This window comes from Dysidea avara, chromosome 9 (assembly GCF_963678975.1).
Source record: "Dysidea avara chromosome 9, odDysAvar1.4, whole genome shotgun sequence".
In the NCBI taxonomy this organism is placed as follows: Eukaryota; Metazoa; Porifera; class Demospongiae; order Dictyoceratida; family Dysideidae; genus Dysidea; species Dysidea avara.
Genome location: NC_089280.1, coordinates 34,792,672 through 34,864,760, shown reverse-complemented (window position 1 = coordinate 34,864,760; position 72,089 = coordinate 34,792,672). Strand labels below are relative to the sequence as shown.

The 72,089-nt window shown below is 38.8% G+C and overlaps 4 protein-coding genes and 2 long non-coding RNA genes across 8 annotated transcripts; 3 read left to right on the top strand and 3 right to left on the bottom strand.

Moving 5' to 3' along the window:
- Positions 1-7,908: 7,908 nt before the first annotated feature.
- Positions 7,909-8,455, bottom strand: LOC136266615 (uncharacterized). Its single transcript, XR_010706193.1, has 3 exons — positions 8,335-8,455; positions 8,048-8,252; positions 7,909-7,984 (listed from the first exon to the last, which is right to left on the bottom strand). It is a non-coding gene; the product is annotated as an uncharacterized lncRNA (long non-coding RNA).
- Positions 8,456-8,475: 20 nt separating this feature from the next.
- Positions 8,476-14,767, top strand: LOC136266614 (protein NLRC5-like). Its single transcript, XM_066061612.1, has 6 exons — positions 8,476-8,545; positions 10,874-11,008; positions 11,742-11,844; positions 11,967-12,227; positions 12,279-12,344; positions 12,394-14,767. Exons 3-6 carry the CDS (start codon positions 11,790-11,792, stop codon positions 14,655-14,657), a joined length of 2,646 nt encoding a protein of 881 aa, XP_065917684.1. The 5' UTR covers positions 8,476-8,545; positions 10,874-11,008; positions 11,742-11,789; the 3' UTR covers positions 14,658-14,767.
- Positions 14,768-28,677: 13,910 nt separating this feature from the next.
- On the top strand, positions 28,678-31,947 carry LOC136266850 (protein NLRC5-like). Its single transcript, XM_066061875.1, has 4 exons — positions 28,678-28,831; positions 28,893-29,017; positions 29,123-29,383; positions 29,432-31,947. The coding sequence occupies exons 2-4, from the start codon at positions 28,966-28,968 to the stop codon at positions 31,177-31,179; spliced, it is 2,061 nt and encodes a 686-aa protein (XP_065917947.1). The 5' UTR covers positions 28,678-28,831; positions 28,893-28,965; the 3' UTR covers positions 31,180-31,947.
- On the bottom strand, positions 29,876-33,216 carry LOC136266851 (uncharacterized). 2 transcript variants are annotated; one of them, XR_010706323.1, is made up of 7 exons: positions 32,640-33,216; positions 31,158-31,337; positions 30,826-31,079; positions 30,363-30,744; positions 30,203-30,311; positions 30,088-30,153; positions 29,876-30,035 (listed from the first exon to the last, which is right to left on the bottom strand). It is a non-coding gene; the product is annotated as an uncharacterized lncRNA (long non-coding RNA). The 2 variants fall into 2 exon arrangements; XR_010706324.1 differs by having other exon boundaries at positions 30,826-31,242; positions 31,299-31,337.
- Positions 33,217-37,044: 3,828 nt separating this feature from the next.
- LOC136267731 (huntingtin-interacting protein 1-like) lies at positions 37,045-43,894 on the bottom strand. Of its 2 annotated transcripts, XR_010706727.1 has the most exons (7): positions 43,668-43,894; positions 40,901-41,011; positions 40,501-40,847; positions 40,096-40,176; positions 38,780-38,857; positions 38,608-38,722; positions 37,045-37,369 (listed from the first exon to the last, which is right to left on the bottom strand). XR_010706727.1 is itself a non-coding variant. In XM_066062890.1 (5 exons), exons 2-4 carry the CDS (start codon positions 40,903-40,905, stop codon positions 40,097-40,099), a joined length of 432 nt encoding a protein of 143 aa, XP_065918962.1. In that variant the 5' UTR covers positions 40,906-41,011; positions 43,668-43,894; the 3' UTR covers positions 37,045-37,369; position 40,096. The 2 variants fall into 2 exon arrangements, 1 of the variants encoding a protein (XP_065918962.1); XM_066062890.1 differs by lacking the exons at positions 38,608-38,722; positions 38,780-38,857.
- Positions 43,895-44,418: 524 nt separating this feature from the next.
- Positions 44,419-65,446, top strand: LOC136267730 (sulfhydryl oxidase 1-like). The gene is made up of 8 exons (XM_066062889.1): positions 44,419-44,434; positions 52,353-52,439; positions 54,458-54,523; positions 54,579-54,661; positions 59,417-59,602; positions 62,688-62,811; positions 62,970-63,092; positions 64,677-65,446. Exons 3-8 carry the CDS (start codon positions 54,470-54,472, stop codon positions 65,424-65,426), a joined length of 1,320 nt encoding a protein of 439 aa, XP_065918961.1. The 5' UTR covers positions 44,419-44,434; positions 52,353-52,439; positions 54,458-54,469; the 3' UTR covers positions 65,427-65,446.
- Positions 65,447-72,089: the final 6,643 nt, after the last annotated feature.

The following is a 72,089-nucleotide window of genomic DNA, read 5'->3' as shown; positions in this document are numbered from 1 at the left end:
ACCCTGATGCTATACTTGATCCCATTGACTCCTCTCAATCGTTTCATCCCGGCAGTTCTATTTGATGGCTTAGATGCTGCTTTAATTAAATCAGTGGTCATGCAGATAAGTGGCTCTGCAGGCCCTTCTGGTCTTGATGCTCATGCTTGGAGACATCTTTGCACAGCATTTGGTGATGCTTCTAATGACTTGTGTGCAGCTATTTCTGCTTTTGCCCATTGTATTTCCACCTCTTATGTTAATTCAAAATATTCATCTGCTTACTGTGCTTGTCACCTAATTTCTCTTGACAAGCGTCCTGGTGTTCGCCCTATTGGTGTGGGTGAAGTTTTGCGAAGAATTATTGGAAAGGCTGTGATGAGAATTATAGGGCGTGATTTGCAGCAGGCTGCAGGATCCTCTCAATTATGTGCTGGTTAAATGGGTGATTGTGAAGCTGCTGTCCATGCAATGAAACAAATATTTGACTTGCCTGAGGTTGATGGTGTTCTCCTTGTTGATGCTAAGAATGCCTTCAATGAGTTAAATCGTCAAGTAACACTCCAAAACGTTGAGGTCCTCTGCCCTTCTCTTAATTGCTTCCATTTTAATTAACACTTATCGTACTGATGCTTTTTTGTTTACTGGAGGTCGTACCATCTTTTCTAGTGAAGGGACTACCCAGGGTGATCTTCTCGCTATGGCTATGTACACTATCGGTACCTTGCCCTTGATTTCTCATCTTACTGGTCTAATAAAACAGTGCTGGTATGCTGATGACTCTGCTGCTGGTGGCAAGCTTTCCAAGCTTAAGCAATGGTGGGACTTATTATCTTCTGTAGGGCCTCGTTATATGGCTATTTTCCAAATGCTACTAAAACTATCTTGATAGTCAAGGAAACTGTTTTAACTGATGCTAGAACAATCTTTGGAGACTGTGACATTCAGGTTACTGCTGAAGGACACCGTTATTTGGGAGGTGTAATTGGCACTCCTGCCTTTGAACAGCTATTTTTGAGACGTAAAGTGGATGGCTGGATTGATGATCTTAAGACCTTGAGCCTCTTTGCCAAAACACAACCTCATGCTTCCTATGCTGCTTTTTGTCATGGTCTCTCTTTCCGATGGAACTATTTTTCCATGTTCCTTCTTGTTCTACTGATCTTTTCCTTCCTCTTGAACATTTTGTTAAATCTGTTTTCCTTCCTAGTCTATTGGGTCAAACTGTCCCTGGTGATGTTGAGAGAAAGCTATTTGCCTTGCCTGTGTGGCTAGGAGGCCTTGGTGTGTTTGATCCTTCGATTGTTGTGTCACAGCAGCGTTCCTGCTCTGTATAAGTAAATGCTGGTCTCATTGGCTTGATTATCTTTCAGGTACATCAACTAGGTGACTGTCTTGATGCACAGTTCCCAAGTTTCACTCTAGGAGCCATCAGGAGCAACTTCAATCTGCCAATCACTTGTTCGATGAACTTCCTCCTAGCATGCGTTCCTCAGTCATGTTGGCTCAGGAGAAGGGTGCATTGAATTGGCTCTCTTGTCTTCCATTGAAGTCGCATAATTTTGTGCTTCATAAAACTGCTTTTCGTGATGCAACTGTGCTTCGCTATCATTGGCTACCATCTGCCTGCCCTACTTCCTGTGCCTGTGGTCACTCTTTTACCATAGAGCATGCTCTGTCTTGCCCAAAGGGCAGGTTTCCTTCTCTGAGACATAATGAAGTGCGTGATCTAACTGCCAATTTACTTTCCGAGGTCTGTAACAATGTTGTCACTGAACCCCACCTTCAGCCTCTTTCTGGTGAGACCCTTCAATACAAAACAGCTAACCGTGATGATAACACAAGGCTTGACATTGCAGCTAATGGTTTTTGGGGAGGACGATTTGAGAGGTCATACTTTGATGTCAGAATTTTTAACCCTAGTGCACCCTCAAATCAACCCCTACACTCTGCATACCGACGTCATGACAAGGAAAAGAGACGTGAATACCAACAACGGGTTCATGAAGTAGAGAATGCCTCATTTACTCCCTTAAATTTTACTACTACTGGTGGAATGGGTGATGCTGCTACTCAGTTTTATAAGAGTTTGGCCAACCTTTTGAGTGCAAGCTTCTCTTTGTTGAGGTCTGCAATTATGTGCATTCGCAGTGCCAGGTCCAGTTTGCGCTGTCCCATTGCTGAGGCACCGATTGCTGTGCAGGTCGCTGAGGCCCATATTTAAGATAATTTGTTTTTGTTTATTATGTACTGTTTTATCTTGTCATTAATTTGTAAAAAAAAATTAAAACCGGCGTACAGGTGTGGTTGTCCGAGGAAACCGAAAAGTTAGAAATTTCACTGAAATACCTAAATAGGGAAAAGATTTGTAAATCTTGCGGAATCGTTTCTGGCGCAACCTCTCGAGTGATCATCACTGGAGCGTTATATCACACGAAATATTAACTGGTGAGTGGTTATCAATCTTTCATGAAGTGTATGACTTGTTATGTGCACGTGTGGTCTGTTTAGTAAATGATAGTTGTAAGCCACGCCCTCCACATTAATTATTATTATTTGTTATTTGTTTTTACGGTGCAGAAATCACAAATGATTATAATGCACAGATATAATTACTTAAGTTGTTACAAAAATTATCCAGGGAAGGGGAATTAATTATGTAGGGGGGAAGGGGGTTCCAAAGTTTAATTGCAGAGGGGAAAAAGGAAAATTTATACGAGTCAATGTTTGTCGTCAGTTGCCTATAGTATCCTTTTCTTAATCGCGAATCATTAGGGGTAAAGTACTCTTTGGGGATATCAATAAGATCATTAATAATTTTATACATCATTATAAGTTTAGCTCTCTCTCTTCTTTGTTGTAAAGGGGGTAAGTTAAGTGTGCTTAGCATGTTAGTAACACTAGAGTAACTTGAAAACTCATTTAGGCAAAATCTGGCCGCTCTTCTCTGTACTGCTTCAATTCTATTAATATTATTTAAGGTATGGGGATCCCATACAGATGATGCATATTCAAGCACTGGCCTGACCATACGTCTGTAGCAGTTACATTTCACAGTGCTTGGACAGTGGCGCAGGTTTCTGTAAATAAAGGCATTGATTTGGTTAGCTTTATTGGTGATTGTTTGGATATGGTCATTGAAGGTAAGCTTGTTGTCGATGGTGACCCCTAGATATTTGGTAGATGGAACTTCCTTAATGGGAGAATTTTCAATATAATATGTGTGCAAGATAGGATTGCGCTGGTTTGTTACTCTCAGGAACTCGCATTTCAGGATATTGAATGTCATCTTCCATCTGTTGGCCCATTGAGCAAGTAGATCTAAGTCCTGTTGTAAGCTTAAGCAGTCAGCAATTGATGTTATTCGAGAATACAACAATACGTCATCTGCATACAGTTTGATCTTATTGTGGATGGAAAAAGGTAGGTTGTTAATATAAATCAAAAACAATAGAGGGGCAAGAACCGTGCCTTGAGGTACACCAGAAAGGACCTGGGTGGTATCACTTTTGTGGTTATCTAGAATAACGTATTGTGATCTGTGACTCAGAAATGATTTTAGCCAAAATAGTAGTGATCCTTGTACTCCGTAATGTGCTAGCTTGTGATACAGGACCGAGTGAGAAACTTTATCAAAAGCCTTCCTGAAATCTAGTAGAAGGATGTCGCATTGTCCCCTTTGATTCAGACATTCGGCAAAATCATTCACTGTGGAAATCAATTGGGTTTCGCAACTTCTTCTCTTACGAAATCCATGCTGTTCATCACAAAGTGTTTGGTGGTGTTCTAAGTGTTTGGATATGGCAGAATAAACAATGTGTTCTAGAATTTTGGAACAAATACAAGTAAGGGATACTGGTCTGTAATTGCTTGGCTCAGTTTTACTTCCTTTTTTATATATCGGAACGACTGCAGCAGTTCGCCAAATATTTGGTAAGTGACCTTGGTCTAATGATGCCTGGAATACAATTGATAAAACAGGAGCAATCTCGTAAGCGACTTCCTTGAGGAAACGAGCAGGTAAATTGTCTGGTCCACTAGCTTTGTGTGGTTGGATGTTAGTTAGTAATTGGGCCACTCCTTCAACATGGACTGTTAATGGTGATATGCTAGGCAGAGGGATGTCATTTACTTCAGGTAAATGGGAAGTGTTGTTGCATGTGAAAACAGATGAAAAGTAATCAGCCAGCACATTAGCTTTGTCCTCAGAATCAATAAACTTAGTTCCTTGGTGGATAAGAGGGCCAATTCCAGTATTATCTTGTTTTCTACTTTTGATGAATGACCATAATCTTTTGGTAACTTTGGTGCTATTAGGGTCTATCAGGGAAGAGATGTAATTATTGAACGCTTGACGACATTCTCTTTGGCATTGTCTTTTAAGGTCATGATATTTGGACCAGTCTAAAGGGGAGTCAGAAGTACGTGCGCGATTGTAGGCACGTTGTTTCTTCCTACTTAAGCGTTTGACATTGTTGGTTACCCAGGGCTGCTTAGGTTGAGTGGAAGTGGACTTAGTGGGAACCATGGCCAGACCAACATTACATAGCACAAGAAAATTATTCCATAGGACATCTACTGGTGTAGAGGACGAGTAAGTGGTGATGAACTCATCACACAAAGATTGCATTTGTTGTCTTATATGATCAAAATTAGCTCGAGACCATAGGTAAATAGATCTTTCTATAGGAGGTCTTAACGGAGCAAGGACATAAGATGTCACAAGGATAGCTTCATGGTCACTAATACCATCAATTGTGTTACAAAATTCAACTAACGAAGGTCTGTCAGTAATAAAAACATCTAGTATATTTGAGCCTCTGGTTGGATAATTGACAAGTTGAGACAAAGCATTATCTTGCAGGAAGTCTAAAAATATCTGGTTTAGGTTAAGTGAGTATTGATGACTGTTGATGGTGTTGTTGACCCAATCTATATCTGGGAGATTGACATCTCCAGCAATCCACAGTGCTGAGTCAGGATAGCTATGTCTGATAGATTCCAGCTGGTGGCAGCATTCATTTAAATAAGCTTCATTACTTGATGGAGGTCGGTAGAGTGAACAGATAATTAAGTGAGGCTGGTTGGGAAGTTGTATCTGGCATGCCACTAGTTCACAGGATGATTCTATCTGTATGTTACAGGAAGCAAGAGAATCATGGCATGCTATAAAAACGCCTCCATAGCCATCAGCACGGTCAATCCGATGTACATTGTAATTAGATGGAAATATTTCACAGTTCTTAACATCAGGTTTGAGCCAAGATTCACAACCTATAATAATGTCAGGGGTATGGAAACAGATAAGGTTAAGAAAGGACTCCTTTTTAGCTAAGAGAGACTGACAATTTAGAGATAAGACGGTAAGGGAGCGATTAAATGAATTATCAAGATAATCATTAGGAGTAGGATCACTAGGGGTAAGGGGTGACTGATTATCAGTGCGGGGGGAAGCTAAGTTTGCCTCAGCACTATCCTCCCATTTTTTATCATGTAGATGTTTTCTGTTTTGTTCATATTAATTAACTGTTCCCGTAAGGCCTTGTTCCTCTTCTGTTCAATGGGTATGAAATCTGGGATGATGAATACGTTACGGACATCTTCTGGGTGAGAGGTAGATCTTAGTTTAGATTTATTTCTTAGTATTAAGGCTTTCTCCTCCATACTGCTAAGGGTTAGTTTAAGTAAACGTGGTCGGTTAGATTTTTTACCTAAACGGAAAGCATTTGTAATAGCCACTTTCGCTCCCAAGTAATTCTGAAATAATGATACACATTTCTTGATGTCATCTTGCTTTCTAGATTGGCCATCATCTGCAGTGGATTCTTCTAACTTATGGATCATTATGTTCAACTGCCGCTTTTCTTTCTCTTTTTGCTCGGAAAGTAAAGACACTGCAATTTGCTCTGCAGATTCAGGGGGTACAGCATTAACAGAAGTAGAGACCTTTGATAACTGTGTAGTGTTTGCTCATTTAGTAACGACTTTATTGATTTTTGAAAGGACTCAATTTGTGATTCAACAGATTTCACTGATTCATGAAGTTTTCGTTCAGAACATTGAATCTCGGTGACGGAAGTTTTGACAGCTGTAATTCTAGATTCAACAAGCACTTGATTGTCATAGTGCCGTAAAGCAACAGGGACCACTTGAATACAAGAGGAACAAAAGAATACAATATTTGGTGTTGATATGTTAGCTATAGCATTACATTCATCAGTACTTAGCTTTGAACAACTTGCGTGCTGACGTCCCTCACACCATAGACACTCAAATATGTCAGCAGTAGCTGGTTCAGAACAAACCATACACTGATCTCCTCTTGGGATCATTAGATTAGATTAGATTATCAATTTTTGTCAAAGACATGGGTACACAAAAGGCACAGCCTGCAAACGTGCTCCCCATACAGAGCATACAAGTACAAAAAACAAACACATAACAGTAACACAAAAACAAAACACAAAATAATAACATTAGAATACACGGATTGAAATCGAAGCCGATCACGATCGCAGCTTTGCTGTAATCTTTGACTCATGGATCAGAGTAACGGAAAGGGACTAGAACAGTTCAGAACAGCAGAATATGGTACGTGTAGTTAAACACTTCCCCCGAGAATCAAAGAATGGGCGGTGCCAGTATCCGGATATTATTTGGTCTCCGGTTAATATAATTATGCTTCTTTTTATTTGATTTTAATATTCACACCCTTGCCATTCCCACGCAGGTTCTTCCGTAGGACCATACACGTGGTCGCATGTGACCGAGGACTATCACACTTTCTGTAATTTATGTACTTTCATCACTTCATAATTGATGGTTTTCTCTCTCATATTATTATTCCTTACAGCTACCAGTACTCCACTACTGAAGGATCTCTATCAACACATTATGCTGCAGACTTGAAAGTGATAGGAACACTACTGGGTCTACCCAGTGGAGAATTGAGGAGTATAGAGGCTGGTTATCCTGCTAATGTCAAATGATGCTGTAACCAAATGTTGGAGAAGTGGCTTGAAGTGGCTAGTTGGAATAAGCTACTAAGTGTCATTCAGTCACCTGCTGTGTCCAGTGATCAAGCTGTTGAGAAAGGTGACTGACCATTGTAGTAGTAACAAGCTAGTTAGTCAGTATTGTTATAGTTGTGACTGGTGAAGATGTAGCTAGCAAGGTGCAACCTGTCCATCATGACAAGTTAACTGTCAAAAGTAAAGTGTATAGTGTATTCCATGATATACCTTGATGTCTGTCCTGTAGGAGCTGAGGCGGTCTCCATGTTATCTAATAGGGTTGCCACAACTAACGCACAAGCACGATTCAGGGTTGACAAGGATACATGGCCACCAGGTCAGCCGCACATCTTTACACCACTACTGCTAGTCCATCATGAAGGACAACAGATGATGGACCAAGCTGTTGAAGTTGCTAAACTAGTCCACAAAGGTGATGTCACTTCACTAGCTACTGAACAGTTAGTCCACACTAAGCTAGACAACCATGCTCCACATGTTAGCAAAGTGACCAAAGAGATGAAAAAGATTTTAGCCCCCCTAGAAGAATGCAAGGAGCCATAATTTATTATGATTGAGGGTGCACCAGGCATTGGCAAGTCTGTATTGTTATGTGAAATAGCTTACAGGTGGGGTAAACAACAATTGTTACAAACATTTACACTGTTACTTGCTGTTACTATTAGTCTGTCTACGTGACCCCATTGTTCAACAAGCTATATCAATCAATGACCTTCTTCTGTCATTCTGCAAGGGAGACAGGAGAGCTAAAGAAATTGCAGCTGCACATAGTGATTATCAGTTTGAAAATGATGGAAAACATCTGCTTTTCCTTTTTGATGGCTTTGATGAATTTCCTGAACATCTACGAGAAAACAGTTTAATTGGTGAGATTATAAATCGTAACATTTTACCTCTCTGTGGATTGGTGGTGTCATCTTGTCCACATGCCTCAGTGTCCTCCAAGAACAAGCAACCATCAAAGTTGACATCTTAGGTTTCACCAAGGAGGAACAGTCTTTAAAGGGACAACCACAAAGTATTGAAAAGCTTACCCGCTACTTGCAAGACCATCTCACCATCGGTAGCCTCTGTTTGGTGCCATTTAACATAGTAATCCTGCTTTTCCTGTATAATATGGGTATTCCCTTTCCCAGCGATTCTTCCAGTATATACCATCACTTCATCTGTCTCACCATCTGTCGACATCTTGCCAAATTTGGTCGTCCACTCAAATATAACATCAAGCAGCTAGCTGACCTGCTGGAGCCAACAGTAAAATTGTTAAACAGCTTTCCAAGTTAGCATTACAAGCACTTAATAACAACCAATTAGTTTTTACCTATGAAGAGATCGAGGCTGCATGTCCAGACGTCATAGCTACCCCTGAGGCTATTAATGGGTTTGGCTTGCTACAAGCTGTACTAGCGTTTAAGTGTAGTTGTTCGAGTTTGTAATTACACTGAAATAGCTATTAATAATTATAAAATCTCACGGAATTGCGGCAATCTCGCGAGTGACCATCACTGAAGCATATCGCCAAATATTGACTGGTGAGTATCATTATCATAGATCCTGTAATATGGTACGCTATCTTGATTTTACTAAAAGTGTGTAGCGTGCAGTAGCCAGATGGTTCATTTTTTTCCTCCCACGGCGCTTAAGGTAAGTGCGGGTAATTCCGGACAGTGGCTAATTCCTAGTCTCGCGTGGCCAGACCACTATTTTCTTCGGGATGGCGCTTATCGATTAGAGATTATGAGCGCTCCCTTTTTCGGACACTTGGGATCGTTCTCAACAATGGTAGAATCCCTGGGCCTATAGTTTGGTATGCTAATGCAGTGTCCTATGGCCTATCTACCAACCAAAATTGAAGTTAATCCGTTATTTCATCGCGAAGTTTGACACGAATTTGTAGCGTAATTGCGGGTCAACTGAATAGTTTTGTTCAAAACTTTGAAAATGTTCTTCAGTCAGCCCAAGCTCATATTTTCGATTTTCAAAGAAGCCAAGTCGGCAGTGGATGCAGTATACATGGACTTCAGAAAGCCATTTGACTCATTCCACAATGGCTGCTTCTCAATAAGCTTTACTTCATCGGAATAACAGGCAAACTATGGAAGTGGTTCCAAGAATACTTACTACAAGTGTGTTAGAATTGACGACTCATTATCAACATTTTGTAATGTCCTCTCCAGAGTTCCCCAAGGGAGTGTATTAGGACCCCTTCTGTTTGTTATATTCATAAACGACCTTCCTCAACACATCCACTGTATTACCATTTAATTGTATTTGCTGATGACACTAAATGTCTACTGGCAATCAGATCCACTGATAATACTGGTAAACTACAAAGCGATGTTAACAATACAGCTATGTGGAGCCACTCTTCAGACTTATTATTAAACGAAGCAAAATTTGTACATATTCGTTATTGGGCTAAACCACCCTTTGATCTGGACACCACAACATACACAGTTAATGGAAAACCTATAAGCAACTCTTACAACACAAGGATCTTGGTATCATTTTCTCCAGCAATCTCTACTGGACAGACCATTATAAAACTATCACTGAATGACTACATATAATCTTATAAACCAAGGCTACAACAACTAAATTTATTACCGCTAATGTACAACTATGAACTGAATGATTTAATGTTTCTGATCAAATCCTTGAACACACCAACAGACGACTTTGACATCAGAAATTATATCTCAACACCAACAGCACTATATCTGGAAGCACTTGAAACTACGCCACCCTAGGACAGTATCCACCACTCATCATCATTTCTATTTCAAACCAATTGTAAGACTTTGGAATCATCTACCTGTTATAAACTTATCCTTACCACCTTATGTCATCAAACAAAAACTAACAAAACATCTATGGGACCATTTTACGCATAACTTCAACTCTGTTCATTTTATCACTTATGTCCATGCCACCGATGCTCAAGACAACCGGTCTCTACCAATTTTCTCCCCCTTTAATTACTGACACTGATCTGCAAACTAGTAATAAGTACATATCGTTACTCTAAATTTAGAATAAATATAAGTAACTGTAATGTAGTTAATTAATGTATGGCTGTACATTTCTGGCTGTGGGCACAGATTGCCCACAGACCTTTGATGCAGGCTCTCATGCAGGCTCTCCTGCATCAAAAAGCATTATAAATAAATATGAAGATCATACCCTCGGGTAATTGCACAGCAAAAATCATAAGAATCCATGCAGCACAAACGGAGTGGCAGTTGATTTTTAGCAGCTGTTCTATTGAAATACACAGAAAATATTTGCAAATTAGCTATTAAAATATGCACTGCTGCATGCTTCCTCCCAAAGGGTATAAACTTTCTACTTGATTTATAAGCTGCAGATGAGTGTTACTTTATAGTCTCCATACTTTTAAAGAGGATTGGTAACCTGTAGAAGGCACTACTTGTTTGTTATTTGAAGTGACCCGGCAGAATTAGCCGCACGTTGCATTTTTACACACTGTTAAATTTCAGCTCATAACTCCTCAGCAGTTAATTGTATTGAAACAAAATTTGTACTGCAGATGCACCATAAGATAGGCTTTAAACCAATTCCTAGAGTTTGTGCTAACTCATTGTGAGTGCAGTGTTAGAGCAATTTTATCAAAGAGTTTCCAGAAATACCCTCATTTACCTTATCAATTGGAAATTATAAGCACTCACAATTATAATTTTCTATAACGGTGTCACTGTTACTGCCAGTAGGACACTGTTACTGTCATAATATTTCTGTGGCAGTAACTACTGTTGTAGCTAAATTTCACATGTAAATTGTTTTAGTTGCTACAAATTACCATTATGATGTTGTGAAGTACTATTCAGTTCTCCTTTCAGACTCTGCAGGAATAATTCCACAGAAGTTGATGGGCCCACAATTGGACCATCTTGCGATACCGGCATTTATACTCTATGAGGCTTTTTATGTGTCAAGGAATCAAGCATAAATTTAGCTGCAATCAAGCGATCAAGGTGAATATTTGATGATCAAATATCTTGATCCAGTTGCAACCGAGGGTCACTAACTCATGAAAAGAGAGTATGGATTTCAAAATCTTGAACAAATTTCCCAAGATTTCATGGATTTCACAAAATCAAATGAGAACTGCAACAGTAATAGTGGGAGAAAGAATAGAAGTTGAGTGTGATAGCCGCGTAAGTTACAGTATCAGAACGAATAGAATTAGAATTGCAATAATGAAGGTGTACAAGATTTTGAACCAGTTAGTGACCACTCAGTTGCAACAGGTTGCAAGTGTTTTAAAGGCCTTATGATAGTGACTATACCCTTTGTGATATTTGACCAGATTAGCAAAAGGGATCTTCCACACACATTCAATTCTAAGGCAGTAACTTTGTGTTCAAAAAACATACAAATCTGCAATTTCCTGCCTTCTTTGGTACAGTATCAGTCACAACTGATAGTCCATGATATTGGTGATGTAACTGTTCCCAGTTCTTCTTCAGTCCAGCTAATATCTCTTTCTTATACCATTGTTTCCTCCGTCCATTAAGCTGTGTTGGTGTGGAGTGCTTACAAAATTTCAAGTCAACAGCCTTTTCTAGTCTTAAGTTATGAATTGTCAAAGCTGGTAAATTGGATGTGTGTGGAAGGCCCCTTTTTGCAAATTCAGTCACATATGTGCATGCACGTGTGCTGTATTCAGTAATCTGCCAGATGTAATCCAGTCCTCCATGTTTACAGGATTAAAACCAATCACGGCAATTGCAAATTAGCTGTAATCTTCGACACATGGACCAGCCAAATAACGGAAAGGGACTAGAACAGTTCAGAACAGCAAAATATGGTACGTGTTGTAAGTGAACAATCTGTCATACATCAAGCATTTGGTTCAATCAAAGGTGGGCAAGGTAAAGCCAGCATCCAGATATTTGGTCTCCAGATAGTAGTATTATTTATTCCTTATAGGTACCAGTATACCACTACTGAAGGATCTCTATCAACACATCACTCCACAGTATTCTGCAGACTGGAAAGTGATAGGAACACTACTGGGTCTACCCAGTGGAGAATTGAAGAGTATAGAGGCTGGTTATCCTACTAATGTTAAATGGTGCTGTAACCAAATGTTGGAGAAGTGGCTTGAAGTGGAACACTCTGCTAGTTGGAATAAACTACTAAGTGTTATCCAGTCACCTGCTGTGTCCAGTGATCAAGCTGCTGACAAAGGTGACTGCATGACTGTTGTAGTAATAACAAGCTAGTAGTGTATTGTAACAGTTGTGACTGGTGAAGATGTAGCTAGCAAGGTGCAGCCTGTCCATCATGACAAGTTAACTGTCAAAGGTACAGTGTATAGTGTATTCCATAACATACCTTGATATCTGTCCTGTAGGAGCTGAGGCTGTCTCCATGTTATCTAATAGGGTGGCTACGATTAACGCGCAAGGACGGTTCAGGGTTGACAAGGATACATGGCCACCAGATCAGCTGCACAGCTTTACGCCACTTCTACTAGTCCATCATGAAGGACAACAGAGGATGGACCAAGCTGTTGAAGTTGCTAAACTAGTCCATAAAGGTGATTTCACTTCACTAGCAATTGAACAGTTAGGCCACACTAAGCTAGATGACCACGCTCCACATGTTAGCAAAGTGACCAAAGAGGTGATGGAGATTTTAGCACCACTAGAAGAATGCAAAGAGCCACAGTTTATTATGATCGAGGGTGCACCAGGCATTGGAAAGTCTGTATTGTTACGTGAAATAGCTTACAGATGGGGTAAACAACAATTGTTACAAACATTTACACTGCTACTATTAGTCTGTCTACGTGATCCCATTGTTCAACAAGCAACATCAATTAGTGACCTACTTCTGTCATTCTGTGAAGGAGACAGGAGAGCTAAAGAAATTGCGGCTGCATGTAGCGATTACCTTTTTGAAAATGGTGGAAGACACTTACTTTTGCTTTTTGATGGCTTTGACGAATTCCCAGAACAACTACGAGAAAACAGCTTTATTAGCAAGATTATAAATCGCAATATTCTGCCTCTCTGTGGATTAGTAGTGTCATCTCGTCCACATGCCTCAGTGGCCCTCCGACAGCAAGCAACCATCAAAGTAGACATCTTAGGTTTCACTGAGGAGGAACGATCTCACTACATTCAACAGTCTTTAAAGGGACAACCACAAAGTATTGAAAAGCTACAGCACTACTTGCAAGATCATCTCACCATCAGCAGTCTCTGTTTAGTTCCTTTTAACATAGTAATCCTGCTTTTTCTGTATAAAATGGGCGTTTCCCTTCCCAGCGATTCTTCCAGTATATACCACCACTTTATCTGTCTCACCATCTGTCGACATCTTGCCAAATATGGTTGTCCACTCAAAAATAACATCAAACAGCTAGCTGACCTTCCAAAGTCATACAGTAAAATAGTTAAACAACTTTCCAAGTTAGCATTACAAGCACTCAATAACAACCAACTAGTTTTTACCTATGAAGAGATCGAGACTGCATGTCCAGATGTCATAGCTACCCCTGAGGCTATTAATGGGTTTGGCTTGCTACAAGCTGTACAACATTTTGGTCTCACAGGTACAACAATGACATTTAACTTCCTCCATCTAACTATCCAGGAATACCTAGCGGCTCATTACATTATAACTGACCTTCAACCAGCTAAAGAACTTTGTCTCCTTCACAAACAATTCTGGAGCGATCTTCATGCAAACATGTTCTCAATTTATGTCACACTCAGCAAGGGACAACGATCTTCTTTCAAGAAATTCCTTTCTGATGGAGATGATAAGATCACCATTTCCAGAGAACTCCTTTGTGAACAATCAAAATGTTTCCGATTATTCCGCTGTTTCTATGATGCACAAGACTATCGAATGTGCAAATCTATCAAAGAGGCACAAATCTTTAATAAGAAAGAAATCAATCTGAGCTCCACTAGCCTATCATCTACTGATTTTGAGTGTGTGTCACTCTTCCTCACTTCTTCCCACAATCAGTGGGTGAATCTCAACCTGAACTATTGCTATATTCAAGATTGTGGCCTCCAGATTATTCACAAATACCTCAACCACAGTGATGTCACCATCACTACCTTGTTATTGGATAATAATGGTCTCACCAGATCATCCTCCTCCTTCATCAGTGACATTGTCATCAGTTGCAAAGTAGAAGTGTTGGTAATTAGTGATAACCACAAAATTGGGGAGAGTGGAGAACTCTACATTATGTTGACCCATCCCTACTCTATGCTAACAGGCTTGAACATGACCAATACCTCATTATCTTCCATTGCAGCAAGAACACTATTTACTGCAGTGAAGAATACTACCAAGCTGAGGATGCTCAACATTATCAACAATGACATTACTGATGAAGCAGCTGAGGATATCACTACAGCATTAACTACCAACAAGTCACTAGTGAAGCTGTGGATGAGTGACAATCCCATTAGTGGGGAAGCCATTGTAACTATACTGCAAGCCCTAAGTGAAACAATTAGTACATTAGAATTGCTAGATGTTCCCAGTTACCCTCCAGCAATTAAGGACAGGATTACATCAGTAAAGCAAGAAATCAACACAAAGAGAAGAAGTCAAGGAATACAAGAGAAGTTAAAAGTTCACTTCTGGTAGTAGTACTTTGAGTGCCTTAGTTTAATTAGTTTATGTTGTACTATTTTTATACAACTATTATCTCCACTTACATGTTATTATTTTATTACAGAAGTTGATAAGAATTTATGAAATGGCAGACCTGCAGCTGTTAATTAATCATATGCACCTCATGGGTGATCAAACTAGCTTCCCTCTCAACAACTACTCAGAGTTCTAGATGACTTTGTATATTAGATCATTGGTCGAACAATTATTATGTGACTGAAGCTAACTATCTGCATCAGTTTATTAATATAGCTCTCTATATATCACCTTACAAATAATAATAATAGTATTGTATATGGCATGGGAAAGAATTCATGGCTTCATAACTAGGCACCAGCCTATTATGCTTTTAATTTAGCCTATTATTCTATGCTGCAGTGCTAAAATTTTTTGCCTATTATGCTCATAATTATGCTCAAAATTTTTGCCACAGTTCCAATTTGTTACTTTCTATGGATAATGATAAACCTTGGCATATTAACAACTGGCTAAATGTAAAAAGTGCTTGCTGTGCATTAAGAATTTGGCTGCATTGTAAACTATAATAACAGTCATGTCAGATAACTATTTAATGCCATATGAGTGGCATCGACTGTTCTATTATTGTAAGTCAACCTTTTTCTGTGGCATGCGTTTTTGCTTACAGTATGACAGTTATTTTGCCTATTATGCTAGCATTATGCTTGATGCTTTCAGGCACCTATTATGCTCAAAATTATGCCAGCATAATAGGCTGGTGCCTATTCATAACTCCTTGCCTTACACAACAAATTAAAACTTTTTACTTGTGTGTATTTTCAAGGGCTTCCTTATGGAGCAAATTTGTAATGGGTTGAGAAAACAAAATGTATATGACTACTTTCCACTCTAAATAATTGATAGCTGGGAGTGAGCATTCAGATGAAAGCATTAATTCTGGCACCATTATTTCTTCTGATTTGGTATGCATGGGTTTGTAGTCACAATTACAGTACAAAAAGTAAGCAAACAATATAAGGAAATTTAATTAGTAGTGAAACAAGGGAGGTCTGTAGATAATCATACTAGTGGACATTTAATCCCTATAATTCAGTTATGGGTATATATATCTAATCCAAAACAGCCAAGCTGTAAAAAAAGTGTGCGGCCCTCAGAAAGGCTATGGTGAAAAAAGATGTGAAATCCAAGGTGGCGGCCAAGAAATGGCTGTGATGGTAGGTTAATGGTAAAAATTTTAATGATGACAATTCAGGTGAATTTTGTGAAGTGGCACAAAAATTCACCTGAATTGTCGTTATTAAAATTTTTACCATTAACCTACCATCACAGCCATTTCTTGGCCGCCACCTTGGATTTCACATCTTTTTTCACCATAGCCTTTCTGAGGGCCACACACTTTTTTTTACAGCTTAGCTGTTTTGGATTAGATTTCATTTATTTTTGTATTTGTATACCCCAAAGCTGGCCTATGGCCAGCTTTGGGACTTTTTTAACCTATGTTTTTTTCTTTACTACAGGAAGAAGAAAAGATGAAGTAGATGTACTTTAAATATTTTATCAGTAAATGTACAAATTATATATATAATACATATGTGACCGGATTTGCGAAAGGGGTCTTCCACACACATCCAATTTGCCAACTTTGACAATTGATAACTTCAGATTGGAAAGAGCTATTGCCTTGAAATTTGGGCAGTGGTGAGCACCACTATAGCTGAATACATGGTGAAATTTTCAGGTTAATATGTTACTTGAACACTGAGTTATGGTCTCCAACGTTTACAGAATTGGATGTGTGTGGAAGACCCCTTTTCGCAAATCCGGTCACATATATTGATTACAGAAATCTCCATGGTGGTTTCTTCGTAACTGAACACTCTACAAGGTGACTTCTTCTAATTGCTCTCTCTACAGGGTGAATTGTTTGTAGCTGAACGATCTACAAGGTAACTTCTTCTAGCTGATCTCTCTACAGGGTGATGTGTTTGTAGCTGAATTCTGTACAGGTGATTTGTTTGCAGCTGAGATCTTTACAGAATGGTTTATTTGTAGCTGAACTCTCTAAAAGGTAACTTCTTCTAACTGATCTTTCTACAGGGCAATTTGTTTCTGGTAGAATTTTCTACAGGGTGATTTCTTTGCAGCTGAACTCTTTAGGTGGTGATTTCTTTGTAGCTGAACTCTCTCCGAGGTGACCTCTTCTAGCTGATCTCTCTACAGGGTCATTTGTTTCTAGCTGAACTCTCTACAGGTGATTTGTTTGCAGCTAAACTCTCTACATGGTGCTTTCTTTGTAGCTGAACTCTCTACATGATGGTTTCTTTGTAGCTGAACTCTCTACAAGGTAACTTCTTCTAGCTGATCCCTCTACAGGGCAATTTGTTTGTTGTTGAATTCTCTACACGGTAATTTGTTTGAGGCTGAACTCTCTACATGGCAGTTTCTTTGTAGCTGAACTCTCTACAAGGTGACTTTTTCTAGCTGAACTGAGTGAACTCTATACAGAGTGATTTGTTTGCAGCTGAACTCTCTACATGATGGTTTCTTTGTAGCTAAATTCTCTATAAGGTGACCTCTTCTATAGCTGAACTCTTTACATAGTGTCTAGTTTCTAGCTGATCTCTCTACAGGGTGATTTGTTTGCAGCTGAAATCTCTACAGGGTGATTTGCTTGTAGCTGAACTCCTTACATTGTGTCTAGTTTCTAGCTGATCTCCACAGTGAGATTTGTTTGTAGCTGATCTCTCTACAAGTTGATTTGTGTGTAGCTGATCTCTCTGCAGGTTGATTTGTTTGTAACTGATCTCTCTACAGGGCAATTTGTTTGTAGCTGAACTCTCTATAAGGTGATTTGATCTCTCTGCAGGTTGATTTGTTTGTAGCTGAACTCTCTAAAGGGTGATTTGCTTGTAGCTGAACTCCTTACAGTGTGTCTAGTCTCTAGCTGATCTCTCTACAGGGTGATTTGTTTGTAGCTGATCTCTCTGCAGGTTGATTTATTTGTAGCTGAAGTCTCTACAGGGTGATTTGTTTCTAGCTGATCTCTCTACAGGGTGATTTTTTGTAGCTGATCTCTCTGCAAGTTGATTTGTTTGTAGTCGATCTCTCTACAGGGTAATCTGTTTGTAGCTGAACTGTCTATAAGGTGATTTGTTTGTAGCTGATCTCTCTGCAGGTTGATTTGTTTTAGCTGAACTCTCTACAGGGTGATTTGTTTGTAGCTGATCTCTCTGCAGGTTGATTTGTTTGTAGCTGAAGTCTCTACAGGGTGATTTGTTTCTAGCTGATCTCTCTACAGGGTGATTTTTTGTAGCTGACTTCTCTTCTGGGTGATTTGTTTCTAGCTGATCGCTCTACAGGTTGATTTGTTTGTAGCTGAAATCTCAACAGGGTGTATTGCTTGTAGCTGAACTCCTTACATTGTGTCTAGTTCCTAGATGATCTCTCTACAGGGTGATTTGTTTGTAGTTGATCTCTCTGCACATTGATTTGTTTGTAGCTAAACTCTCTACAGGGTGATTTGTTTCTAGTTGATCTCTCTACAAGTTGATTTGTTTGTTGCTGATCACTCTAAAGATTGATTTGTTTGTACCTGAACTCTCTGCAAAGTGTTTTGTTTGTAGCTGATCTCTCTACAGGATAATTTGTTTGTAGCTGAACTCTCTGCACAGTGATTTGTGTGTAGCTGAATTCTCTAGAGAGTAATTTAATTGTAGGTGAACTCTCTACAGGGTGCATGACTTGTTTATAGATGAACTCTCTTCAGTGTGACTTGTAATGTTCTGAATCTCTACAGTGATATAATTGTAGCTTAATTCTCCACAGGGTGACTTGCTTCTTGCTGAACTGTCTATAAGATTAACTGTTTGCAGCTGAACTCCCTACAGAATGACTTGTAATGTAATAGAATTCTATAATGGAGTAAATAAATTAGCTGAATGCTCTATTAGGGTGACTGTTCTATTAGAGTATCTCGATCTCGCATTTACTACACAGAGTTGGCTTTCGAATCATAACTCAGTGGTTTGTAATCCAATTCTTCTATACTACTGCAAGTACTTTCTATGAAGATTATTCCAGCTATACACCGATTTTCAGCTCATTGCTCTTAGCGGTTTGCCTAGTAGGCGTAAAAACTAATATTTTTTTATTACTAAAAATCGATCGCGTAATTGTGACACAGGTTGGGTTTTGTGTCATATCTCCGTGGTCTTAATCTCGATTCCTTTCAAACCACCAAAAGGCACTCCTACGATGGTTACTCCATCTACATAGCAATTTTCAGCTCATTCCATGAAGCGGTTTACCCTGTAGGCGTGACAACAAATCGATCTTGTTTTACGCGAATAATCGGTCATAACGCCTGAACCATTCATCGGATTTCCACCAAATTTGATGCTAGGGTGCGCCTTTGGACTCCCTTTCTGTGTGCCAAATTTCAAGGCGATCGGAGTACGCGTTTGCGTTTTATAGCAATTTTTGCAAGTGTGCGAAAAGACGAAGAAAAAAAAAACGAAGAAAAAAAAACGAAACTTTGGCCGCTCATATCTCGGAAATGGCTTGAGTGATTTCCTTCAAATTTGGAATGTAGACTCCCCTAGCTGGCGGGCAACTCTGCAGCAAATTTGGTTTCAATCGGATAAGCTATCATCGAGATACAAGTGTGAAAATGACGTTTTCTTTCTTCCTGTCAATATACTCACGGTGTGGCGTGCCAGCTTCTTGGGCCGCACGACACACTATCGTGTGTCTTAATTTTGGTAAAGGATAACTAGCTATTATTGTTGTGACCTTTTTTTTTTTTTTTTGCTCTTCAACTTTTTTCAGCAAGGTGCCCCACCTCTTTCCAGACTCTGGATCCGCCCCTGACTTCAGGATTTATGAATATGTTTATCTCTTTCAGGGGTATCACATAATTTTTGAGCCAGAACTGTTGGGACCAAAATGTAATTTATTATAATTTTGGAGCAAGAGTTCTACTATATGATTTCTAGAATTCCAGGCTTGAGGCCACTATATCTGTTTTGTCTGACTTTCGCTACTGCTCCAGTTATCCACTTTCAAAGTTGCTTCTCTGTTATCCTCAATTTAAATAAGTTAAACACTTTGGTGCCATTGTGGTGTATAAGCATAGCTGAGGTATTGGAATTTAAAGAGTCCTTCAGGAGGGTACATGTCTGTGATGTCAATATCAAAACTGACTCCCTGTTATTATACCATATATGGTGATGATAAAATTACCAACTGCATTACAGCTGATTGATGTGTAATATTGAATTTACAAAAATCTGGTTATCATCCTGAGAACAGTAATCTACTCCTGGTAAGATGTCCTTTATTGGTCGGCTACTTCTATTCCTTCATCTGTTGTATCTAACTGATCACATGAGGTCCCCTAACACAGGTTGTCTTCCAACATGGTCAATGTTACTCTCTGTACATCCTCTACCATCACTGCATCTGTGATCAGGTGAGAGGATAGAAATTACATACTGGTGAATTTCAATATTCATGCAGTATGTACATACACACCAAGGACCACTAATAATATCTTAGAGAACACACAAACCCTCTTGTTAAAAGATCACTACTATAAGGAACGTGTCAATGAGTCAGTACATAATCCACAGGACTAGTACAACACACAGGGGGTGGGACAAGCCCACATGAATTGGTACATAATGAAATTATGTAAGATCCTGTAAAGTATGGTGTTTTCCATATGTCTACAGTATGGACAATTGTTTGCAGTTGCTTTCTGTTAGTGATGAACTGGTCACTGCCACATGTCGTCATTGTGGAAGTCTAATATATTTTTTACAATAAACACACACCGTTACAAGCAGCTACTATAAGTAATTACACATTGCATATGTGACCGTCTCAGCGAAAACCCATCTAGTTCACACAACTTATGAATTTCTTTTTATTTTCTCAGCATATCTGCATAGTCCAAGGAATGATTCACCAAAATTTTAGTCTATTATGGTGAGTAGTTTTGGAATTACAGTGCTAGAAAGTAGGAAAAGCAAGGAAATTGATTTGTAAGTGACTATACTAAAAATAAATTACAGGTGCTTACATTACCAGCCATAATTTTCATTTGGATTAGTCTACAAAGTTGGGATTTGGCTTACAGTGTTCACCATGGATTGGTAGATCAGCCAAGGTATAGTTTTAGCCCTGCAGTCACTTGTGCATAGGCGTATGAAGGCAGTTTTATTGAAGAAATGGCAATGATTTTGTTTACGTCTACTGCATCGTAAACAAACGCACGTGCTATGGGGGCTACAGAAATGAAATAAAGATTTTCGAACTCCCCATGAGTAGGTGAATAAGATGGTTTAATCGATTTAACATTTCCTTTCCTGAGTAACGGCTCGATTATAACTTGCATAAAAATTTCTTTTTAACACGCATAATTTCACCACTTTTTAAAATTTCATTTTTCTCAATACGCATGCGTATATGCTTGTGCAAACTAGACTGGTTTTTGCTGAGATGGTCACAAATGTCATGTTGCATACTACTCATAATATCTTCATATATAACGGCAGTGTTTCTCCTCAAACCATCATAAAACATGAACCAAATATATAGAACCAAATATTTATTGAGCCCTCCATTTGATTTTTCTACAGTTCTACGTGAAATATTTTAACCATCACACAACTAGTGCACTATTATTTATATCGGTCGTGGGCTTAGGAAATTGTATTGTGTCTCAAAGGAAAACATGTGAACACCACCTGAACTTCATTCTTTATGTGACATGGACAGTTAGAAGTTGTTACACACACACACAAACACTGACCTATTTTCCTCCATGATTCTTCCACCCACAATCTAGACAAAGCTACCAGCACGTGCCTGTGAAAACTAGAAACGTGGGTATAGCTTAACTCTATGCAATACTGCACAATGTTCTGCACCACACAAAACTGCTTGAAAGAATTTTATTAAAGTGCACCTGTACCAACTACTAGTGTCATGAGTGAAGTCCTGATTTTCCAAGTCAGTTTCTGCACTAAATATTATAGCATTGTACACAGGAACCTGTTAATGTGGACACTTACATAATCCTGTCATTAAATAAGGTGCCAAAGTATCTAGATCCCTTCACCAGGTGTTACATATGTAATAGTAAAACCACTGCTGTGAGGAATTTTGCTGATATATACACATGAATCCTGAGGGGTAAGGGTGTGTATATCAGAAAATCCCGATACAGTTGTGATATAAGTGATACGTATCACTCAGGGCACACTCACCTGATAGGTGAAAGAACTACAGATTACTTACCTCATTTGTTTTATACACTAGCATCTGACGATTGATTGTGGTTTCCATTGCGTGGGCAAATAGCTCCCAGAACGTTATTCCTACATCATTATGTTTCAACACATGCCAGGAACTTTCAATTGTGGGATTGACTTTTGGGGTGTCTGATATGTACATCCAAGCTCGAGGGCTGTCACTACCTTTGCTATTTAGCACTTTAGGCCTCTAGCCATTTCACTTTACTCAAAATATTTTTGCATAGGTTCCTAGCAGTGGATAATTTTTACAAATAGCATAACATGAGACCGGGGGTACACCTAGTGTTTGAAGTAAGTACATTTTGTGCTGTATATTGCCATGATTGTCCAAACAGTTAAAGCAAAGAGAGGGCTTGTGTGACAAAGTGCCAGTAAAGAGGAAAACTGCAGGATTTTCTGGCTAACTTGTGAGGATACTACCCAGGGAAACTTGACATGTATAGTATGTGTGTGCCAAGATTAACACTGGAAGTAATTTTAGAGAAATGAAGCTGGAATAATTAATAGTGAGCTGAAGGGACAAAATGTAAAAATAAGAACTACGTGTAGCTATAATAATAATATACTATTATATATAGTATACTATTATATATAGTATACTATTATATATAGTATACTATTATATATAGTGGACTGTAAGAAAGAAAATTAAAACTAGTTGGATTGTAACTGTAGTAAATTGTTATAGAGTTAAAACGTACAACATGTATCAAATGGTATGTAGCCCTGGGAATCATGTAGTCCAGATCAAGATACTCTAATAGAGCAGTCAAGATCAAGAAACTCTAATAGAACAGTCACAGTATTCAGAGAAGCAGTGTAGCAAGCTACATATGTAGTTATAAATATAGTTGGTGGAGGGCAGCTGTTGTCAGCAGGTAGTTACCTTATATAGAAATGTCTTATTTTGTATTTTGTGACTATAAGTGTTGTTACCACTCCTGTAAGGAAGAACAGCTTAGCCGATTGCAAGGAGCTAAAACAATCAATCAAATCAAACCAATACCTTTTCTTACAGCTAGGCCCTGGCATACTCTCATACTGTATGATATACATACTGTATGATTATCATACTGTATGATATACACGTAGTACTCATGATCGTGATCAGCTTCACCTTGTGCTAATTATTTGTCTCTTGACTACACTCTTAGCTTGTGATGTGTTGCACTCACCGCGGTACGACTAATGATCCCCAGATCACATGATCATGTATGCGTGTGCTACTAATTGTAGTCTGGCACCAGCCACTCCTTCACAAAAAGCTTGAGATACTCTAATACAGCAGTCACCCTAATAGAACAATCACACATGTTTAGCTGTGTGCTATAACAAAACACCAAACAAACTAGTATGTTAATATTTTAAAGATCCAAGCAATAAAAAGGAGTCAGTGTATGTAGCAATTTGAATTTGGGGATATTGTTTGTTTTGGCCGCCTCATCTATTAGTGTACATGTGACCCAGTCTGGAAAAAGGGGTCTTATCGTCTATTTAGAAGTATCGAGAAATGCCGGTTTTAAGTATTTTGTGTGTTGTAGCTCACCAATGGTTGAAGCTACATGTACCAAATTTTCACACATTTTATGCCAATTCCTTACCTTCCAGAGCATCCACTGTTCAAGTAGCCAGCAACTAAGTTTCCCGCCATTTTAGATAGTTTTTAAACTGAGGTTGGCTGTATCAGGCAAGCTCCAAAAGGAGGCGGGCCCAGAAGAAGGGCAAGAGGCTGTTAAAAAAATTGAAAAGGAAGACATAGGGATAAATGTCCAAGTTATGGGCCATTCAGGAATCAAAACTGGCTTAAATGAAAAGAAACTTACAGCATAGGTCTTTATTCAACACCATGGAGCTTTACAGCCACCCTCAGGCTGACCAGAGCTCCACTGATGCCCCACACCGCACATACGGATTGCCACTGGGCTTGGGAAAAGCAGCCAGCAAAACCAGACTACTCAAGTCTAGCTGATTTTGATTGTGAAATTTGATAGTTTATTCATGTAGCTTTGTGTGTTCTTGGTGAAAAATTGAATCTGCTGACATGGGTGATAAGACCTATTTTCCCAGACTGGGTCACATATTCAGTTATGGTTTCTGGCCGGGTGGATGAGTAATTCGGAGTACAGTAAATGATGAAAGTTCAGTAAGGCTTATTGTAATAAGTTTGGCAAATCATCACGCAAAAAAAGTTGGCAGACAAAAGTTTGACAACTTTAGAATGCAGCTAATATGAAACTAGCTGATTGGCAAATAAACTTTAATAGTGCATTTCCTTGATTCACCAAACTTTTGTCACTCCAAACTTCTGTCGTTTATGATAATCAATAGATGTGGCAGTTAGAGCAGTGGCCCAAATGATTAGTTATGGAGTAGCCAGTGGGTTAATTATTGTATGTGTGTGTATTCCTGCAAATTGTTTTAATTTGAGTTATATAATTGCAGGGCAGGAGGGCGTATGGTATGTAATACCACTTTTTCCAATGTTTTTGTTTCTGCTTTGGCTGAGATAGAGCCACAGAGATGAATGATGGTATTACAGCATAGCTTGGTGGTAAATCCCTACATCGGCATGTTATACCAATGATTTGCTCAATGCCAAAGTAGGGATTTTTCCACCTGTAATACCATCATTCATCTCTCCCTTGTTTCAACACTTTTTATTGCTTGGATCCATTTTTAAATTAATAGCTATACAACAAAATCAAGAGTAAATACTGGAGAGGGTTAGTACTGATGATTACAAAGTATCCTAGTTAACTGACAGTGCCTATTACTGTAGACTCTGGTTATCAGGCACATGCACTTATAATTTTCGGAGGAATTAATTGTGAAATTTACTGTGCTTGTTAAGCGCATGCGCTAATAAATTACGGTAAGGAGTTTCTGCTATATAGGAGGGTATTAGTTGTGCCCACTACAGTTTTCAAGCGATTTGAGCACCAGTTAAATAGTTTGCTTCAGTAGTGGAAGCAGAAATCCTTAGTTAGAAGTCAGGTAGCTACAACTATACAGGCGGCAGTATCTGCTAGACACGGGCCTGGCGAGGCATCAAGTGTGCTGTGACATGTCTGATGCGTTCTGACAATTTTTTGCTGCAATTCTATGTAGTACGAGGTTGCAGAGGCGATTTCAACCATATGCGCTTAACAAACAGGTGTCTAGCACAAGTCTATACGATATGTGCTTAACAGACAATATGTGCTTAATAACTATGTGCACCTAATAACTGGAGTCTACGGTATAGGCCTCAAAGACTGCATGTAGCACTGGTATGCTTGGCACCTCCACACTACAACTATCACATAAAAATCATGTGATTATTATGAGGTTGCAGGTACAACTTCCCACACCTATATGCAGGAACTGTCAGTTAATTAGAATCCTTTATAATCCTATTCATGCTATAGCTAATGTTATGGTTTCAAGGGAGTAGCTAACTCTCAATGTTGATGACTTAGCTTGTCTATACTGTATACCTAATCTATGCTATAGTCCATAAATTACTGTGCAGGCTTTAATGCAGGTCCCTAGCTGCATAGTGGGATAGTTAGTGATCTGACTGCTCTATTAGAGTATTTTTAAGCAGGTAACTGCTCTACTAGAGTGCTTCGATCAATTCATCAGTGAATGATTCCAAACAATGCTGCAAATAAAGAAATGTTGTGCTGTAAAATCCACCTGTATATTATATGCTAACGTTTATCAGGCATTTTCTGTGGGTCATTCCTATTCCCACTCCCGTCCCTTTCCCATTTTCCCCTAATTCTACTTACCCCTGTTAGAAGATCACCAGAGAAGGTAAGACAAATGTTAAGTGCTATCAAAAAAAATTAAAGTTAATTGCATCTGAACTGATACTTAACCTATTATGCCTAAATTATGGGATTATGAAAAGCTTGAATACAATTTCCAGTGCTATTCTCTTCCATTGTTGGTGTTCGCCCTCTATTTTGTGCAGTAAGCTCTTCATCACATGATGACGTCTTCAATCACCCTTTATATTAACATCAAACCACTGGGCCATGGGGTTTACCATGCCATTACAAAAAAGCTTTCGATTGGCACCTAGTTTTCAATGAAACCTCCTACAATTTTTTAATTGTTCTGTAAAATTTCTATGAGCTCACGTGAGTCTCCTCTGGAAGATCACTACAAGTGTGACATGATGCAATAAAACACAAGTTATTATGTCATGAAAAGAATTATTTGTGACTGTCTCTGGGAAAACCAGTCCTACTGCCCATTTGAAAGTATCGAGAAACGCCAGTTTTAAATATTCAGAGTGTTGTAATGATGGTAGCTACGTGTACCAAATTTGCACACATCTTACAACAATTTATTACCTTCCAGATCATCCTCTAAGGTAGTCAATAGCTATAGTATGTTCACGTTGAGCTGAATCCTGAAAAACAGCTAAAATTAAAATTAAAAGTGGATTTTTTCTCAACAGAGGTAACATTTCAGCCAACCAGATGACTATTGGTAACAGCAAAGGTGTCAACAACAGACACGTAGGGTTTGGCTCCATTACAAGTCCAGGAAAGGGCTGTAATGGACACTATACTTATATGGCTTCTACACACCAAATGTATTGTGAAAATTTTGATTGGCTGTAGCAAGAGTTTGATTGGCTATAACAAGAGTACATAATAAAAATAGGGAGGGAGAGTGTCTAACTTAGCCAAAATCACTGTGTAGTATAGAGCATCCACACATTGGCAGAACAAAAGCTTTACCTTATCAACAGCACTCAACACCTATTAACAGATCTCTATCATCAGTAATTTGTTCAAAGATCATTGTCTATTCAATAATATGCAGTGATTTTGTACAGGCTGTATTGGCAGTTAGACACTCTTCCTCACTATTTTTATTATGTACTCTTGGCTGTAAATAACATGTCAAATATTTGAACAAGATTTGAAATATTTTTAGCGGGTCAAGCAGTACTACAAATGAGCCAAATTTCAAGATCGTGTGTAATTGCATCCATGAGTAATTAAATGTTTTTGAGGATTCAGCTCAACGCGAACATACTACAAGTTTCCAGCCATTTTAGATAGTTTTTTAACCGAGGTTGGCTGTATCAGGCAAGCTCCAAAAGGGGTGGGAGACTGGGAGCCTGGAAGGTGGGAAAGATGCTGTTTAAAAATTGAAGAGAAATGATTTGGGATGAATTAGGCCAATGAAAGGAAATTTACAGCACAAGTCATTTTCCAATACCACAGAGCTGTACAGCCACACACAGCCATCTCCTGGTTGGCCAGGACTCCATCAAGACCCCAGACCACTTGTATGGCTCGCCACTGTGCTTGAAAAAAAAACAGCTAGCAAAAGCAGACCACTTGACTGTGACAGTGAAATCTGATAGTGCATTCACTGTGTTTGTGTGAAAAAAATCGAACTTTCTGTCTTGGATGATAAGGCCCCTATTTGGTGATTATTAGTTTCTTATCCAGTCTTTCTAATTATTATGCTGCGGGCAGGAGGGCATTACCATTAGGCCACTATAATATTAATACAATGATGTACAGACCTTGTCCAAATTCTCCTTCTTTCCTCCCACAAATTAACATTGGTTTTTTAATTGCAATCATGCTCTATCGAGCTAGCAGGATTTCAGTTGACTTGAAAAACAGTCGAAAATAGAATCCACTGCAGCAATTTGCCAAGGCACTCCTGGCACACTGTAGTGTTAATTTAAAAACATCATCGTGTTTCAATAAAAATTATGATGGTTTGGTATCACGTGTTCTTCTGAGCATGCACAGAGTAAATAATGGCTTAGGCCACTCCAATTTGTTTTTATGTTTCTGGTCATTTGAAGTTTAGTCTTAGATGCGGGCAGGCGGAATTCAGCAACAAAGCAACAATGAAGTGACTGCTCAGTTAGAGTACTTTTGTGATTTCAAAATTTTCTTTTTTTATCATTGAATATAGCTGCCTTTAAAAATAATATAAACCAATAATACAACAAAAGGTCTTCACGATCAAACAATGGACAGAGAGGCAAACTCTGCCCAATCCTGTGATGATGGAATTGTTGCCATTACAGAAGCAGCATTGCCATGTTGAACATCAATAGCAACCTTCTGAGTCAAAAATTGGGTTGCCCTATTACTGTTCCATTACCCGGGAATTGTAATTTACTGACTGTTCTATTAGAGTATATTGATCTGTACTATGCACTATGCCCATTTATTGCAGGTTTTCACACATAGCTAAAAGGCAAATTATTATACTTAAGCAGTTTGATTTAGTATTTTTGTTGCAGCCCAATTTTGATGCGGGCATTACCTAAATGTATTTCTGAAATTTCACATTCTCCAAAAAAGGATGCGGGCGGTGGACCAGAAACATAATTACCAATTGGAGTGGCCTTATCATGCGGTAGCCTAAGACAGATGCGGGCAGTGGATGAGAAACTTATAATCACCAAATAGAGGCCTAAGATCAGTTTTCGCAGATGCAGTCACATTTTACGAAAAGAACTTGTATGGGTTGGTGTACTGCCTTTTTAACAACCTCATGTACTGTTTATAAGATTGTGTGTGCATGAAATAATTGGCATATAAACATACAATATTAAAGGGTAGCTATCCATACCAGTTAACAATCAAATCAAATCTATTACAACTCCTTATACAATCCTGATCTCACTTTGACTGCTCCATACGTTCCCTTTGCCAAGAACCGCCCGGCGTACCGACAGCTGTCGTTGTCCGAAGAAATCAATAAGTTAGAAATTTCACTGAAATAAGGAAAAGATTTGTAAATCTCGCAGAATCGTTTGTGGCGCAACCACTCGAGTGATCATCACTGGAGCGTTATCACACGAAATATTAACTGGTGAGTGGTTATTCTCTCATGAATTGTATGACATGTTGCGTGCACGTGTCTTTACTGATAGTTGTAAGCCACGCCCTCCACATTAACGGGAACGAAACCGATCACGATCGCAGCTTTGCTGTAATCTTTCACTCATGGATCAGAGTAACGGAAAGGGACTAGAACAGTTCAGAACAGCGGAATATGGTACGTGTAGTTAAACACTTCTCCCGAGAATCAAAGAGTGGGCGGTACCAGTATCCGGATATTATTTGGTCTCTGGTTAATATAATTAATTATTATTCCTTACAGCTACCAGTACTCCACTACTGAAGGATCTCTATCAATACATCACTCCAGATTATGCTGCAGACTGGAAAGTGATAGGAACACTACTGGGTCTACCCAGTGGAGAATTGAAGAGTATAGAGGCTGGTTATCCTACTAACGTCAAATGGTGCTGTAATCAAATGTTGGAGAAGTGGCTTGAAGTGGAGCCCTCTGCTAGTTGGAATAAGCTCCTAAGTGTCATCCAGTCACCTGCTGTGTCCAGTGATCAAGCTGCTGAGAAAGGTGACTGACTATTGTAGTAGTAACACGCTAGTTAGTGTATTGTTATAGTTGTGACTGGTGAAGATGTAGCTAGCAAGGTACAGCCTGTCCATCATGACAAGTTAACTGTCAAAGGTACAGTATATAGTGTATTCCATGATATACCTTGTTGTCTGTCCTGTAGGAGTGAGGAAGTCTCGATGTTATCTAACAGGGTGGCCACAACTAACGCACAAGCACGGTTGAGGGTTGACAAGGATACATGGCCACCAGGTCAACCCCACAGCTTTACGCCACTACTGCTAGTCCATCATGAAGGACAACAGAGGATGGACCAAGCTGTTGAAGTTGCTAAACTAGTTCACAAAGGTGATGTCACTTCACTAGCTACTGAACAGTTAGTCCACACTAAGCTAGATGACCATGCTCCACATGTTAGTAAAGTGACCAAAGAGGTGACAAAGATTTTAGCCCCCCTAGAAGAACGAGAAGATCCACAATTTATTATGATCGAGGGTGCACCAGGCATTGGCAAGTCTGTATTGTTACGTGAAATAGCTTACAGGTGGGGTAAACAACAATTGTTACAAACATTTACACTGTTAGTATTAGTCTGTCTACGTGATCCCATTGTTCAACAAGCTACATCAATCAGTGACCTTCTTCTGTCATTCTGCAAGGGAGACAGGAGAGCTAAAGAAATTGCGGCTGCATGTAGTGATTACCTGTTTGAAAATGGCGGAAAACATCTACTTTTTCTTTTCGATGGCTTTGACGAGTTTCCAGAACATCTACGAGAAAACAGTTTAATTGGTGAGATTATAAATCGTAACATTTTACCTCTCTGTGGATTAGTGGTGTCATCTCGTCCACATGCCTCAGTGTCCCTCCGACAACAAGCAACCATCAAAGTTGACATCTTAGGTTTCACCAAGGAGGAACAGTCTCTCTACATTGAACAGTCTTTAAAGGGACAACCACAAAGTATTGAAAAGCTTACCCGCTACTTGCAAGACCATCTCACTATCAGCAGCCTCTGTTTGGTGCCGTTTAACATAGTAATCCTGCTTTTCCTGTATAAAATGGGTATTCCCCTTCCCAGTGATTCTTCCAGTATATACCATCACTTCATCTGTCTCACCATCTGTCGACATCTTGCCAAATCTGGTTGTCCACTTAAAAATGACATCAAGCAGCTAGCTGACCTGCCAGAGCCATACAGTAAAATAGTTAAACAACTTTCCAAGTTAGCATTACAAGCACTCAATAACAACCAACTAGTTTTTACTTATGAAGAGATCGAAGCTGCATGCCCAGACGTCATAGCTACCCCTGAGGGTATTAATGGGTTTGGTTTGCTACAAGCTGTACAACATTTCGGCCTAACAGGAGAAACAACGACATTTAACTTCCTCCATTTAACTATACAGGAATACCTAGCGGCTAACTATATTATAACTGACCTTCGACCAGACGAAGAGTTTCGTCTTCTTCGCGAGCAATTCTGGAGCGATATTCACGCGAACATGTTCTCCATTTATGTCACACTTAGCAATGGACAACGATCCTCCTTCAAGAAATTCCTGTCTGGTGGAGACGACAAGATCGCCATTTCCAACAAATTCCTTCTTGAGCAATTAAAATGTTTCAGACTGTTCCGCTGTTTCCATGACGCACGAGACTATCGAATGTGTAAATCCATCGAAGAGGCAGAAATCTTCAATAAGAAAGAAATCGATCTTAGCCCCACTAGACTATCAGCTACTGATCTCAAGTGTGTGTCACTCTTCCTCACCTCCTCTTCCCACAAGCAGTGAGTGTGGCTCTACTTGTCCCACTGCTATATCCAAGATCGCGGCCTTCACATTTTGCACAAACACCTAATTAACAATGACGTCACGATCACCAACTTGTCGTTGTGGGATAATGGCCTCACCAACTCATCCTCCTCCTTCGTCAGTGACATTGCCCTCAGCTGCAAAGTAGAAGTGTTGTCGATTAGTCATAACCACACAATTGGGGAGAGTGAAGAGCTCTACACCATGTTGACCCATCCCTCCTCTATGCTAACAGGACTGTACATGTCCTATATCTCATTATCCTTCATTGCAGCAAGAACACTATTCACTGCAGTGAAGGATACTAACAAGTTGAAGGTGCTCGACATTAGCCACAACGCCATTACTGATGATGTGGCTGAGGATATTACACTACTAACCACCAACAAGTCACTAGTGGGGCTGGTGATGAGGGGCAACCCCATTAGTGGGGAAGCCATGACAAGATGTTTACAAGCCCTGAGGGGCAATAATACAATACAAGAGCTACATGTTCCCAGTTACCCTCCAGCAATTGAGGACAGGATTAGATCAATAGAACAAGAAATCAACACAAAGAGAAGAAGTCAAGGAATACGAGAGAAGCTAACAGTTAAGTTCTACTAACACTTTTAGTAGTTCAGTTTAGTTTATGTTGTTGTACTATTTTACAACTATTATCCCGCCACACACGTGTTGTTATTTTATTGTAAAAGTTGATAAGAATTGTTTTATTTAACACCAAACCAAGTTGATTGTCATTTCAAACATTTCATAAAATGATGATGGCGGGTGGTTATTATTCAGTATGGCTGAAAACCTTGAGCAAGACACTTCAACAAACTCACTAATACAATAATGAAAATTTTGCAGATTTACAAACCCATGAGGTGGAAATAGCCATAATGAAAATTTTGTGTCACTTCCATTAAAGGATGTGGGCAGAAATGGGAATGTGTGGACTTGTTAGAATATGTTACCAGACTAGCTTCCCTTGTGACAGTTGCTCAGAGATGGAGTAGAGCAGAATGGATCAAACTAGCCGGCTGCTGCATGGTAACACTACACCAACTCCAGCCATAGCTTAACTGGTTAGTTGGCTACACAGCTAGGAGGTCAGCCATTTTAACACTTACAAGAAACACTTCATGTGGTGACACCGGTAATGTCCGGATATTAGGGGTATACAAGAAAAATTGCAAATTTGAAGAAAAGAACTCAGCTGTGTAGTTTTCCGGATATTTAACGTTTACAATGAAAACCTAAAATTTTTTCTAGCAAATTTTCTCAGCTAGCAAAGGTGGTTTTCAGCACGAAACTTCAAAAGTAAGCAATTTTTCAGTTGGCAACAAAGCCAGAGCTGCAATAATTTTTCGCAACGCAAACAAACATTTTCCAAACTTCAGTTGAACAATGCTCAGTCTCCACCTCTGAGTTTACATTACACAACATAGACTCACTTTATAGCTGCTCCAGCTGCAGGTAACAACAACACCAACCAACAACATAATAGCCTACCTAATACACTAACTAGCTAACAGGTCAGTAAACTAACTGACTATTAAGCTACACTAACTAACTAGGTAACAAATTAGTATTCAACTAGTAACACACTATCATGACTAGCTAATAGACCTAGCTAGTAGCCTAAGTTATTACTCTAACTACTCAGTGGCCAGCTAGCTATAGTAACAAAGCACTTGGTAATAAAATTTTTCATAGCTGAGAGTAAAACAATTATTCCACATCCTAATTTAGTTTTCTGGGAGTCTCATAGGATATAAACTGGTGGCGGGGGTCAGTAGTCAGCGCGGCTCAGCCAGCCGGCTAGTTCTAAGTTTTGAAAAAGCGGTTCTAAGCTATGAAAAGGCGCCGCTGCCAGCGAAAAGTATTTTAAAAGAACGCCTATTGGAAAACTTTATTTCTACTGGCCTTTTTACTAGCTTTCAACCAAAACTGAGTTAGCTAAGTCTACTCTACCGACTCAACACAATTTCAACTGTCAACTTTACACGCCCTAGCAACGACTAAATAGCAGCTGGAAGGTAACAACTATCCCGCCCTTTTACAATAAGCGCTACATGCGCTTAATTGTCTTTATAACTTTAAGCTGATGTAGCAGCATCGCTTCTTATTGCTTAGCTATCTTCACGCGCAACGAGTCCGCGGGCTATAGCTAGTCACTGGTTCTACCTTACCTGAAGGAAGTGTTGAGCTGGCTACGAGTAGCGACCATGAGTTGATCCTGGAAGGAGGAGCCAAATCCATCAGGTGAGAAACTTCAATATTAACTCATTACTCATTTCGTGTGAACGTTCTGTTAGAGTATTTAATAAGTAACCACCGTGTAATATATGAGCGTTCTATTAGAGTGTTTTGTCATCTTGTAACTATTTGTTGAAATCAGTGCATTAAATTTGATGGCATTAAATTGCTTAAATTACGTGTAGCTACCTATATGTTCACTTAAACTTCTTATGAATAAAAGAAATCAAACACTTTGTATATAGCTATATTAGATCAACTGGTCAGCTATTATGTGACATGTAACTGTGCATTGGACACCATTACCTGACTTCTGCCATTATATTTACACTACCATATATGGTTAAAATGTATCAGCGAATATTCATGGTTTCATAACTCCTTTAGTTTTATTACACAACAAGGAGATTTTACAAAACTGTGTGGACTTTCAAGGCTTCCTTATATGCATGGAGTAAATTGAGATTTATAACTTAAGTACGTTAACAAGTTCAATAAAGGTGACCTGATTTTGCTTTTGGTAACAAATTCCATGATGAATGGTATTTCATATAACTCAGCAGCTACACAGGTGAAATTTCCCTAAGATGAAGACATTTTTATGATGGCTTTTCTAGCAGCAAATTCTACAATTTCTCACCATTTTAGATAGAGGTGTTGCTGGACCACATGTCCTCACAAAAGGGTGGGAGGGGATGGTTGGGTGGGAAATGCCTGTGGTACAAAATGGATGGGTGTTGGTTGTAATGAAGAACTCCAGACCAAATTACATGTCCCTATGAGCTCTAGATGGACCACAATGACATAGAACACGCACATAATTCACCCATTCCTCACTTTACCAGACACTCCAAGCCAACAAGGCAATAACATGGTCTCACATTACCCCCAGTGTCTTCCCAAGTTCTCAAGTTCTCATTATCCCAGTGTCTTCCCAAGTTCTCAGTGTACTTCAACACACTTATGTATAATTATAAGTCTGTTTCCAGAAAGCAGACACAATAAAAGCTAAAATACTCTAATAGAACAGTCAATAGTGTCAATATAAATCCTACCCTCAATTTTTTTGTTTATGATTTCTAAAATCCTGCTATTGAACTTGCATGCTTAATTGCACACTGTGCTACTGGACTGTTCTTCATGTGGTTTACAATGTAGTGTAGCAACCTTGGTTCTTCAATGCACCGTATATGACAAACGTCAGTTAGAAACTTCATTTAAAAATTAGGAGCCTATCAATGGGGAGTATTTATTGTATATTAGTAATAATTCTCAGATACCAATAACACCAAAATACTGATTTTAATGTAGAATCTTTTGTAGTTTGTGTAGTGGTGGCCATACATGAATGTGTACAGTTGGGGGTGTAGCAGTATGAGGCCACGAAAAGTTAATTATATGTTTCTGGTTGCTGAATAAATTGTGCGATCATCATAATAATATTTTATATCTGTTTAAAGTTTTCATGTCTTGTACACACTCTTTTCTTATAAAGATACATCAACTTTGTTTTTCCTGTACACAGTGTAATTCCATCTACTGCTATAAATGTAGTGTACCACATCAAAAAGTTGCAAAAAAAAACAAGCCTGGTCACCTGGTCAATTGGTAGTACCAGAATCATACAATTAACTTTGCACGGTCTAAGGTATTAAAAGGTTTTAGTGATTGTGATTTTTATATTGACTTCAAAGTTGTTTCTTTCAACAACACTTTTATTTTGATACCACATTCTAGCAAGTTAATTATTGCCTCAGGGAATTAAAGACAGAAATGATCAATTTTCTGTGTTAGAATGACAATTAAGATTACCAAGGTCAAATCTGTGATGGTACAAATACATGACATGAGGAGTACTATTTCTATATGGACAGTTTCATTGTGGAGAAGTGTATGATTTTGCTTATTTGGGGGCTACACAAACAGTAATTTTGGGCTATTCATGAAATTTAAACAGAAAAGTACCACAAGATCCACAGTCTGTGATAGCTAGCTATTTTCTCTTAGGTACTGTAATTCGCTATTTTCGTGCAAAAAAATTTTGTGATAAAAATAATATTTTCGTATGATTTATGTGAATGACTGCTCTATTAGAGTAGTTCGATCATGTGCAAAAAAAAATTTCATGTAAGAAATTTTCGTACAAGTACCTCCATACTAAAATTATTTTACAATGAAAAAAAAGCTAATTTTTGAATAAGATTGCCTTAAGGGTGCTCTGTAGAGTTCATGTACGGCTCCCATGAAATACCATAACTCACAAATGATTTGGGCAAATACACTGTATTTTCTTACTGGATATAATCAAAGCTATCACTAGAGCACACTTTAGTCCAAACCCAACTGCTAATTTGCTGTAGAATACAAGTTATAATTTTCCCTTTAAACTAGAACTAGTCATACAGTTTACACATAAAGCCTTGATACTTTCATGATACAATACACTATATATATACAAAACAGTACAAACTATTGTGTGTTTTATTTTTGTCTCAAGATCAATCATCAGATACTCAACTTCTAGTTTGACACTGCCACCAATCTTTCGTTTCACTTCCATGCTATTTGTCATCCGAAGTTGCTATCAAAAAACTGCTACAGTAACCCATCAAAAATTTCATACCTTTTGGGTGAAAAATGGCAAACTAGTTCTACACATTTTAAACATGGGGGTATAGAATAGCAAGGGGCGTGCCTGTTACCTGATGCACAGGTGCTAAAGATTCAGTAATAAGCCAAACACCAATTAACAACCATAATAATTATTTCCATCAATGTAAAAGATATAACCTGTTTCACCATCTCCTTACACAAACTGTACAGAGCACCCTTCAGCCAGTTAAGACCACTTATTGTTAGTTTTATATTTCCCCCACCTGCATTGCTGTCTCATCCAAATTTGGTCATTATTATGACATCATATAATTATTCACCATTATTCCATCATCTCAATGTTTAATGATTATATGGAAGTAATAAACTAACTTGTTTACTCTGCTAGGCAGAGAGAAAGGTAGGCTAGAAGGGCTAAAGAGTCAGGGCTTTGACTGTTTGACTTCTTAAGAGATGGCAGAATAGTGATCAACAGATCAAAATACTCTAATAGAACATTCAGCTAACTCTAATAAAACAGTCAGGTGCCTGTACAATTGTAATGAATTATGAGCTACCCTCCCACATTGGTTTAGGCTAACTTTCCTGATCTGAAACATAAAATTAACAATAAATGACCTAAAAGTCAATAATGTCATGCCCATGTAGTGCTGGTCATGTGTAATTGTTATTCTACTGAAACTCCAATCCCATATAGTCACTATATCTTTCAGTTCACTAATTCTTCAAAGCTGCTTCCAGATATCACTCACTTTGTGATAGCAGGTGTTCAACCACAACATGAGTAATAATTTTGTGCCTGGACAATGTTTTGTCATTTATTACAAGTATAGCTGTAGTTTCCCATAGCTAAAAGAAAAAGAAAATATTCCGTTACATGTCACTGTAGCAGATAACAAAAGTGGGTCAACTAATGCTACAGTTACCACAGACCATGTATGGTTATCAAAACTGGAAATGTTCTTGGATCAGACTGTCATACTTCTCTAAATCATTAGTAAATTATAAATGAAATATGGTTGTAATGAGACAAACACACAATACGTACAACTAAAAGCGTCCACTTTTAGAATGTCTGTAGTCACTCTTGCTCACTCGTCCTGTTACTTGTGCAATACGCTGTCGGCTATGATTTAAACTGGACATTGTGTTGCCATGGTGATTCTGTTGTGGGGGTGGGGTTAGCACTTATGGGGTGTGTCTTGTCCTTCACTTTGTAAGTTAGTAGTTGCTCTCTTGCCTGCTCCAGAGCCTCAGTTAACTCAATCCTCTCCTTGCACTCCAAATGGACTGTGTTCTGTAAGTGCTCCACCTACACCATACAACAATACAATACAGTCAATAGTCCCTCTTGTCTATTGTATACAAGATACTGTATTTGTGGTCCACACATGTAGTTGCAATAAACACACACAGGGGCGGATTCAGGGGGAGGGCTTTGGGGGCTGAAGCCCCCCCCCCCCCCCTTCATATTTAGGCTTTACTTGATCAATATGCTGAGTATTATAATGAAATTTTGTCTTAGCATAATTATATGATCACTAATAATACAAATACTCATAAAACCACCTTATAAACATCTTTCCAAGGTATTATCAGTGGATTTATGCTAAAGTTTATGCAACAAGGACCCGGATCAGCATTGGAGGTGTACAAGATCGAGATACTCTAATAGAGCAGTCAGCTAACTACTCTAATAGAACATTCACTGGAAACATGTAGTTGGTTCTGTTATGGAATTTTTCCAAATCTGCCTGCACCTATACATACAATGAAGTGCATTGGTCTGTTTAAAGGGCTTCATTCATCTACTTGTGTAGTTAATATGTATGGCAATATTTAATTCAGGTACACAATTACCATTGAAAATGCTCTCAATTCAATCTTGTATTGTTCAAATTTCAAAATTTTCCACTTTCAACATTATTATTCTAACATGCACCTATTCTTGGTTGTCTGTACCTACCCAAACTTTTCCATTAGCAAAATGCTTCAGAGAGCCATACCTATAATCTAAAGGCAGTATATAAAATATCTACAGGCAGAAAATATTAGGGATTTTATGTGGAAATGTCTCCAAATTGCAGTATTTTAGCATCAATTTTTCAAAATTTCCTGGGGGGGCATGCCCCCAGACCCCCCTAGTTCCAGCATGCTTCGCACACCTCTACCCAAGAGATTAGTACCTTGACTTAGCCCCCCCCTTTTATAAATCCTAGATCCGCCCCTGACACACACACCACACACACACACGTGCGCTACACACACACACACGTGCGCTACACACACACACGTGCGCTACACACACACTACACACACTCACACATGCGTGCATGCACACACACACGTGCGCGCGCTACACACTACACACATGCATGTACGCACAACACACACACACACTACACACATGCGTGTATGCACACACACACTACACACACTCACACATGCGCGCTACACACTACACACATGCGTGTACGCACAACACACACACACACTACACACACTCACACATGCGTGTATGCAGCCTGCACAAGTACAAAGACATTATACCATTGTGTTACTGAGATGAGTCTGAATGGCGTCACTCTACTCTGACTGAATGATAGCCAACTCTGCTTCAGCTGACTGTAGTTTAGCTTCTAGCAGACTAGCCATCAATTGGAGCCTAAAGAATAAACAACTTTCACAAGCTGTGTTTAAGAACTAGAGAGAGTTCTATTACCTTTCTTTTTCTTTTGCATGCTCAGATGATTTATCTGATAACAATTTGGTAAGTTTAGAATTGTCTCCCTTCACTGTCCTACAAAAGAGAACGACACACAGATACTTGGGAACCTTCTAGGATGGTATACATCTATATTAGAAATTGTTAATAAAGTAGGATCCAAGCAATGAAAGTAGTGAAGTAAGAGATGAATGAGTATTACAGCATAACTCATTAGGAAAATCCCTTTGTTTTAACAACCATTTTGTTCAATGCCAAAGTAGTAATTTTCCCATCAAGCTATGCTGTAATACTGTCATTCATTCTTACTTTATTTTGTTTGGATCTCTTCTACTAGTTTGCTTGTTTGGTGTTTTGTTATAGCATACAACTATACCAGTGTGACTGTTCTATTAGGGTGACTGTTGTATTAGAGTATCTCAAATCAGCCTTAACCAACTACCAGGGGGCATGCATAATTTCAAATTTTCGCATTACAAATATGCCAGACCAATAATAATAATAATGGGATGTTTCATTGTGATCAGGTAAATAGATTACTGTCCCCATGCTCAATCATTCTTAATCAATGGTATATAATGGGCGTTGTCTCGTACCTATCGTGAAGTTATTGGTATCTACCAAGCGTAAGTGCTTTAAATAATTTCGTGGTGTCTAAGTATGCTGCTCAAGAAAGGTGTTGGTACGGAAACTTAACGCCTTGATATGGTTTTTATTGCAACAAGAAGATGAACAGCCTGATTGAAGATAAAGGACAGACAAGATGAAGAGGGCACACACTCGTTGGAACCCCAAAAGGCATATCCCACTAGTTAGTTTGTTATTGTGGTATAAAATGGTGGCCGTGCACTGCTTTGTTTGGCCTCCAGCTTTGCAACTGTGGTCAGGCAGGCTAGCAGGCAGGCAGGTAGTCAAACAAGAAAATTGAGTTTCTTAAAATTCTATATCCAGCTGCCTGTACGTGTTCCTTGTTTTTAATGCTGTATTTGATGTTAGATGACTAATATTAGTCTGTAAAGGTGATTTTCATCACATATCTTTAGGTGGCATGTTTCACTTTTGGGGGATCCCTATTAAACAGTACTACCGTACTGTTTGATATTAGGTGTTTTTAATTTAGGGAGTTGTTAATGTGTAGTCTAAAGACCCTAATCAGCCAACTATAACATTCCCCAGTGAGAAATTTATTGCAGCTATCTCTTATTAAGCCTATAGGTTACTTGGCTATGACTATAGCTCTACTAATTTGTGATAATGTAACGGTTGTTCACAATTCAGTAGTGTTTTCAATACAAAGGCCACTACATATATACCTCAACTTGAGCTCCAAGTTCTCTTTGCAAGTTTTTCAGCTGCCAAATCACTACTGGACTGAGTCAGTTGTTCCTTGAGATCTGTAGAACATGGGAACAAACATTTACACAACAGGACCAAGTAAACTTACAGTATATGTTGAGTTGGGATATAAATGACACAGCAAAGAATTTTCTATGGTACAGAACACAGCTACTATTTGTAATTCTCAGGTGTACCATACATAATAGTGTGGGACGCAAGTGAAAAGTTCACACAAAATAAGTTGCTACTGCAAAATATGGTCTTAGTTGAAGTACAGGTTGTAATGTAATGTCTGATTAAGAGCACATGTACATACACAATATGTCTGAGTGTAGTGTAGATGTGTACAGTAGACACAACACAAAACAAAACTGCTTTACCATAAATTTCCCTTCTCAATTGTGACATTACAATTTTGTCCTCTTCTGTTTTTTGGTTCAGTTGAGATTCACTCTCTTTAATGGAGTCCACAAGTCTTTTATTCTCACTGTCCATGTTTTGTTTGACTTGCCAGAGCAGGTCATACTGGGTGGACAGCTGAGATATTCTCTCCAACAAAATTGACTGATTTTTTGTTAACGTCAGTTTAATTTTTGCTGTCACAGAAGAGATGGAATCACATTGCTCTCTTGAAAGAGACTGTAATTGATTACGAGCAGTAGAAATGTCTCTTTTAACACTTAACAAATTAGATGTTTGAATTTGAAGTCTTTCATTAAACATTTCCCTACAAACAGAAACACATTTAACAGTAGTGACTTACATAATAATGTTACTAACCTCATGTGTTTAAACTGTTTGTTCTTTTCTGTTAATTGTGACTCTTTCTGATGAACACACACCTTCAACTTTTCATTACTGGTTCTCACTTCAGTAATGTCATTTTTTAACCTTCAAAAATGTTACGACAAATGTTATACAAACAACACAACAGAACACCTCCTTATATGGTCAATATGAAACATACAGGAACCCGTTAATGTGGACATTCACTTCTCAAATGATCAAAACTTGTATGAAGAAAGTGATCACTGTTAATTTGCATCAAACAATTCAGGTGAGTTAAAATTTGATCCACTGGAACTGTTAATGTGGACACTTGAGGACACCTACATACCGTATGGAGGGAAACTTTGGCGCCGTTAAAATTTGGCGAATTTGGCGATTGACCATGAATTCGCCAAATTTTTCCCATCCAAATATTTTGGTGGCGAAGAAAATAGCAAACCAAGCCTCGAACTAATCAATTTTCTACTCGACCAAGGGATAGTGGGCCAGGCATTACGCTAGAGCCAAGCCTGCCTCGACTACCTCACTAGGTAGCTAGTTACTGTACACGTGGTATCCTCAAACTTCACCTCGAAACGGGAATGACAAGTATAGCGAGTCCTACCATGTTAAGTACGATATTCGCTATTCCAGATGGTGTAGATCTACTGTCTATATAGTATTACCTTTTAGTTGGTAGCTGACTCCAGGCGGCGAATCGCTGAGAGGCGTGACACTCTAGTTCTCGCTTCAGGCACAGTGATTAGTGACAAGGGTGTGTTCAGATGTTGCTACTGAGCCTCCCTTACAGCCCCTCAGTGGTGAAGTAATCACTCCCAAGTCTGCGAACCGACAGGATGATGCCAGGGCAGATATTCATGCACGTGGTTTCTGGGGACGGCGACAAAGTGCCTTTCTTGACGTAAGGGTGTTTCACCCTAATGCACCAAGTTACCGTAACTCCAGCATACCATCTGTATATCGCCGTCATGAATTACAGAAGAAGCGAGAGTATGGCGAACGTGTCCGGGAGGTGGAACAGGCTTCCTTTACCCCTTTACTGGCTTTAGTATTTTCCACAACCGGTGGAATGGGAGGAGAAGCACTAACATTCTATCGTTGTCTGGCCGACATGCTTTCTCGCCGCAGCTCAACATCTTATAGTGGCACTCTGGCGTGGATTCGCTGCACATTGTCATTTTCATTGCTTCGTTCTGCTACAATGTGCATCCGGGGAACACGATCCATCCTTCATCGTTCCAACAATGCTTCCCCGGAAATGGGCCATATTGCTGGCCCTAGGGACTTTTAATTGTCCCCCTTTCAGTTGTCCAGCACACTTGCTCCTTGGTGCTGGGGGTGGTAGGCAAGGGCGAGGGCAATGGCAGTACATCCAGCCCGGGAGATTAAAAAAAAAAAAATTAAGTGATCTAATAATTCAATACGGCGTGCGCTTTGCTAACAATTCGCCAAATTTTATTTCGCCAACAGTGATATTTTGCTTGATTCGCCAAATTTTCCCCCCTCCAAAGTTTCCCTCCGTACGGTAATCCAGACACTTAGTTAAGGTCCCAAAGTATCCCTTAGTATATAAACTGACGTTGATAATCAGGACACCTTGATAATAAGGACACCTTGATAATCAGGACACTTTGATAATCAGGACACCTTGATAATCAGGAGACCTTGATAATCAGGAGACCTTGATAATCAGGAGACCTTAATAATCAGGAGACCTTGATAATCAGGAGACCTTGATAATCAGGAGACCTTGATAATCAGGAGACCTTGACAATCAGGAGACCTTGACAATCAGGAGACCTTGACAATCAGGAGACCTTGATAATCAGGATACCTCGATAATCAGGACACCTTGATAATCAGGAGACCTTGACAATCAAGACACCTTGATAATCAGGAGACCTTGATAATCAGGAGACCTTGACAATCAGGAGACCTTGATAATCAGGATACCTCGATAATCAGGACACCTTGATAATCAGGACACCTTGACAATCACGACACCTTGATAATCAGGACACCTTGATAATCAGGACACCTTGATAATCAGGACACCTTGATAGTAAGGACACCTTGATAATCAGGACACCTTGATAATCAGGACACTATTGGTTGATTCATATTACACTATAACACATAATGTTGTTGAGGTTCTGAAGTATATACCTCTTATGTGTCTATCATTTGTAACCTCATATGAGATAAACTGGGAGATTAGAGGTGTATTGACAGACAAAAGTCTTGGGACATCAACTCTACATTTAACAATTAAAAATTAATAAAACATGTAGTCACATGTACAGGATATGGCTCACATGAGCTCATACACACAACTTGTGAATCTTAATTCCATGACTCCAGTAAGGATTAGTGGGAGATTTGAAAACCCTAATACCCCAGTAGTACAACTGTCACTCTTGCAAGTTGACAAAATCCTCACCTAATGTCCTACATACACCCTGTAGCCCTTACTGGTGGGGTTATGTGTATATGTGATACATGGCAAATAAAGGTGACCTATCTGCCCATTGTATGGACATGGGAGCTGTTACAACTTGCTGTGTCTGCCTATAATAATGTGCAGATATAGTAGTCCATTCTGGATGTCAAGAACAAGTTTCTAGGTTTTTCTGTTTCCTAGGTTGGCAGGCCTGCACCATGACGTATCCATATTTCACAGGTCTTAAGGTGTTCATATTACACCGGTACATATTACATCAATTAGCTGATAAATAAATACACTGAAGAAGTATGGTACCTGTGCAAGAACAGAGTAGCCAGGTAATCTCAACAAGTTGTACAAAACACACATCCCTCAGCTTTGTGACTAGATGAATGACTGGGATTACACCAGATCTCTCTCTTATCACATCTCCTGTACATCTGCTGCTACGAATTGTATCCAGTTTTTCTTGATGATGTATCAGCATCGATCAGCACCTTACAATTGATTATTTCTAATTAATGCACCTGTATTCTAATTAATTCGTAAGGAAGGTTTGTGTAGTGAGTATAATCGACGGCAAGCGACTACAAGTCAAACACAGCACGTATTTTGTTGTATACTTGGCGATACGCGGTTGGTGAACAGGGTGATGATGGAAGCGAGTAGCCAAGCTGTGATCATCAGTCTGTTGCTATGGTACTGACGTAATTTTGGAATGTGTCTATTGCAGCTGTGCTAATGATGCTCAGCGAGGTAATGTTGTGTTCTTTTATGAAACATTAGATGCTTCAACTCTTGGTATAAAGTTTAGCTGATGGTGTCACGTTGTCTTGAACGTTCTATTAGAGTGTTTTAACAGTGGTAACATCTATATTGTAGATATGACTAAATGAGAGTTCACTGAGAGAGATGGATCAGCTAGTTCAGACCAAATAAATAATAAATCAAATCATAACAAATATCATAGATAATGTTATCATGATAAAACAATAGTCTAAATGTGTCCTTGTTGTGTGTTATTGTGTGTATCTCTTCATTTGTAGATCTCCAAGTGTTTGATGGATCACAAGTTGTTAGTGGTGAGTTGTAGTTCAGTTATAATTCTGTTACTTGTTATCAGCTCATTTGTTATGTAATCACCAAACTAGTTGATTGTGTACGTGTAACAATATAATGGAATAGTATAGGGTAATTTTGCTGTTAACAATGACAAATTGTAACACTTGTTATTTAAAGGCCTGCAATGCAAGAGGATTACGTACCATAGTATTTTAGGATGTATGTGACCCAGTCTGAGAAAACCAGTCGTCAGCAGATTTAATTTTTCACCCAGGATCAAGACACACGATAGTGTGTCGTGCGGCCCAAGAGCCGGCGCGTAACACCCGTGAGTATATTGACAGGAAGAAAGAAAACGCAATTTTCGCACCTCCGTAGCTCTGTGCTTCCTTGATGAAACAAGACGATTTTTGCTGTGGACATGCCCTCCAACTGCAGCACTCCACATTCCAAATTTGAGCGAAATCGCTTTGCGCGTTCCCGAGATATGCGACTTCAAAAATTGGCTCAGTTTCTTCGTTTTTTTCTTCTTATTTTTCTTTTTCTTGTCGCACACTTACAAAAACTGCTATAAAACTCGAACGCCATATCCGATTGCCTTGAAATTTGGCACTCAGAAGGGGGATATAAAGGCCGCATCTCGGTACCAACTTTGGCTGGAATACGATAAACAGGCAAAGAGTTATGAGCGATTATTCACGAAAAATAACACCAATATGTTGTCACGCCTACAGGGTAAACCGCGTATGGGAAGAAGCTGAAAATCGGTGGGTGAATAGGTTAACTATTGAACCTCAAACCTTTTGTGGTTTGAAAGAAATCGAGTTAAAAAACAGGAAGATACAACGAAAAAACCAACAGTGTGTAACAATTACGCAATCGAGATTAGCTAATAAAAAAACGACTGCTTGCCACGCCTACCAGATAAACCGCTTGGGGTAATGCTTTAAAAATCGGTATACAGATGGAGTAATCATCTTAGAAAGGCTCATCAATGGTGTAGAAGAATCAGACTTAAAGCCACGGAGTTATAACACGAAATCCAACTTGGTGCAGCAAGTGCGAGATCGAGATACTCTAATAGAGCAGTCATCCTAATAGAGCAGTCACCCTGAAGAGAATTCAAGAGATTAGCTAGAAATAAGAAACCTCTATAGAGATCAGCCACACACAAGTCACCCTGTAGAGAGATCAGCTAGAAGAAGTTACCTTGTAGGGAGTTCATGTAACTATGGAAAGAGATAGTTCAGCTAGAAAAAATCACTTTGTAGAGTTCAGCTACAAAGAAACCACCATGTAGAGTATTCAGCTACAAACAAATCGCCCTGTGGAGAGATCAATAGAAGAAGTTACCTTGCAGAGAGTTCAGCTACAAAGAAACCATCATGTAGAGAGTTCAGCTACAAACAAATCTCCCTGTAGAGAGATCAGCTAGAAGAAGTTACCTTGTAGATCGTTCAGCTACAAACAAATCACCCTGTGGAGAGATCAGCTACAAACAAATCTCCCTGTAGAGAGATCAGCTAGAAGAAGTTACCTTGTAGAGAGTTCAGCTTCAAACAAATCACCCTGTAGAAAGATCAGCTAGGAGAGGTCACCTTGTAGAGTTCAGTTACAAAAAAACCACCATGTAGAGAGCTCAGCTACAAACTAGTGACCTTGTAGAGACATCAGCTAGAAGAAGTTACCTTGTAGAGAGTTCAGCTACAAAGAAACCATTCTTTAAAGAGCTCAGCTGCAAACAAATCACCTGTAAAGAATTTAGCTACAAATAAATCACCCTGTAGAAAGATGAGCTAGAAAAAGTTACCTTGTAGAGAGTTCAGTTACAAAGAAACCACCATGTAGAGAATTCAGCTACAAACTAGTGACCCTGTAAAGACATCAGCTAGAAGAAGTTACCTTGAGAGAGTTCAGCTACAAAGAAACCATTATTTAAAGAGCTCAGCTGCAAACAAATCACCTATACAGAATTCAGCTACAAACAAATCACCATGTAGAGAGATCAACTAGAAGAAGTTAACTTGTAGAGAGTTCAGCTACAAAGAAACCATCATGTAGAGAGTTCAGCTACAAACAAATCTCCCTGTAGAGAGATTAGCTAGAAGAAGTTACCTTGTAGAGAGTTCAGCTACAAAGAAACCATCATGTAGAGAGTTCAGCTACAAACAAATCTCCCTGTAGAGAGATCAGCTAGAAGAAGTTACCTTGTAGATCGTTCAGCTACAAACAAATCACCCTGTAGAGAGATCATCTAGAAGAAATTACTTTGTAGAGAGTTCAGCTACAAAGAAACCATCATGTAGAGAGTTCAGCTACAAACAAATCTCCCTGTAGAGAGATCAGCTAGAAGAAGTTACCTTGTAGATCGTTCAGCTACAAACAAATCACCCTGTAGAGAGATCATCTAGAAGAAATTACTTTGTAGAGAGTTCAGCTACAAAGAAACCACCATGTAGAGAGTTCAGCTGCAAAGAAATCACCCTGTAGAAAATACAGCCACAAACAAATTGCCCTGTAGAAAGATCAGTTAGAAGAAGTTACCTTTTAGAGAGTTCAGCTACAAAGAAACCACCCTGTAGAGAGATCAGCTAGAAGAAGTTACCTTATAGATCGTTCAGCTACAAACAAATCACCCTGTAGAGAGATCAGCTAGAAGAAGTTACCTTGTAGAGAGTTCAGCTACAAAGAAACCACCATGTAGAGAGTTCAGCTGCAAAGAAATCACCCTGTATAAAATTCTGCCACAAACAAATTGCCCTGTAGAAAGATTAGTTAGAAGAAGTTACCTTGTAGAGAGTTCAGCTACAAAGAAACCATCATGTAGAGAGTTCAGCTACAAACAAATCTCCCTGTAGAGAGATTAGCTAGAAGAAGTTACCTTGTAGAGAGTTCGGCTACAAAGAAACTATCATGTAGAGAGTTCAGCTACAAACAAATCTCCCTGTAGAGAGATCAGCTAGAAGAAGTTACCTTGTAGAGAGTTCAGCTTCAAACAAATCACCCTGTAGAAAGATCAGCTAGAAGAGGTCACCTTGTAGAGTTCAGTTACAAAAAAACCACCATGTAGAGAGCTCAGCTACAAACTAGTGACCTTGTAGATACATCAGCTAGAAGAAGTTACCTTGTAGAGAGTTCAGCTACAAAGAAACCATTCTTTAATAAGCTCAGCTGCAAACAAATCACCTGTAAAGAATTCAGCTACAAATAAATCACCCTGTAGAAAGATGAGCTAGAAAAAGTTACCTTGTAGAGAGTTCAGTTACAAAGAAACCACCATGTAGAGAATTCAGCTACAAACTAGTGACCCTGTAAAGACATCAGCTAGAAGAAGTTACCTTGAGAGAGTTCAGCTACAAAGAAACCATTATTTAAAGAGCTCAGCTGCAAACAAATCACTTATACAGAATTCAGCTACAAACAAATCACCATGTAGAGAGATCAGCTAGAAGAAGTTAACTTGTAGAGAGTTCAGCTACAAAGAAACCATCATGTAGAGAGTTCAGCTACAAACAAATCTCCCTGTAGAGAGATTAGCTAGAAGAAGTTACCTTGTAGAGAGTTCAGCTACAAAGAAACCATCATGTAGAGAGTTCAGCTACAAACAAATCTCCCTGTAGAGAGATCAGCTAAAAGAAGTTACCTTGTAGATTGTTCAGCTACAAACAAATCACCCTGTAGAGAGATCAGCTAGAAGAAATTACTTTGTAGAGAGTTCAGCTACAAAGAAACCACCATGTAGAGAGTTCAGCTGCAAAGAAATCACCCTGTAGAAAATACAGCCACAAACAAATTGCCCTGTAGAAAGATCAGTTAGAAGAAGTTACCTTTTAGAGAGTTCAGCTACAAAGAAACCACCCTGTAGAGAGATCAGCTAGAAGAAGTTACCTTATAGATCGTTCAGCTACAAACAAATCACCCTGTAGAGAGATCAGCTAGAAGAAGTTACCTTGTAGAGAGTTCAGCTACAAAGAAACCACCATGTAGAGAGTTCAGCTGTAAAGAAATCACCCTGTATAAAATTCTGCCACAAACAAATTGCCCTGTAGAAAGATTAGTTAGAAGAAGTTACCTTGTAGAGAGTTCAGTTACAAAGAAACAATCATGCAAAGAGTTTAGCTGCAAACAAATCACCCAGTAAAAAGTTCCGCTATGAACAGATCACACTGTAGAGAGTTCAGTTAGAAACAAGTCATCCGGTAGATAGATCAGCTAGAAGAAGTCACTTTGTAGAGAGTTCAGCTACAAAGAAACCACCATGTAAGAGAGTTCAGCTGCAAACAAAACACCTGTAGAGAGTTCAGCTAGGAACAAGTCACCCTGTACAGAGATCAGCTAAAAACAAGTCATCCTGTAGAGAGTTCAGCTTACATTGTAGAGAGTTCAGCTACAAACAAATCACCCTGTAGATAGTTCAGCTAGAAACAAGTCACCCTGTAGAGAGATCAGCTAGAAACAAGTCACCCGTAGAGAGTTCAGCTAGAAGAAGTTACATTGTAGAGAGTTCAGCTACAAAGAAACTACCATATAAAGAGTTCAGCAGCAAACAAATTGCCCTGTAGAGAATTCAGCTACAGACAAATCACCTTGTAGAAAGATCAGCTAGAAGAAGTTACCTTGTAGAGAGTTCAGCTAGAAACAAATCACCCTGTAGAGGGTTCAGCTACAAACAAGTCACCCTGTAGAAAGTTCAGCTAGAATAAGTTACCTTGTAGAGAGTTCAGCTACAAAGAAACCATTCTGTAAAGAGCTCAGCTGCAAACAAATCACCTGTACAGAATTCAGCTACAAACAAATCACCCTGTAGAGAGATCAGCTAGAAGAAATTACCTTGTAGATAGTTCAGCTACAAACAAATCACCCTGTAGAAAGATCAGTTAGAAGAAGTTACTTTGTAGAGAGTTCAGCTACAAAGAAACCATTTTGTAAAGAGCTCAGCTGCAATCAAATCACCTGCACAGAATTCAGCTACGAACAAATCACCCTGTAGAGAGATCAGCTAGAAGAAGTTACCTTGTAGATAGTTCAGCTGCAAACAAATCACCCTGTAGAGAGATCAGCTAGAAGAAGTTACCTTGTAGATAGTTCAGCTACAAACAAATCTCCCTGTAGAGAGATCAGCTAGAAGAAATTACCTTGTAGAGAGTTCAGCTACAAAGAAACCATCATGTGGAGAGTTCAGCTGTAAAGAAATCACCACTGCCCAAATTTCAAGGCAATAGCTCTTTCCAATCTGAAGTTATCAATTGTCAAAGTTGGCAAATTGGATGTGTGTGGAAGGCCCCTTTTCGCAAATCCAGTCACATATATATTATATATATAATATGTACATTTACTGATAAAATATTTAAAGTACATTTACTTCATCTTTTCTTCTTCCTGTAGTAAAGAAAAAAAACATAGGTTAAAAAAGTCCCAAAGCTGGCCATAGGCCGGCTTTGGGGTATACAATTACAAAAAGAAATGAAATCTAATCCAAAACAGCCAAGCTGTAAAAAAAGTGTGTGGCCCTCAGAAAGGCTATGGTGAAAAAAGATGTGAAATCCAAGGTGGCGGCCAAGAAATGGCTGTGATGGTAGGTTAATGGTAAAAATTTTAATAACGACAATTCAGGTGAATTTTTGTGCCGCTTCACAAAATTTACCTGAATTGTCATTATTAAAATTTTTACCATTAACCTACCATCACAGCCATTTCTTGGCCGCCACCTTGGATTTCACATCTTTTTTCACCATAGCCTTTCTGAGGGCCGCACACTTCTTTTACAGCTTGGCTGTTTTGGATTAGATACAAAGCTACATGAATAAACTACCTAATTCCACAATCAAAATCAGCTAGACTTGAGTGGTCTGGTTTTGCTGGCTGCTTTTCCCAAGCCCAGTGACGATCTATACGTGCGGTGTGAGGCCCTAAATGGAGCTCTGGTCAGCCTGGAGATGACTGTATGTGGCTATACAGCTCTGGTGTTGAATAAGTACCTCTGCTGTGAATTTCCTTTCATTTTAGCCAATTTTAAGAGCTCAATGGCCCAAAACTTGGCCTAATTCATCCCTATGCCTTCCTTTTCAAGTTTTGAACACCATCTTGCCTGCCTCCCATCCATTTTGCAGCTCGCCTGATACAGTCAACCTCGGTTTAAATACTATCTAAAATGGCGGGAAACTTAGTTGTTCGCTACTTGTACAGTGGATGCTATGGAAGGTAAGGAATTGGGGTAAAACGTGTGAGAATTTGGTACACATAGCTTTGACCATTGGCGAGCTACAACACGCTAAATACTTAACTTATATGTGTTGAACTAATTCAAATCAAATTGATGTCAAGTATTCTTAGTACAAATTGTTCTATCCATGTCATATGTGTCCCGGGGCCCTTCAAACCTTCTCAATACATTGTTTTTCTAGCTGCTAAACAAGCTGGTGCCATATTTGGTAGTATAATCACACATCAAAGGATTATGATGTGTTGGTCAGTGTGACCCTCAGGCAATACATAATGTAGTGTAGTTGTTGTATTAACAAGTTGTTGTGATCATTAGTGATACAATAGTTGTAACATGGGCACGAGTGATTTGCCTGATATGTTTGCCTACGCCCCCCTCTAGTGAATGTGTGTGCTCTATTGGATTAGGCCTACAACAAATAAATTCCCTCCATCACCCACACCTGTGTACTAGCTCAAATTTCATATTCTTCATTATTTTCTGGTTTTCCTGACATACTGTACTGTCAGGCTCAGTAAAAGCCGTGTCAGCTCACATGTCAGTGTGCTGTCATGAGTTATATTATTCCTGTAACTTATAAGATTCAGTCGCTTTTGTTTGATGACATAATGATGAACTAGTACTTGATTTCTCCACTGTGATATTGTAAGATGCTTGAAAAGGTGAGAGGATTGCCCAAGAAATTCCCGTCAGATAATGCCAAGACATTTAAGACTGCAGCCAAGACAATAGACTTGGTGCTGCTCAAGGATGAAGATGTCAAGAGTTATCTCTTGTGTGTTGGAGTTGGACAAAAGAACAAATTGTAGAGAGAACAAATTCAGTCGCTTTTGCATTAGATTTTGTCACGTTTGCACAAGGTTTGCACAAGAATGAAGTACAACTGTTGTAAACAACTCTTTATAAGGTGATAATTCTTCTGCTACAGCTTCTTCAGCAACATTCGCAACTGTGCTTTGTCACTGGCGATAGGTGTGGACAAATTATTAATCAATCTTTGCTTTGTTCTGTCATGTTAGGACAAATTATATTATTCCTGTAACTTTGCTGTTTCAAGTAATTACTTGAAACGCTTGTAATGGAAAATGGACTGCCCACCCTCCCACATACAAATATGCCAGTACAAGAGAAAATAAGAGTACATTACAATCTGTATTGTATAAGTGTATGTGGTTGTGGTCTAGTCTGTTGTCCTGACTACGTACTGTTACACATTATTACTATTTAATAAGACCACCTCATTAAGTGTTGTATGGAGTGAAATTTGGCCACCAGTCAGACCCCATCAGTACAGCTTAGAATAGACCTTGTGCATGCCAAGACGTGGTCTGGCAAAAACCAGAAAAAAGTTGCTATGGCTTCAAGTTTCACGATAGTTTATGAGAAAAGTGAGGGCAAAAGTATCGAGTGTTCTATAGCAAAAACCTTTCCTAGGCAGAATAACTCGCCATGCAGCAAATATGTTATAATACTTTTACCCAGTAACTTACTTTATACCAGTGCTACTCTATCTTTTAGCACGATTCCTTCATATTAGCATTTAAAAATTTTCTTAGGCATAGAATGTGTATGTCTTTTGCCCTCAAAAAATGGCGGATGCGTTATTTTGATGATGTAATAAAGTGCCACGCCTTGGCACGCACATGGTCTATACAGAGGTAGATAATGGATGAGATCCATCAGTGTGTATTAGTTGTTGTTATTGTTTAAGGTAGTCGGCAGCCACAGTTGATGATGAAGGCTTTTATGGACCTGGCGTTTCAGCAGCAATCCTTCCAACTGCCATCTATTAAGGAACTGAGGTATGCTAGCTTGATGTGTGTTAGCCAATCCAAATTATTCACTGAGCTAATTATAACACCAACAAACACAACCACTGAACATTTTTGTAAACTTACTGATAAGCACGAAATGGCTGCAATCCCAAGACTGTATAATCTGCTGCTACTGGGTAGCCTACAGATGTACATAACTGAATTTATTGCTCACACTGGGGTGGGGGCTTGTGTTGGATAAAAAAATAGTGAAACTTTATAGACTGTTTTTTACAATCCACAGTATTGCGGTGTTAAGAAATTAGATGGTATCAAAACAGATACCATGGTTTAACTAAATACTTGGCATATTGCTCAGCACTAACTCCAGTTATAGAACATATGTGACCCACTGAGCGAAATGTGTAATTTTTGTTTTGGGCATTGAAATCAATGCGCGCTACAAAAAAAATTACACATATTTTAATCGCTTCAGTACAGTATACTATTGCTATAACTTCTATGCCATTGGATTCACTTCTTCATGGAGAGTAAGAATATCTTTATGTACCATGAAGTTATATGTGTTTGTGCACAATACGGTAAAGTGTACTACAGGTATCATCTCTGTTTCTATGCTTGAACAGCTTTCTTGCTTGATAGCATTGGTGAATATTGGCCAAGCACTAATCCTTGATATCAATTCCCCAGTTGATAGTGAACACAGTGAGACAAGCCTACTAGCCTATTGCAATTGTGACTTCTATATTAGGGATCATGAAAGGTTGAGCTTTTCTGGCCAACCCTAAACCATCCTCACAATACCTTCATGGCTCCTAGGCAGTATTGGTGAGGTATAAGCACACCCAAAAGTATCTACAGAGCAGCCAAGTTGCTATGGAATTTCACAAAATTTTTATTTAGCAGAATTTTCTACTAACTGACTAACTAACTGCCTGATGCCTTCAGACAAGCATAACTCAATAACTGCTAAAGCTACTGGCCTGATATTTTCATTGTCAAATGTCTCTTCAACTTGACTGGTGTCTTTTCGCATACCGCAGTACTTACAGTACAATGTGTGCTTCATGGACTTGTGTCCTCCTTTGTGTCCCAAGAATTTTCAGTCAGACTAGGGATTGTAGCCATGAAAATAAGAGTGTTATTTAAACCATTAAACATTTTCTGAGATATGAATCACACTCTGGTGCAGATGAGGTCAGTCACACATTACAATTCAATGAAAGGAGATTACACAACCAAGCATTGTGTCAGGTGTTAGGTCTTGTTTAGTTGCTAGGACTCTAGGGATATTTGGCACCAATCTGAGGTGTCAACATTTCTACAAGATAAATGATGACATGTGTTCAACCTCCTTTGTTCTGGGTGTCATCAATCACTGCCAAATTCTATTAAATTCCATGGCTAGCCGTAACTCTGGACAAAGCTGGTAATATTTGTGTTTATAAACTTTGCTGAAATTTTGTAAATTTTTGCCATCTCGAATAAATCTGTAGTGAATATCTTCAATGAGAACACTTTTTAGATTTACCACATCATACAGTACTATCGTACTGTATATTAGGGATCATGAAGGGTTGGGCTTTTCTGGCCAAAATATCCTGAAACCATACACCCATGTGAGCAAAACGTTAAATGGTAAAGCAGCTTGCACATAAGAAAGTAAAAGCGAAATGAAGTCTGTATTAAACTTCTGTAAAGGCTGACTTTGCTCTGAGGTGGTTTCTTTTCAGTGGTCTGAAATATGGGTGTGGCGACTCTACTCAGACTTTGTGAACTACTTTCTCTTCTAGGCATTTAACAACTGAAAAACAACAGTGCAAGCCTTGTAGACTACCTGTGGTCTACGTAAAGTATGCATGTTTTTGAAAATATTAAGAAAGAAAGTCAGTAGTATTACAATCTAACATTCCTAAAGTTGTCTAGTGATCAAGTCACAACTGGTCTGGATCTTCAGAGTTTCCATGGCAACATTCTAAGTAGTGATAGGGTCCATAGTGAGGTAGTTGTACACTGCAGTGAGTATAGTGTTTGTTGTTTCATAGCTGTTACTGGATATGATGTCACAAGGTGTCCACAAGTCTCCTCTTTACGTCGCTTCACAATCTGAGGTAGTATGGAGTGTATGTGTTGTGTTGTGTGTGATGTGTGTCATTGTGTATATAGCAACTTTTAGCCAATCATTTATCAGTTACAACATTTCCGTCACTGCTACTCATCAATGAACAGGACACACATGTTTACAACAAGTAAGTGTTTGTATTTGTAGTATACTATCCATGCAAAAACAGCCAAGCTGTATAAAAGGGTGCGGCCTTCAAAATGCCTGGGTGAAAAAAGTTGTGAAATCAAAGGTGGCGGCCATGAAATGGCTGCAATGGTGTGGATGATAACCTCCTGATTGTCAAGGCGTCCTGACTTTCCAAGTGTCTAGATTATGTAGGTGTCCATCAGTGTCCATGTTAATATAGGTGTATTTTTACTTACTGCAGCAAAGTTGGAGAAAAGTTCTTGTTCTCAAATTGGCCATTGTAAAGCAATATATGTCACGCTGTTGTTCATACTATCCCAGGTTAGCCATGGTGTTTCAGCTGGAGCTATCAAACTGAGGTCATACTACTGTATTTGACACAAGCTCGATAGTACATACACCAAATAATGAGTTAAAACACATCAATGGCTGTTGGTTATTTAGGTGCTCAATGAAAAGGAACTAGAATTGTAATGATGGAAGAATAAGCTGTGCAATGTTGTTGCCACCATGTTGAAACTAGGTAGTCTTCCTTTCACCAAAAATACACCTAAAGATAACTGTCACAGAGCATGGCCACATTGTAGTAGTAAATCCTGACTGGAGTCCAGCAAAAGCAAATGATTATTGTTAGCCCAAGTTGAGTGTCCCAGAATGCGTCCACAATGTATCCAACCTGTGCCAGCCCACCTTGTTAGCTACACCCAACTTGACATGGTAACCAGTAAGGGTGACATGGTAACCAGTAAGGGTGACACTTACACCCTGTTTACACTATCATCTCATCGGATACAGTACGGCATGCATGCAACATGTTGGAAAAATTCCAGAAATTATAGAAATGTATGGAAACTACATTATGACCTGTGTATTTTGAGTTATGCAGAATTTGGTTTTCGAAGTTTGAAATTCTATAGCATGATGCCTCAACACAATTATAGGTTGTAGTGTGAATTGATCTTACCATGGTTGTGGTTGTGATAAAGTGAAAACGTTTAATTATGGTAATTATGGTGTAAATGTGTTTACAGCCCACCATGTGACCACCATACCCTGCAGCCATACAAGACATAATTGACATGTTGTTTACAAGTGGTCCTGTGGTCCTATTGGTTCACTATTGTAATTTCTTGTGGTGGAATATAATTTGTGTTTTATTGAAAGTTGTTATCACAACACATTTTCACAGCCTTGCACAAAACTATGAGCTCTCTCTTTCTGTTTCCTCACACTGCAAACTTACAATTTGTGTGAGCTTCCACTTGTAGTATGTCTACGAGAAAAATATGTAATTTTGGTAATGGCTTTATGTATGGTTTATCATCACTGTATCCTCTTATGGTATGTGCACACAACATGCACTACATGTCCTCCTAAATTATGTACCACTGCTACCTACTGGTGGCTATTGTTTGATAATCATGGTGGTAAAAATCTTACACGTTGTTTCAGTGTAACAGCTGAAGGTCAGGCAGTATATATATTTTGTTTCACAATTTGAAAGAATAGCTGAAAAGCTACTAGCTGCAGCTATCACCCAATAATGTACTAATGTCAAGTAGAACCCAAACATAGCTAAAGTGTACTTCATGACCTGATTAATAAGACCACCTCATTATAGTGACCATGTCAAGTAGGTCTCAAACACAGCTAAGGTGTACTGCATGACCTCATTAATAAGACCACCTCATCATAATTATCATGTTTAACTTCCATATGTGAATTTGTTACCTGACGAGATTAAGTATTGCATGGATTTATTCTTGCATATAAATTTGTCTGCGAGAACAACCCACTAAATGTATACGTTTGGGATAGTGAGGTAGTCTTATTAATGAGGTCATGAAGTAGACCTTAGCTGTGTTTGGGACCCACTTGACATGGTCACTATAATGAGGTGGTCTTATTAATGAGGTCATGCAGTACACCTTAGCTGTGTTTGGGACCTACTTGACATGGTCACTATAATGAGGTGGTCTTATTAATGAGGTCATGCAGTACACCTTAGCTGTGTTTGGGACCTACTTGACATGGTCACTATAATGAGGTGGTCTTATTAATGAGGTCATGCAGTACACCTTAGCTGTGTTTGGGACCTACTTGACATGGTCACTATAATGAGGTGGTCTTATTAATGAGGTCATGCAGTACACCTTAGCTGTGTTTGGGACCTACTTGACATGGTCACTATAATGAGGTGGTCTTATTAATGAGGTCATGAAGTAGACCTTAGCTGTGTTTGGGACCCACTTGACATGGTCACTATAACGAGGTGGTCTTATTAATGAGGTCATGAAGTACACCTTAGCTATGTTTGGGACCTACTTGAGATGGTCACTATAGTGAGGTGGTCTTATTAATGAGGTCATGAAGTACACCTTAGCTATGTTTGGGACCTACTTGAGATAGTCACTATAGTGAGGTGGTCTTATTAATGAGGTCATGAAGTACACCTTAGCTGTGTTTGGGACCTACTTGACATGGCCACTATAATGAGGTGGTCTTATTAATGAGGTCATGCAGTACACCTTAGCTGTGTTTGGGACCTACTTGACATGGTCACTATAATGAGGTGGTCTTATTAATGAGGTCATGCAGTACACCTTAGCTGTGTTTGGGACCTACTTGACATGGTCACTATAATGAGGTGGTCTTATTAATGAGGTCATGCAGTACACCTTAGCTGTGTTTGGGACCTACTTGACATGGTCACTATAATGAGGTGGTCTTATTAATGAGGTCATGAAGTAGACCTTAGCTGTGTTTGGGACCCACTTGACATGGTCACTATAACGAGGTGGTCTTATTAATGAGGTCATGAAGTACACCTTAGCTATGTTTGGGACCTACTTGAGATGGTCACTATAGTGAGGTGGTCTTATTAATGAGGTCATGAAGTACACCTTAGCTATGTTTGGGACCTACTTGAGATAGTCACTATAGTGAGGTGGTCTTATTAATGAGGTCATGAAGTACACCTTAGCTGTGTTTGGGACCTACTTGACATGGCCACTATAATGAGGTGGTCTTATTAATGAGGTCATGAAGTACACCTTAGCTATGTTTGGGACCTACTTGAGATGGTCACTATAGTGAGGTGGTCTTATTAATGAGGTCATGAAGTACGCCTTAGCTGTGTTTGGGACCTACTTGACATGGTCACTATAACGAGGTGGTCTTATTAATGAGGTCATGAAGTACACCTTAGCTATGTTTGGGACCTACTTGAGACGATCACTATAGTGAGGTGGTCTTATTAATGAGGTCATGAAATACACCTTAGCTGTGTTTGGGACCTACTTGACATGGCCACTATAATGAGGTGGTCTTATTAATGAGGTCATGAAGTACACCTTAGTTATATTTGGGGCTGTTTACGTTTGAAAAAATATTTGTTTTCGTCTTCTTGAAATTGACGGTCTTTACTGATTTCCCCTTCACTCCAATATTACAACTCATATTCTATTCAAAAGTGAGGATTCTGTCTGTGATATCAAGCGGTGATATCAAGGAGTCTGTTAAACGTTATCCCATACATTGTAGTATGCGTAAGTTACAGGGATTTGTTCGTTTCTGATATCTACTCCAAAACAGTCAAGCTGTGAAAAAAGGGTGCGGCCTTCCAACTGTAGTATGAAAAAGATGTGATATCAAGGGTGGTGGCCAAGAAATGGCTGCATTTGTAATGTCGCACAAATTGATGATATCATTTCTTGGCCGCCACCTTTGATATTACATCTTTTTCATACTAGCCTCTTTTGGAAGGCCGAACCCTTTTTCACAACTTGGGCTGTTTTGGATTAGATAGCATTTCCTTTTGCATTTGGCTTTTCCTTGGCCAGGTAAACATTTGATAGTTAACAATACACACAGGGCAATTTCATAGGTACATATATGGTAGGGAAGAGCTGACATTAACTTTTATTAGGGAATGCCACAAAGTGTCCTGATCCATTCATTACCTTTTGCATATCATGTTAAAGGAAAGAATTACTACTGCCAGGCGTATTAATTGTGCAACTAAACATGTGTCCCAATTGTCAATGATTGAAATGTGAAGGTGTCATTCCATTAGTGTTCAGTTATGTTCCACCCGTTATACAGTGATACAGATGAAGAACAGTTTGAGAAGTACCTCTACAATCAATTTAATCACACTACAATAAACAAAGCACTGATACCATGCTGTGAGTTACCATCAATCAATACCTACATGGTAATGGAGAAAGGAATGGAACACAAAAGGGAGGACAAAGATAGGTCCATGATGCATATATTGTAGCTGGTGTGGTTGGCGATAAGACACTCTTGGGCTGAAATGACATTGAACAGTGAAGAAACCGAGCCCATAACCCTGTCAATAGTCAAGTTGTGTGCTTGGTAGGAAGCATCAGTCAGGCAGACATTTCAGTTAGTAGAAAATTCAGTTAAAAGGATATTTAGATATAAACTTATTGGAGGTGCTCTGAAGACATGTATGGGCTTGGTTATACCTAACCGATACTGCCAAATTGTTATAAGGAAAAGTGAGGCTGGTTGTTGGCTGATATTTTTGGGCAAGGAAGCCCAAACCTCCACCATACAGTACTTACTATTATAATGTATGTTTTTTGTTTTTTTTTTGGAAAATTCTGACTTCAAAATTTAAAAGTTTCTGCCACAAAGAGTGAAGCACATATGGGAGTAAATAATATATGACTGAAATTTTTATGGAGGTGACTTATGCCATACCATGTGTTATTTGTGTACACAGGGATACCATGGCAACCAATGATATAAGAAGGGGATTTTTGGAAGCTATGTTACAGTGGAATTCTACTGTCAGTATTGTTAGGAAGCCACAGTATACTGATCAGTCCAACCGACAACAGAACAATGACAATGTTATCATGGTGAAGACTTCAAAACAGAGAGATGTTGCCATGGCACCACCAATAAGGTATGCTGTATAATAGTTCTAATTGTACTAGTATTTTTTTTTTAAATTGTTAATTTAAAAATGAAGTAGGGATTCATGCAATAAAAGTAGTGAAACAAGAGATGAATGATGGTGTTACAGCATAGCTCAGTGGGAAAGTCCCTACTTTGGCATTAGCTATAACAATTATTTTGTTCAATGCGAAAGTAGGGACTTTCCCACCAAGCTATGCTGTAACACCATCATTCATCTCTTGTTTCACTACTTTTATTGCATAGATCCCTACTTCATTTTTAAATTAACATTTTTTAAATACTAGTTTGTTTGTTTTTTTTTGTCGAAGCACAGCTAGCTAGCTTCAGTGTAATTTATGACTGTTCAATTAAAATATCATACATTACTGTTGTAATTGTATTAGAGTATCACGAGTTAGCCAAGGGGTGTGCAGCTAGCTAGACCAATAAGGGGTGAGGTCATCTTGTTCACTGTTAAGTACAGTCTATTTCTGGTTAGTTGACTAGAGAAACAAAGTGTTAAAAGTCATGTGCTTGAAAGTAACCAATGAGATCGGCAGCTTTCAGTTTAAACTAGTGCCGTCCGCCTGGTGTGAAATTTCATTGGTTATTTCTATTCACATGATATTTTTGCATTTGGCTTACGTGGACAACCAACCTGAAATAGACTGTAAATATAATATAGCTAGACTGTTAAGAGGCGTGCATGGTCTTCGTACTCTATATATTGCTAATAGTTCGCCTAGATCTTTATTTGATGGGTGTGGTTGTGAACCTATCGCGAACGTGATCTGAATCGCAAAGTTGCAGATACAGGTGTATCTAGCTAGTATACCTGTTATAGAAGTGATTTGCTAAGGTCACATGCTGTTGAAAGCTTTATCACTACTAAACACTCTGGAAAGATGTTTGCCTAACCAAAGCTATGTCCTGTAATAAAAGTTGAAGCAAAAAGTGTAGATACGAAAAGGTTCATGTGACTGAAACTAACAATCTATGCTCAAGCCAAAAATGGTTGTGATTTACCTGCAGTCTTGCTAACAAGGTTCCAGCTCTCTTTCTTAAAGCTTTCTCCCATCCCATGCAGGCTAGTTAAAAGATATCTCCTCAACTGTTGTCTAATTTGTCTATCATGTTTTACCCGAAAATTCTCTCTGCAAAACCAAGGTTGTCCTTCATTTTCGTTTGTGTTTGTGTATGTAGCTCTTTTCAAGTCGAAGACATACGTTTTTCCTGGTAGCCTACTGGTAGCTTTTCCTGGTAGCTTACTCATTTCCTGGTAGGCTAGCTGTGGTGTTTTTTTGTCATTAAATACCTGAAGAGCCCAACAGGAAGGTAGTTCACGAAGGTTGTAGAAAGTCGTTACATCCGTATTTCAAATCAGCAAAAAGAAATCACTTCAGTGCAAAGCTGACTTGCTGAAGTTCAGTACAAGCTCTGTTTAGTGTTTAATTATCATATGCTGGCTGCTTTTACCATTAAATGGATTTGCTTACATGGGTGTGTACGGACTAAGATAGATAAACCAGGCACCGGCCGGGCAGGCCAGCTGTGAGTATGCGCCTGTTATTTAGGAATTTTAAGTATATGTTAAAGCATTGCCGCAAGTGCTATATGAAAAATTAAGTACGAGGCGCACGGCCGAGTGCTTTATTTATCATATAGCATGAGCAAGGTAATGCTTTAAATGATTTATGGAACTTTCTAGTCGTGTAGCTTCACCATACACTAGGACTCGTAATTAACATGCGTTGCACAAACTATTAGCAGCCTGAATGCACACAAACTAGTTTAACAAAGTAACTCACGCTTAGTTCATCATAGTTTGGCATGATAGATGTTCATCATGTATTTTGGAAGGTTTAGGTCGTAACCCACAATTGATTCTATTGTGACACATGGTGAATTATTTCCGTGAGACCTGTGGAACACCCCACTACCTCTTCTGAACTGCGCTTGACAGAGGTTCAGCTTGACTCATCTGTTTAATGTCTTTGTATCTGTTTACTGTGTTCGTTTTGTAATTCTATTCAAACTGGAAAAAAAAATTTTCCATGATATCTCCAGGACTTGTCTGTTTACATTAACAAATGTAACAGCAACATTACCTTCTCCCACCCATCATCGAAGCATTTAGGTATCATGTCTATAAAAGCAATCCAGTGGTAGAACTCGTATTGGCTGGGGTGATTGACCACTCAGCGGGGCGAGGGCTATCAGCCTTCACCGGCTTGGGTGATTAGTCATACTGGTGTGAGCGCCGCGGGCTATTAGTATACACTAAAATAAGTGGGCAACTGTGCTTTATTACCCACAAAGCAATAAAGCACTCTTTGTGGGCAATAAAGCACTGTTTGCCCTAAAGTGTACTTTATGAAGTTTAAAGTACACTTTTTCCTTCGATCTTGCCCACGCAAAGTTCTATAAGTTAAAAGTATTGAAACAAAGGAAAAGCAAGTGGCTATTTCACTTTGTCTTCAACTATGTTTCTCCCATTGCACAGTGCTACAAATTAATAATAGCACGAGAAGCGACTTTATAATTAATTCCAGTCAAAACGGAAATTATGGGTGATTTCTGTATAGTCAGCTATTATGCACTACCAGCATATCATCATCTACACGTTAATGTATAAAAAATTGTTTTGTTTCTGCTCTAAAACTTTTAAAACTTTTCTTAATTACACAGAAGAGAAGAATGTGAATTTCTGTGTGTATGCCAGTTTGATTTAAGTGATTGATTTCTATGTAGACTTTATGAACATACCGTAGTGTTTATAACCTATTGTAAAGGGCTGATGATATTTGCCATTGTGAGTGTCTAAACCATCAGTGATATCACAGTAACCATTGTGCTCACACACTTCAGGCAGTCAAAATGGCAAAAAGGAAGTCACTCTTCACGTGACCATCACCATGGTAAACAAAGGTGCTTGTATGGCATCACATGGTCTAAATGAATAGAGTCTATACAGAGACTACTCTAATAGAACACACACTTACACTACAGAGTGTACACCGGTTGATGAAATACTCTAATAGAACAGTGATCTGATAATTGAGTGTACATCACATGTTGTTATCATCTCACAGGCCTCACCTGATGGACCTACAATCTGCTGTAGCCTACACGTTCCGTAGGGAGGTCCCTCTACACTCTATTGTGTCTGGAGCAGCCTTCTCTGCACTAACACAATTTGTACAACTACTAGAACAGGTACACCTGTACGAGTGTAGTGTTGTCATCTTATAAATGGTCAAGTAATTGTGGGACAAAGTGACAAACTATGTATAATTTCAAAAAAGCATAATTGTTTGACTGTTCTTTGTAACTGTTCAACGCTGTAAACATCTCATCTCTCTGACTCATTACAGGTGTTTGCCTTACTTGATCGTCCCACTAGAGATGCTTTACAGAACATCAACTTTCAACTGAACAGTCGTAAACAGGCTGGCTTCATGCTATCCCGGGACTGGGTCAAGCTTCTGGACATTATAGTAAGCAACATGCTACAAAGTCACATACTCTACTAACTTGTAATCAAACAGTATGGTAGTACTGTTTAACTGTACTGTTTAGTAGCGTTCCCCCTAAAAGTGACACGCACCACTAATAAATACTGCATCTAAACACCATCACAGAAATATGATACACTATGAATATCACCTTTAGTCTCATTTAACATCAACTACAGCATTAAAGAAAATACTTACAGGTGGCTGGATATTGATTTAAAGAAAATCGTCAAAACTCAAGTTTTGATAATTTGACAGCTTGCCAGACCATAGTCGCAAGGTCAGAGCCAAATGAAACAACACATGGTCACCATTTTACGCCATAACAACAAACTCACTAGTGGAATGTGCCTTTCATGGTTCCACCGAATGTTTCTTTTATCTTCAATTAAATGTTTATCTTCATGTCGGGAACCGTACCAAGGGGTTAGTTTTTCGTATTGATACTTTCCTTGAAGGAGCATATTTAGATGCCATAAAACTGGGTTTTTTTTTTGTGTGTGTGTTGTAAACTGTTTACCTTGGTTGTCTTTGTATCGGTTATACCTTGCTTTGTTTAGTTTTGTGTGTACTATCAATGTATTGTAATGTGTCCCTCCGGGCAAGGAAGAACAGCTGTAGCCGATTGCTCGGAGGTTAAATATATAAATCAAATTAAATCAACTATTTGAGGCACTTAACGGACTGTAACTTTGGGAGCTGGGCTTATAAAAAAATTTCAGTGAGCCATGCCCCTTCACATTTTAGTGCTGAGGCCATGATCTGGCTCTGTAGAAAACAAGGTATTGTACCACGCCCCCAGCTTAATCTACTGAGTAGTACTGTAGCGAGATCGAGATACTCTAATACAGCAGTCACAATCACATGTGTATTTATAGCTATGCTCTAATAAAATAAGTTAATAAAAGTATTGTAATTAACTAATGAAGTAGGGTTCTAGTGATGAAAAGTAGTGAAACAAGAAATGATGATATCTATTCCTACGCGGCATTGTAGCAATGTAGGAAAATCCCTAACATGCCAATTTAGGGATTTTCCCTCATAGCTACCATCATCTCTTGTTTCATTACTACTGCATGATGCTCTTACTGCCCTCCAAATTTGAAGTAAATTGACTAAAGCACACTCTAAGTGGTGTGGATGGAGGAAGCTGAAGAAAAATACGAAGGGATTGAGATGAACTTTGAAGGCGCATATCTCAATGGTGGCGTTGGTTTGGAACAAAAGGTGCTCCACCCTGAGGGAGTTTCCACAGTACAAATTGTGTAGGTACTATCAAGCATGAAAATGACATTTTCTTGATTCCTGTAAAGTACACACTTGTCTGTTGTGTACCTGTACTGGTTGTACTTGGCTGCACAACACACTATCGTGTATCTTGATGTTACCATTGTTTTTAATATCATACACCTGTATCACAGTACAGTAGACCCTCCAACCCCAGTGGTCTGGGACATTGATAAAGTGTCCAGATAAGTGAAAACTCAATTACTTTATTGTAGAAATGAGGGTCTACTGTACCTCACCTACTATATAATACCTCTGTCTGTGTGTGTATGTGTGCAGCTTGATCCGTCGATGTCAGTGCTACCCATGGAGCCACAATGGAGGTCATGTGTTGGCACTGAGCCACATTACCGTGGATACCCCTGTGGCTTGTGGACACTACTACACACAGTGACCATACAGTGTATGCCTCAAATACACATCACAAATGTCGTGGTCAGACCTCACTACAGACCATGGCATATCTCAAGCAGGGAAGCTCTACTGATTGCTAAAAACTATGTGGAGAATTTCTTCACTTGCGAGAAATGTCGAGAACACTTCAGTGAAATGGCGAGGGTTGTCCTGTACGAAGCTGGGGATGATGTGTCAGCCATTTTGTGGCTGTGGCAAGCTCATAATCGTGTCAACAAGAGACTAGCCAATGACATCAGCACAGACCCAGCCCATCCTAAAGTACAGTTCCCTACACCACAGCTCTGCCAATCTTGCTATGTCAATGACACCGATGGATCCAGCCACTGGAACAACACAGCTGTGTTCTTTTACCTCCTAGACTTCTACAGCTTGGGAATAATAAATATCACCAACTCTAAGACAGTAGACTTCATAACAGGCCAACTGTGGTTATATCAAGCTGATAGGGGATCTCACTTTACTGCAGTATCAATGGAACCATCATCATTTAGTGTGACAGATCTCAGCTTGTGTATACTGCTGTATGTTTTAATGGCCGTCGTGTTGTTGCTGTGTTTTGCACACCTCTACTACAAGAGACGGAAAAGAAAACCAGCAAAATTTGTAGTGTAAATAATAGAAATATTTTTGTATGTAATGTATTAATAATATTATTAATACATATTGTATTGAATATGAAACTCAACCCATCAACTACCTGTATACTACTAGCTGTACATGGAAGGCCTCACAATGTTTGGTATATGTCACCTAGTCTGTGACAATTGATCTTATCACCTATTTATTAAGAGTATCAAGAAATGCCAGTTTTAAGTATTCAGTGTGTTGTAGCTTGCCAATGGTTGAAGCTACATGTACCAAATTTTACACCAATTTCTCACCTTCAAGATCATCCACTGTACAAGTAGCCAACATTTAAGTTTCCTGTTATTTTAGATAGTTTTTAACTTGATATTGACAGCTCCAAAAGGGGTGGCCTGGAGGAGGGCGAGAGGTTGTTTTAAAAAATTAAATAGGAAGGTGTAGTAATAAATTAGACCAAGTTATGAATTGTTTGGGTTTCAAAACTGGCTGTCATTTGGAGCGCAGGTCTTTATGGAGCTGTACATCCACCCACAGGCTGGCCAGAGCTCCAATAGGGCCCCAGACTGCTTGTACGGATCGCCACTGTGTTTGGGAAAAGCAGACTACTCGGGTTTTGACTATGAAATTTGATAGTTTATTCATGATCATGTACGGTAGCTTTGGAAAATCAAATCTGTTGTCATGGGTGATAAAACCAGTTTCCCAGACCCGGTCACATAAATAGCGTACACAGAGTTTCTGAGGAGCTAGAATCATTCTGGATCTGTTTTGTGGCTTTCAAGACGTATACTACCAAATTATAATCCTGCTGCTATCACGACCCAATTCTCCTGTACTCCAGTTGTAGATTTAGGGGGGTTTCAAAGACTCCACGGAAACTCCCTTTGAAAAATGCATGATTACACAACAGTTAAGTATTTAAATTAATTGTTGTGGCGTACACCTGTAATAAGCACCCCTACAATTCATGTGGGTGATAAAATCACTAATACAGATGGTTGTACATACTGCATTATATTAGGACCTTTTTGTACTGGCTAAACTTCATAGTTTTGCCTTTGAAATCACCACTACAGTGTTCAACAGCAGTTATTTATTTACCTTTTTTTGGGTCTTCAATACAGCTAAGCTGAAGTTGCGATTATGGAGTGGAACCTGAAATCCCCTCTGAAAATTTCTAGATCCGCCTGTGCTCTGTACCTAGTCAACAATGATTAGCTTGTTTGTCAAATGATCTAATATAAATCAACACTCAATGTATAAAAATATGGAAATTACCTTCATAACGAGCACTATCTCTTTCAGGGGTGTCACATAACTTTTGAACCAGAACTGTTGGGACCAAAACGTGTTTTTGTAAATTAATTTGTGGAAGTCTACTTTATGCAGGCTTGAGGCCACTATAAACATGTTTTGTCTGACGTTTGCTACTGCTCCAGTTACCCACTTTCAAAGTTGCTTCTCAATTTAAATATGTTAAGCACTTTGGTGCCATTGTGGCGTATAAGCATAGCTGAGGTATTGGAATTTAAAGAGTCCTTCAGGAGGTTACATGTCTTTGTGATGTCAATATCAAAACTGACTCCCTGATAGTATAATTATTATACCATATATGGTGATGATCAAAAATTACCAACTGCATTGCAGCTGATTGATGTTATTATAAATTACAAAAATCTGATTTGCTGCTATCATCTTGGGAACAGTAATCTACTGCTGGTAAGATGTCCTTTATTGGTCGGCTACTTCTATTCCTTCATTAGTTGTATCTAACTGATCACATGAGCTCCCCTAACACAGTTGTCTTACTACTAAGGTGACAATGAGTCAGTACATAATCCATAGGACTAGTACACCTCACTGGAGACCAGGGGTGGGACAAACATGAATAATTGGTATGTAATGAAATTATGTAAGATCCTGTAAAGTATTCTAAAGAAAGGTGTTTTCCACGTCTACAGTATGGACAATTGTTTGCAGTTGTTTTAATGCAAAAACTGTTAGTGATGAACTGGTGACACAATCTAACAATGTTACCAGCACGTGCCTGTGATAAAGTAGACAAATCATGCAATGGGTATAGCTTAGCTCTATACAATACTGCACAATGTTCTGCAGCACACAAAACTGTTTGAAAGAATTTTATTAAAGTGCACCTGTGCCAACCACTAGTGTCATAGTGAAGTCCTGATTTTCCAAGTCAGTTTATGTACTAAATATTATAGCATTGTACACTGAAACCTGTTAATGTGGACACTTACATAATCCTGACACTTAATAAGGTGTCAAATTATCTAGATCTCGGTGTTACGTATGTAATAGTTATACCACAGCTGTGAGGGATTTTGCTGATATATACACACGAACCCTGAGGAGTAAGGGTGTACATATCAGAAAATCCTGATACCGTGACAGTTGTGGTATAAGTGATATATATATATATCACTCAGGGCACACTCACCTGATAGGTGAAAGAACTACAGATTACTTACCTCATTTGTTTTATACACTAGCATCTGATGATCGATTGCGGTTTCCATTGGGTGGGAAATAGCTCTCAGAATGTGTTTTAACACATGCCAGGAACTTTCAATTGTGGGATTGAGAAATAAAGCAGTCAAGATAAAGACAGTCTAATAGAAGTCAAAATCAAGATACTCAAATAGAGCAGTCAAGATCAAGATGGCCTAATAGAGCAGTCACAGTATTCATAGAAGCAGTGTAGCAAGCTACGTATGTAGTTATAAATATAGTTGGTGGATTCAGCAGGTATTTACCTTATATAGCTATGTCTTGTTTTGTATTTTGTGACTATAAGTGTTGTTACCACTCCTGCAAGGAAGAACAGCTTAGCCAATTGCAAGGAGCTAAAACAATGAATCAAATTAATACCTTTTTTGTCTTCAGCTTACAGCTAGGCCCTTGCATTACCAAAAGTCTGGCTATGCAACTTCAGCAACTTTCTGTTGTGTTGTGGTTGAACCATAGATTTGTAGTGCTGTGCCTCTAAAATCTATGGTTGAACAAAGCCAGAATGATTTTGAGATATTGGGCACTTCAGGGCATTGATATTGATGACAATCTCCTTTTCCTTAATTTAGTTGTATTCCCCTCCTTGTAGTTGTAGTAGCATGTAAAGTGATTGTAGTTATGTAATTTATTAGTGGTTGTACCCTGTAGTCTGTTTGTTCAAGGGGTCACCAACACTCATGCAAAATTGTGTAGTCTTTAAGGATTTCAACTCTAAACGTTTGTAACTAATTTTTACTAAAATATCTTCAAAAAGGGTCAGTAGAGCAGGCACTTTCTAATTGATAAGCAATGTGGGAGAAAAAGTGGTCTGACCAAGCAAGACTAATTATCATACTGTATGATATACATGTAGTACTCATGATCGTGATCAGCTTCACCTTGTGCTAATTATTTGTCTCTCGACTATATACACTCTTAGCTTGTGATGTGTTACATGTTACACTCACCACATGATACCCAGATCACATGATCACATATATGTGTGCTACTAATTGTAGGCCATGCCTAGTCTGGTGCCGCCCACCCCTTTGCAAAAAGCTTGAGATACTCTAATACAGCAGTCACCTTGCCAATGCCAAATGATCTAAATAACACTCAATGTATAAAAGTATGGAAATTGTCTTCATAATGGACACTTCAGGATTTATGAAGATGTTTATCTCTTTCAGGGGTATCACATAATTTTTGAGCCAGAACTGTTGGGACCAAAATGTAATTTATTATAATTTTGGAGCAAGAGTTCTACTATATGATTTCTAGAATTCCAGTCTTGAGGCCACTATATCTGTATTGTCTGACTTTCGCTACTGCTCCAGTTATCCACTTTCAAAGTTGCTTCTATGTTATCCTCAATTTAAATAAGTTAAACACTTTGGTGCCATTGTGGTGTATAAGCATAGCTGAGGTATTGGAATTTAAAGAGTCCTTCAGGAGGGTACATGTCTGTGATGTCAATATCAAAATTGACTCCCTATTATTATACCATATATGGTGATGATAAAATTACCAACTGCATTGCAGCTGATTGATGTGTAATATTGAATTTACAAAAATCTGATTTGCTGCGGCTATCATCTTGAGAACAGTAATCTACTCCTGGTAAGATGTCCTTTATTGGTCAGCTACTTCTATTCCTTCATCTGTTGTATCTAACTGATCACATGAGGTCCCCTAACACAGGTTGTCTTCCAACATGGTCAATGTTACTCTCTGTACATCCTCTACCATCACTGCATCTGTGATCAGGTGAGAGGGATAGAACTTATGTACTGGTGAAATTCAATATTCATGCAGTATGTACATACACACCAAGGACCACTAATAATATCTTAGAGAACACACAAACCCTCTTGTTAAAAGACCACCACTATAAGGTGACAAGGAGTCAGTACATAATCCACAGGACTAGTACAACACACAGGGGGTAGGACAAGCCCACATGAATTGGTACATAATGAAATTATGTAAGATCCTGTAAAGTATTATAAAGAAAGGTGTTTTCCATGTCTACAGTATGGACAATTATTTGCAGTTGTTTTCTGTTAGTGATGAACTGGTCACTGCCACATGTCGTCATTGTGGAAGTCTAATATATTTTTTACAATAAACACACACTGTTACAGGCAGCTACTATAAGTAATTATTACACATTGCATATGTGACCGTCTCAGCGAAAACCCATCTAGTTCACACAACTTATGAATTTCTTTTTATTTTCTCAGCATATCTGCATAGTCCAAGGAATGATTCACCAAAATTTCAGTCAATTATGGTGAGTAAATTTGGAATTACAGTGCTAGAAAGTAGGAAAAGCAAGGAAATTGATTTGTAAGTGACTATACTAAAAATAAATTACAGGTGCTTACATTACCAGCCATAATTTTCTTTAGTCTACAAAGTTGGGATTTGGCTTACAGTGTTCTCAATGGATTGGCAGATCAGCCAAGGTGTAGTTGTAGCCCTGTAGTCACTTGTGCATAGGCGTATGAAGGCAGTTTTATTGAAGAAATGGCAATGATTTTGTTTACGTCTACTGCATCGTAAACAAACACACGTGCTATGGGGGCTACAGAAATGAAATAAAGATTTTCGAACTCCCCATGAGTAGGTGAATAAGATGGTTTAATCGATTTAATATTTCCTTTCATGAGTAACGGCTCGATTATAACTTGCATAAAAATTTCTTTTTAACACGCATAATTTCACCACTTTTTAAAATTTCATTTTTCTCAATACACATGTGTATATGCTTGTGCAAACTAGACTGGTTTTTGCTGAGATGGTCACAAATGACATGTTGCATACTACTCATAATATCTTCATATATAACGGCAGTGTTTCTCCTCAAACCATCATAAAACATAAACGAAATATATAGAACCAAATATTTATTGAGCCTCCATTTGATTTTTCTACAGTTCCATGTGAAATATTTTAACCATCACACAACTAGTGCACTATTATTTATATCGGTCGTGGACTTAGGAAATTGTATTATGTCTCAAAGGAAAACATGTGAACACCACCTGAACTTCATTCTTTATGTGACATGGACAGTTAGAAGTTGTTACACACACACACACACAAACACTGACCTATTTTCCTCCATGATTCTTCCACCAACAATCTAGACAACGTTACCAGCACGTACCTGTGAAAAACTAGAAACGTGGGTATAGCTTAGCTCTATGCAATACTGCACAATGTTCTGCAGCACACAAAACTGCTTGAAAGAATTTTATTAAAGTACACCTGTACCAACTACTAGTGTCATAGTGAAGTCCTGATTTTCCAAGTCAGTTTCTGCACTAAATATTATAGCATTGTATACAGGAACCTGTTAATGTGGACACTTACATAATCCTGTCATTAAATAAGGTGCCAAAGTATCTAGTAGTGTTGTTTTAGTACAGCAAATTCATTTTAGTTTAGTTCTAGTTCTAGTACCCAAATTCCACCATAGTTTTAGTTAGTTTTAGTTCTAGTACCCCAATTCCATCACAGTTTTAGTTAGTATTAGTTCTGGTACCCCAATTCCATCACAGTTTTAGTTAGTATTAGTTCTGGTACCCCATATTTTTGTAATTTTAGTTAGTATTTAGTTTCATTATAGTTAGTGTTAGATATCTTCACCTATACTAACCTTGGTAGCACCCCCTAGACTTCCAGAAACTTTAGATTTGGTGTTTTGATAGATTTTTCAATTTTATTTCCCATTTTATATCAATGAGGCAAACTGTACCGAGAATTCAATTCTTCAATTATTACATGGAATTTGCTGTTATCTACTAAATTCAGTGGTACATTGTTAGCACCTATAAAGATTGCAAGATGAAATGTATAATAGCCTTATGTTTATTGTTATTAGGCTAGGGTTGTACAATTCAGATCCTAAACTACGTATTGGCAAGGAGGACTGTTTCAGTTATTAGGGTTGTACAATTTAGATCCTCAACTACGTATTGGCAAGAAGGACTGTTTCAAATGGCTAGAAGAACCTCTCCCTTTGTCTTTTCAATTTCAGCTGCTTCAAAATGTTTATAAGCATCAGTATTGCATGTCTTCAAATGCTTCTTCAAGTTTATAGAATATTGTCCTTTAAATTCTTTATATACCACAAATCAAACCATCAGTACTTTTCACAGTACACACACTTTT

Coding starts and splice junctions, on each gene's coding strand:
- LOC136266614 (XM_066061612.1), top strand. CDS start 11,790: ATGGACCAGCCAAATAACGGAAAGGGACTAGAACAGTTCAGAACAGCA. Junction 11,845..11,966: donor GTTCAGAACAGCAAAATATG/GTACGTGTTGTA, acceptor TATTCCTTATAG/GTACCAGTATACCACTACTG. Junction 12,345..12,393: donor TGACAAGTTAACTGTCAAAG/GTACAGTGTATA, acceptor TCTGTCCTGTAG/GAGCTGAGGCTGTCTCCATG.
- LOC136266850 (XM_066061875.1), top strand. CDS start 28,966: ATGGATCAGAGTAACGGAAAGGGACTAGAACAGTTCAGAACAGCGGAA. Junction 29,018..29,122: donor GTTCAGAACAGCGGAATATG/GTACGTGTAGTT, acceptor TATTCCTTACAG/CTACCAGTACTCCACTACTG. Junction 29,384..29,431: donor TGATCAAGCTGCTGAGAAAG/GTGACTGACTAT, acceptor GTATTGTTATAG/TTGTGACTGGTGAAGATGTA.
- LOC136267731 (XM_066062890.1), bottom strand. Junction 40,177..40,500: donor ATTGAGAAGGGAAATTTATG/GTAAAGCAGTTT, acceptor CATGTTCTACAG/ATCTCAAGGAACAACTGACT.
- LOC136267730 (XM_066062889.1), top strand. CDS start 54,470: ATGATGTCACAAGGTGTCCACAAGTCTCCTCTTTACGTCGCTTCACAA. Junction 54,524..54,578: donor ACGTCGCTTCACAATCTGAG/GTAGTATGGAGT, acceptor TTGTGTATATAG/CAACTTTTAGCCAATCATTT. Junction 62,812..62,969: donor TTGTACAACTACTAGAACAG/GTACACCTGTAC, acceptor GACTCATTACAG/GTGTTTGCCTTACTTGATCG.